The sequence below is a fragment of the Poeciliopsis prolifica genome, unplaced genomic scaffold, assembly GCF_027474105.1.
Source record: "Poeciliopsis prolifica strain line A6 unplaced genomic scaffold, Auburn_PproV2 SCAFFOLD044, whole genome shotgun sequence".
Lineage (NCBI taxonomy): Eukaryota > Metazoa > Chordata > Actinopteri > Cyprinodontiformes > Poeciliidae > Poeciliopsis > Poeciliopsis prolifica.
In genome coordinates, this window is record NW_026562419.1 from 1,722,041 (window position 1) to 1,794,129 (window position 72,089).

At 40.2% G+C, this 72,089-nt stretch overlaps 2 protein-coding genes and 1 pseudogene across 8 annotated transcripts; 2 read left to right on the forward strand and 1 right to left on the reverse strand.

The window, feature by feature from the left end:
- The first annotated feature begins 16,604 nt into the window (after window positions 1-16,604).
- LOC129376584 (uncharacterized) lies at window positions 16,605-29,749 on the forward strand. 6 transcript variants are annotated; one of them, XR_008607781.1, is made up of 9 exons: window positions 24,882-24,983; window positions 25,494-25,601; window positions 26,425-26,537; window positions 26,650-27,012; window positions 27,773-27,862; window positions 27,956-28,058; window positions 28,143-28,307; window positions 28,420-29,119; window positions 29,441-29,749. XR_008607781.1 is itself a non-coding variant. In XM_055056179.1 (8 exons), exons 3-7 carry the CDS (start codon window positions 26,483-26,485, stop codon window positions 28,273-28,275), a joined length of 744 nt encoding a protein of 247 aa, XP_054912154.1. In that variant the 5' UTR covers window positions 24,882-24,983; window positions 25,494-25,601; window positions 26,425-26,482; the 3' UTR covers window positions 28,276-28,307; window positions 28,420-29,749. The 6 variants fall into 6 exon arrangements, 2 of the variants coding, with proteins under 2 accessions (XP_054912154.1, XP_054912155.1); XM_055056179.1 differs by having other exon boundaries at window positions 28,420-29,749; XM_055056180.1 differs by having other exon boundaries at window positions 26,653-27,012; window positions 28,420-29,749.
- A 5,451-nt stretch (window positions 29,750-35,200) lies between these two features.
- On the forward strand, window positions 35,201-37,184 carry LOC129376478 (tripartite motif-containing protein 16-like; annotated as a pseudogene).
- A 2,243-nt stretch (window positions 37,185-39,427) lies between these two features.
- LOC129376586 (Fc receptor-like protein 5) lies at window positions 39,428-43,539 on the reverse strand. Of its 2 annotated transcripts, none has more exons than XM_055056181.1 (5): window positions 43,505-43,539; window positions 41,565-41,825; window positions 41,230-41,490; window positions 40,764-40,895; window positions 39,428-40,158 (listed from the first exon to the last, which is right to left on the reverse strand). In XM_055056181.1, exons 1-5 carry the CDS (start codon window positions 43,533-43,535, stop codon window positions 40,109-40,111), a joined length of 735 nt encoding a protein of 244 aa, XP_054912156.1. In that variant the 5' UTR covers window positions 43,536-43,539; the 3' UTR covers window positions 39,428-40,108. The 2 variants fall into 2 exon arrangements, with proteins under 2 accessions (XP_054912156.1, XP_054912157.1); XM_055056182.1 differs by having other exon boundaries at window positions 41,565-41,855; window positions 43,505-43,537.
- Window positions 43,540-72,089: the final 28,550 nt, after the last annotated feature.

The window sequence follows — 72,089 nt, forward strand, 5'->3', positions numbered from 1 at the left end:
CAGACTGAGACATGACACACAACTGCAGAGATAAATTACACAGTGGGTTTAAATGCACAAGGAAGAGAATCAGGGGGAACAAAGGGCAGCTGGGGGCAATAAAGGGGCAACACAGGAATTCATTCCTCCCACCCATCCATTTTCTAACACCCCTGTCCCAAGAGCAGGGACAGAGGTCTCAAACTCCAGTCCTCAAGGGTCGGTGTCCTGCAAATGTTAGATGAGCCTCTGCTGCACCACCTGATAGAATAATTAGGTGGTGCAATAATTGGGAAGATCAGCTCTGGAGATCTAATTTACCCCAGGAAGAGGACATTAAGCCATTTCATTTCAATGTTTTGACCCTGTGGCTCATCTAAAAACTATAGGACAACAACCATTGAGGACTGGAGTTTGACACAAGACAAACCTTCCTGTTCAGGAAAACTCCACCCCTTTATATTTTCACTGTGGGAGAATTTTGCCCTTTCTGCCCTTTCTGCACTACAACTTGTTCTTCATTCTGTTTTCAAATATTTTGTATTCTATTTTAATCTTTTTAGTTATGATGGCTTTTCATCAGCTCTGCGTTGTGTGAATACGATACCAGGAGACTGGATGAGACAAAATGTGGTTTGTCTGTATGAAACAGGATATAAAACAATCAGGGACCAGGTTCATCACCGGCAGTACAGCACCTTACGAGGAATAGTATTTTATGTTAGCAACAAGCTAAGAACATTTTACAGGATCGTTACATCTCTCATGAACTGGCAGCGAGATATCTATGTTCACTATAGTTAACGTTGCCAACCACCAGGAGGGGGTGCTGTTTCACCCATTACACCTGAACCCAAACTTGGAAGTAAAGACAACATTAACTATGTTACATTATCATCATCATCATCATTCTGTAATCCCGTCATGTTGCTCCTGTTGCACCAGAATTTATTTCCCCCTGTCAGACAATAAAGAATATTGTTGTAAAAAAAAATATTTTATTCTATAATTGATTTTTTAAATTCTGACAACTAACCAGATGAAAAAAAGACATATTCTGCAGGTTTTTGATTTAAACACTTTGACTTATTTAATATTATATTCTAAATCCCAATGAACAAACAATTCAATCCCTTTAAACCAAACAGCATTTTATTGCATAAAGTCAATAATAACATTTATTTAGTGAATGTTAAATCATCTGTAGTAAAAGTTCAATCTGCAGATAAAAATCTCCCTAACATCAAGTGGAAAGTTCTGCTTATTTTAACATTTTAACAGTGCAGGGCTGTTTATTGGTGCTTAAGAGAAGATTTGTTGTTTTTTCTTTACAGCTAAATATTGAGGAGTTTTCTGACCAGATGAAGATGATCTCCTCCTCTTCCTCTCTCAGGATGAAGATGATGTCCAGCATCCTGCTGCTCCTCATCCTCAGCTCATGTCCTGTGGTCAGTCTCCATCTTGTCTTTGTGACAGAAAGCTCTCTAGATGGAGCTGAAGACTCCCATGTTCCAGTTCTCAGTGTGTCTGCTCCTCTCTTTCCCTCTCTGTCTCCTCAGCAGCAACATTTGTAGTGAATGTGACACAGAGCAGCTATCAGGCAGAGGAGAAGCAGAGCATCACTCTGGAGTGGACCTTCACCACCAAGACTCAGGAACCTGGAAGAATCTGTTCATCTACTGCAGCTTATTGAGACCTGATAAAGAACTAGTTCTCTATGAGGTTAATAATGGAAATGAGATTCCAGAGTCTCAGGATGATCAGTTTTCAGGACGAGTCCAGAGCAACAAAGACGTCCTCAGAGAAGGACGAATCAGACTCCATGTGTCCAGACTGAGGACTGAAGACTCTGGTCTGTATCTGTGTGACGTGAAAACTGGAGATGGATTCAACTCTGGAAGATGTCGACTCAGCGTTACTGGTGAGTTTTACTCCAACATCTGAACCTTTAAAGTCTAAATGCTGTAAAAATGAAATAAAACTGAGAAAATGAACATGTGGATGAAACTAAAAGTATCTGATTAATCTGATCCAGAGACCCACCTGAGTCCCTACCAAGATTATTATAATAAAAAAATACACTGAAATTTAGTAAATATTTTTGTTAATTGAAATAAATAAAAATTAATTAATGAGTTTTTAAACTATAACTAAATGAAACTATATTGGACATTTACATTTACACATCCTCATATTATAGATCGTATGTCCTTTGGTTCTGTGTTTATTGTTTTATTAGTGTTTCTTTTAATTCACACATCAGCAGATTATATCAGCTGTTGGTCAATGATCCTCCTGATTTTGCTTATGATGGTCTGGAAAATAGTTTAGATAAAACTCCTGATTCTGTTGGTTGTTCAGCGATAATTGAACACATTTATTAAAATGGTATCTTTTGTTGAGTGTTTTTTACCCAATCGATGTTGAAAAAACATAAAAATGTTTAAAACAATCACAAAAATTAACCACAGAATGGGGAGAAAAAAACAAAGTGACTGCTATGACTGAAACTAAACACATTAAAACTAACTAATTTAAATTAGGTTAATTAACTTATTTATCATAACAAAACAACATTTATTGTGATATTTTGTCATAACGAATAAAATTAAAGTACAAATGGCTGTCAGCATTTTGTTGGTGACAACGGGTCCAAACTTCAGCTTTTAATTGTTTTTCTCATAAATTTCTGTTATTGTTTCTATTTCAGGTCCAAACTTTGCTAAAATAACAATTCCTCCCAGAAACGTCATGAGTTCGACGCCACAGGAGGAAACCAGCAGGAACAGAGAGTCTGCAGGTCCAACTCTGATGCTTCTGACAATAAAACAGGTTTAACTTGTTTTTTGTTTTTTTATTTTGTGTTTTCTGACATTTTTCTTCTTTTATTTCAGGTCGTCGGTCGAGGCTGTTTCTTATTTTCCCCTTTATTCTCTTCATCATTTCTCTGAGTTTACTTTTCATCTTCAGCTTGAAAAATTGCTCCAAAAACTCAAAGTAAGTCAGAAATAATTAAACTACATCAGAGCTTCTTTCCCATAATCATAATCAGATTAATAAGAAAATAATAAATCTGTTTTCAGATTTCAAGAGAACCTGCAGAGAGCCTCTGCCTTGCAGTTTGGATGCCTTGCTCAAGAGCAGACTGTGTTGATGTGGAGCAGAACTCAGTGATTCCTGATGAACCGCAGCGTCATGAAACTGTGGAGGTGGAGTCGATCAATCTGAGACTATCGATGATGATCCAGGTGAGTCTGACTCATCAGTGGTCACATGATGATGTCACCATGATGTCATATGATAGTGGAGGCAGCAGGTGATGCTGGGATAAAGATTATTATAATAAAAAATACACTGAATTTAGTAAGTATTTTTGTTAATTGAAATAAATAAAAACTAAAAAACTTGCATCATTTGGATTTACTGCTGGAATGAAATAAAGCTCTGAGGTTTCAAGAAAATGAAAAAAAGAAAAGAAAAACATACTTCTTTAGAACAAATCTACAAATATAAAATTGCATCTTCCTGTGTCTTCCTGGCAGCAGCCAGTTCACTGCATGTTGGCTCTTTGTTTGACTCTGGACTTTTTCTTCTGTTCTCCTGAAGGTTCTTCATAAAGCAGCTCACAGACTCTGCAGGAATCCCACAAACTTTCTGATAAACGTGAGAAAATGTTCTGGGTTGATCCAGCAGAAGCTTGTCTGCTGTTGGATGAACTGTGCAGAGCAGCTCTGCCATCGTCTGTCTGAGCCGTCTGAGCCGCAGCATCAGAGCCGCAGCATCAGAGCCGCACCGCTAAAGCCCGATGAAGAGGTTCTGATCTGGAGATGATTGAATTACTGATAAAATCAGAAACATTATGGACAATCCTGACCATCCTCTTTATGACACTGTCTTGGGAAGGCAGAGTATCTCCAGTCAGAGGCTTCTTCAGATTCAGTGCAGCACAGACTGTTGCAGGAGATCTTTTCCTCACCATCTACAATAACTCTGAAGAATTAATGAGCTACATTAATTCTTCAGAGTTAATGTACCTTAACTCTACATTCCATTTTGATTAACGTTTTTTCGGATATTCATTTTCTAGGATTGTTTTAACTTATTTTACTTCTGCTTAGTGTCACCATATATGATCTGGTATCATCTTTCAGTTTGATGCATTTTATTTATTTTGAGTCTGTAGATCAGATCAGGCTGTGAAACGTTAGGAAATATTTTGAATGTATGTGTGGGAAAAAAACAGTGTGCTGTAGAAATATTTTTCATTGATGCTCTTTGCAATTATTTTGTCATCTGGATTTTAATGTCTGCACAAAACACTAAAACAAATCCCTCAATGTGAAAATCTGAGTTGTTTTCCTTGCAGTTGACCTGCTGTGGTCTCATGATGGACTGTAATTTATTTTCCCATCACTTCCTGGAGAAGGGATGTTTTTTAGAGAAATGCTGGGGATTTTAATCCTCCTGGATTAAATGGATTTTTTTAAACTAATTTATTTTGCTCGTTGGAGACTTAAAGCATTTAATTGGTACTAAATGATTCTCAGTATTGGGTGATAAAAACCTTATCAAGTTAATAAATTAAGCATAAATGTTTCTGACTTAAATATTTTTTCTACTGCTGAATGTTTTTTGCAATAAAGTGAACTCTGAAGTACCATACTTCAGATTTCTTTAAATATATTTGTGTCTCTTGTGCCTGCTGCCTTTCTGAATTAGCTTCTCTGTTGAAAGATCTGATTTTAAATAGAGGTGACCTCTGACCTCTGTTCTGGTCAGATTGTAAACATGTTGCTTTGCTGTGATCCAAACATTGTCCATGAAAGATTTCATGATCTACAGGCTTTTCTGAAGATCCCACTTGGAGTTAAAGGTCTGGACTGTTGACTTCAGGACGTGAATAACATCATAAACATGATTTATTGTTTTCCTCATTTGTAAGTTTTGTTTGTGACTGCAGCTCCAAACCAAATGCACTGATGTTAGGGTTAACACCTGTTAAACATACATTAACAAAGACAGAAAAGACAAAAGAGTTAGATTCTTTTTCACTCGCGAGGAGAACGGACAGAGATGTGCTTCAGTTACAATCTCCTACCGCTCTGAAGCACATTTTGTCTGCTCCTCTATTTTATTGTTTCTAGGATCCCTAATCACAAGGACGCTGTAGCTCTAAAGGGAGGGGGCAAACAGCTACAGCGTCAAATGTTATTCACTAACTAACACACAATCATTCTGTACTAGATAATCTCCTTCCAGGCACAAAGATTAATAAAATATGTAGTGATCAATGATGGTTTTATTGGAGGCCAGCAACTCAACCGAAGCAGAGCTCTTCACCAAGAGGTAAACCTGCAGGAAGATTTTGTTTCTGCTCTCTGTCAGTGAGGCCTTCTGAGAAAGGAATCAGAGTAAATCAACAATACAAGAAACATTCTTAATTCTATAATGAGTGTAGTGGCGATTGTTTGTCAAACCAAACATCCAATAAAAGGTTCCATCAGCCACTATGAGGCACTGGGGTCCAGATTCTTAACACAGGCAAAAGAATCCGAAGGTCCAAACTTGTTGATTGTCTTGGTTGCTTTTATTTTCCTTTTATGCAAGCAATTACAATTATCAAACTTTTCTTTGTTCTCTCGCACTGCTTTCTCTCTCTCGCACTGATCTCTCTCGCACTGATCCCTTGCGCTGGTAAAAACCATAGACCCCAAACCCAAATGCCTGTTGGTCCTTTACCAGGCCCCTACATTTATAGAATGTGGACTAACCCACCTTACTTCCTGTCTGGCTTGCAAATGATAAAAAATAGGAAGAAATAAGAAAACAAAACAAAAATAAAATTAATTATTAACCTGCAAATAAACTCTGTAAATAATGCAAAAACTAGAAGTTTAAGAATAAACTAACAAAATTCAAATAGATAAAGAAATAAAGAATAAATAGCTCCAACACTCCGGCCCCTAATTGCGAATACTGTCGCAATTACTTTAACAAGGAAAAGGAGCTATTCCATTAAACATGTCCATACTTTCTCAGTGTGATGCTGACCTGTGACCAAACAGAAGTTTGGTCACAGGTCTTTCCAAAACACTGGTCTTCGTTTGCAGTTGCACAGAATGCACCAAGCCTTTTGCATCCTGGTTTACATTTAAGACTTTGGCCATCATCCAGGATCCTCTTGGAGCTGTAGAGTCTGCAATTAAAACAACATCTCCAGGAGTAAGACATTTTTAGTCCTTGTCCATTTTTGTCTTTCCTGCATCAGAGGTAAGTACTCAGAAAGCCATCTTTTCCAGAACAACTCTGCCATGTATTGCATTTGTTTCCACCTTTTTCTGACATAAAGATCCTTTTGACTGAACAATCCTGGTGGCAAAACTGGTTTATTCTTCAACAACAACAAATGGTTGGGTGTGAGTGCCTCAAGATCATTTGAGTCATCTGACACTTTGGTAATGGGTCTGTCATTTAATATGGCTTCAACTTCACAAAAGATTGTTTGAAGTCCTTCATCATCTAAAACCTGTTCTTTGAGAACTGAGACTAAAATACTTCTAATGGAACGAATCAGACGCTCCCAAACTCCCCCTTGGTGAGAGGCTGCAGGGATGTTAAAGTTCCATTTCATTCCATCCTGCACAAAAGCATTTTGAATTTTAGCATGATTCAGTTCAGCCAAACTCTCTTTCAGCTCTCGATTTGAACCAACAAAATTTGGCATTGTCGGATCTAATTGTGGAAACTGGACCTCTTCTACAGATGAACCTGCGGACTGCATTTATACAGGAATCTGTATCGAGAGTGTAGGCAATTTCCAGATGTACTGCACGGCTGGTGAACAAGTGAACAGAACTCCATACCTTTTCAGGAGACTTCGTCCTCTTAACACTTACAGGACCAAAGTAATCCACTCCTACGTTTGTGAAAGGAGCGGTGGTTGGCAGAACTCTTTCTCCTGGCAGATCTGCCATTTTTTGTTCAACAAACTTTCCTCTGTTCCGTCTGCAAACAACACAATGAGAGATGATTTTTCTGGCAGCTGAATTACCATTTATTATCCAGTATTTTTGTCTCAATCTGGACAGCATATGAGCTCTCCCTGCATGTCCTAACTGTTGATGAATATGGCGTAAAATCAGGGTAGATACATGCATATCCTTTGTCAAAATTACAGGATGCTTTGCTTCGACAGGCATGGCTGTTTTATTCAATCTGCCACCCACTCTAAGAACTCCAGCATCCAATACTGGGTCAAGTTTGCATAGAGAACTTATCCTAGAGACTCCTTTAAGGCCACTGGTGATGAAAGCCATTTCAGTAGCAAATTTCTGTTGTTGTGCAAACTGAATGATAGATAGTTCTGCCTTGGCCAAGTCTTCAGGAGTTAGATTTTCTTTCTTTAGAGTGGTCTTGAATCTTTGCATCTGCTTTTCCAGTTCTTTCTTTTGATTTTCTGGATCAATTTTATTTAGGTCTACAGCAGCAAACTCTTTTTTTTTCTGTTGCAGCAACATGAGGATGTTTTTCAGCTTTAAAAACCAGGCAACAGAGGTTTTAAGCTTTGTCCATGATGAAAAATAATGAATCAGATAGTTTGTAGCATTTTCTGATTCCTTCACAACAACACTTACTGTTAGGTCCTTCTTGACCTCTGGGTCATCTGCAGGAATTGCATGGTGATCCACATCCAGTTTGGGCCATTCCTCCTCTGATCTGTGGAGAAATTCAGGTCCATTTATCCATCTCCTGCATTTGAGGAACTCCTCAGCTCTCATGCCTCTAGATGCATCATCTGCAGGATTCTCCTTGGAGGAAACATATCTCCACTGATTCACATCTGTTGCTTCTCGGATAACAGAGATTCGGTTTGCAACAAAGGTGTGAAATCATCTAGTTTCACTGGAAATATTTTTAGTACTGTTGTACTATCAGTCCAGAAAACAGGTTTTTCCAACTGTATTTGCAGCTCTTTCTGCAGCAGTTTATTTACTTGAACTGCAAGAACAGCAGCTGTCAATTCCAACCTGGGGATCGTCGTTTGTTTCATAGGGGCAACTCTTGCTTTTCCTAAAATGAAAGCAACATGAGATGTTATTCTTTTCCAGTTTTAAATATGACACTGTTCCATAGCCATCTTGACTTGCGTCAGAGAAATGATGAAGTTGTGTTTTATCTGGTTTCCTGATGCAACTTGGTTGATGCAACGATCCACTTTAAAACTGGATATTAGCTGGAGATCCTCCAGCCAATCAAGCCACTTCCTAGAGAGAGAATGGGGAATAACTTCATCCCACTTCAAATTTTGTCAACAAAGTTCTTGTAGCAACAGTTTAGCTGGCATACTGAAGGGAGCCAGGATTCCCAAGGGATCATACAGTGAGCTAACCACAGACAAAATGCCTCTTCTGGTGTGTGGACGGTCCTGCACAGAGGTTCTGAACTTGAACTCGTCTGTTTCAATGCTCCACTGTAAACCCAATACTCTCTCAACTGGAAGCTGATCTGTGTCCAAATCCAGATTCTTAATGTTCTTTGCTCTCCTTTCCTCTGGGATTGACATGAGCACTCTGCGACTATTGCTGACCCATTTTGAAAGCATGAATCCTCCTTTAGAGCAGAGGTCTGTCAGCCTCTTCACCAGGAACACTGCATCTTCTTCTGTAGGAACAGATTTTAAACAGTCATCCACATAAAAGTTATTTTTGATTGTGTTAACCACTTCAGATGGAAACTGTTGTGTGTTATCATCAGCAGTTCTTTGCAGAGCATAATTTGCACAGCTGGGTGAAGACACTGCTCCAAATAAATGAACCAACATCCTGAACTCTTGTGCAGGTTTTGAAGTGTCACCATGATGCCACCACAGGAAACGGAGAAAGTTGACATGTTTTTCAGAGACATACACTTGGTGAAACATGGCGTCAATGTCAGCCATTAGTGCAACAGGCTCTTTTCTAAATCTGATGAGGACTCCAACCAGAGAGTTTGTGAGGTCAGGTCCTTGTAGAAGCTGACTGTTCAGTGATGCTCCTTTATAAGTTGATCCACAATCAAATACAACTCTTAACTTGCCTTTTGTGGGATGATGCACCCCATGATGAGGAATGTACCACAGTTGTCCATCACCTTTCTGAAGCTCATCTGCTGGTACAGCCTCCGCATGTCCTTGCTGCAGCATGTTGTTTACGCATGCAGTGTATTCCTCCTTATACTGAGCATCCTTTTCAAATCTCCTTCTGAGGCTCTGGAGGCGCTGCTCTGCAACACAGATATTATTTGGCAAGCTGGGACTTTCATTCCTGAAAGGTAAGTCAATATGATAATGACTTCCAACACGTTTTGTAGAGTTATTGACAATGTTCATGAAATGCAAATCCTCTCTGGACATTTCAGTTTTCTCCTCTGATAATCTTTCATTAAAATCATGATTGTACTGCTGGACCAGCATTTCTTTAAGATGCTCAACAGAGATCCTGTTGGCTGTTACAGCAGTGCAGACATTTTATTTCTGCTGTTGCTTCTAGTGCGCAAAGGACCATTTATGACCCAACCAACTTTAGTTTTTACAGCATAAGGCCCACCATCCACACTGTTTATCACCTCCCAGGGCTCTAAAACATTTGAAGCATCAGTTCCTATCAGTAGTTCCACATTTGCATTGATGTGATGAAGCTTAACAGGCTTAAGATGAGGCCACTGATCAATGTCTTTTTGCTGGGGAATATTCAATGTAGAAACTGGCCTGGTACTCTGAGTCAAAACATCTGGTAATGCTATGAAGTCATTTGTTTTCAAATTAGAGATTTCCAAACCAGACAAAACTTGTACATTAACAATTTTATTTTGATTCATTGTTCTCAGCAGAATATTTGTCCTTTTACCCTTTAAGTTCAGTCTTTTTGCCAGAGTTTCTGTACAGAACGTACCTGAACTTCCTGGATCCAGAAATGCATAAGTTTGTACAATTTTGTTGCTCTTTTGACTTTTAACTTTCACTGCAACAATAGAAAAAACAGCATCATCATCATGACCGGCCCCAATATGGCCACATGTCTGAGTGGTTGCAGTTGAGAAGTTGACATGAGACCCTTTTGTCTGTTGGGTTTGTTCTGAAGAGGCTTCTGGCTCCTTTTGCTCTATGTGAAGAACCCCCGATGCCTTTGGTGACACACGTTGCAATCCAACGACTCCTGCAGTCTTTGCTTGTGTGACCAACTTTCAGACAACCGAAACAAATCCCCTTTGTTTAATGAAGGTCAACTTGTCCCGATGCATTTTAGCTTTAAACTGCATACAGTTTTCCAATAGATGATTTCTTTGTAAACAAAACAAGCAGCTGTGAAGAACAGTAGACTTGGTCTTATTTTCAGTTGACTGAGTTTTGGCGTCTAGTATTGTGTTGACATTTGTGGCAAAACTGCTTCCTTTTTCCTTTGCTGCTGGAACTTGAGACTTTAGAGTTGAACCTAGTTTGTGGATCTTGGATGTCGCCGAACACTGGATCTGATGCTACGTTTACTTCTTTTACTATAAAAGCAACCAGATCAGTGAACAAAGCTCGGTGGCCATTTTGCTCCTGCAGCTCATAAGCAGTAACTCTCCATTTTTCCCTCAGTTTATATGGAAGTTTCAATACGATCGTTCTCATATTTGAAGGTAAATCCAATTCTTTCATGTAAACAATTTGTTGTGTTAGATTTGAACATCCTTGAAGGAAAAGAGAGAATGATTGAAGACTTTTCACATCGTCACCTTTTATTGGTGTCCAACTCATAATCTTCTCCATATATGTGGAAGGTATTTTATTTTCATTTCCAAAATGTTCTTCAAGAAGATATTTGGCCCTGGAATAACCTAGCTCAGGAGGTAAGTGCTGACAACTGTGCACCAGATCTTTAGGCTGCCCCTAGTGAACTGCTCTAAGAAGTGCAAACAGTCGCTCCAGTTGTCAGTTTTAGCTTCCACTCCGTTCTCAAAAGCATTCATAAATGATTTGTACTGCATTGGATCCCCATCAAACACGGGAATGTTTCTAGATGGGAGGACAGACGATAAATTTGCTTTACAAGTAAGGCAGTGATGTCATTTTGTCTTTGCATGATGTTCACAATTTCATTCTGACAGTTCTCAGTCTCAGGGGAAGATTGAAATTGTGTTTGCGTTGTTTGAGTTGAAGAATCAACTTTTACTCTCTTTTGATCCGTTTTAAGTTGTTTCTGCTTTTCTTTAGGTCTGACGACAGGAAGGTCAGATGAAGAATTTGCTCTTCCTTTGGGAAAAAACTCATCAGCGCGAGGATTTAGCAGCGGCATGTCCTTCACTTTAGCTCTTTCAAAATAAGAGTTCATTCCATCAGATCGTTTAGAACCAACGACTGAATTCATTAAGACATTAAGTTTCGCATTGGTTGCTGCCAACTCTATTTCCAAATTTAATTTTTCCTTTTCTTTTCTCAGCTTCTCCTCTTGCTCTTCGATCAGATGTTTTTTGTCCAACGCGACGAATCTCTCCATGAGCGCCGCCTTTTCAGCTGCAGCTTTAATGCGAGCAGAAGAAGTGGATGAAGTCCGAGAAAACTGTGAAGATGTTTTTGAACGTGGCTTTACACTTGAAATATTAGAAACACTGTCTTCAGGATTTATTTCATTCACCTCTGCAACTAGATCATCATCAACCTTATTGTTTTGTTCAGTATATGGATATCCTGCTTCATGCAACCAAACCTTTACATTGTCCATAAAATCAGAGAATGCCGTCACCTTGGACTGAAGATACACAGTTTGCCTTTTCACTTCTTCTTCTGGCAATGGCAAACTTAAAAAGGATTTATGTTGTTCAGTTGCATCTTGATAGCATTTAATAAACTTGACAAAGTCAGAAGACACTTGTGACGTCATTAATGCGGAGATTTTCTCCACAAGGTTTGAAGCTTGTTTGCACTTTAAACTTCGTTTTTCTTGACATGTTTTCACATAAAACTCCAAACCCTTTTGTGTGAATTTGATGTTTCTTTTCTCTTGTGACATCCGAGTGTCATCCTCTTTGCTCTTTACATCAGACATTTTTAGCAATCCTTTGAATTATTTCAAACCTTTAAAGGGACATTAATCCACAAGGAATCCACAGGATGAAGCACAAACTTGTCTCTTTGTTTAAAGAGGTTGATTCTTGTGAACAAACATTTCCATGATGAGCGTCGGCACACGTCTGAATCCAATTATGCGTCAATTTGTCACATCAAACTCATCTCATCAGTCTTTGCAGTGAAATAATGTCTTTAAACTCCAGTAGTTTCACCGTTTGTCCTTTACGGCTTGAACAATATTGTCACGTACCAGTTTGATGAATGAGTGACGTGTCAATCCAGGCCTCACGCAGCAAGTCGCTTGATTTCATCAAAGACGGTCCAAAACCTTTTGTTTGATGGTAATCCTTGAGATCCATAAATCCGACATGTCCATTAAGGAGGAATTATTCCTTTTAATCCACAGGCTGGTTCCTTACTTGATCCATGAGAAGGTCTTTACTTGTTCCACAGGGTGGGTTTTTACTTGTTGTAGTGGCGATTGTTTGTCAAACCAAACATCCAATAAAAAGTTCCATCAGCCACTATGAGGCACTGGGGTCCAGATTCTTAACACAGGCAAAAGAATCCCAAGGTCCAAACTTGTTGATTTTCTTTGTTGCTTTTATTTTCCTTTTATGCAAGCAATTACAATTATCAACTTTTCTTTGTTCTCTGGCACTGATCTCTCTCTCTGATCTCTTGCACTGGTAAAAACCATAGGCCCCAAACCCAAATGCCTGTTGGTCCTTTACCAGGCCCCTACATTTATAGAAGGTGGACTGACCCGCCTCACTTCCTGTCTAGCTTACAAATGATAAAAAATAGGAAAAAATAAGAAAACAAAACAAAATATAAAATCAATTATTAACCTGCAAATAAACTCTGTAAATAATGCAAAAAATAGAAGTTTAAGAATAAACTAACAAAATTCAAATAGATAGATAAAGAAATAAAGAATAAATAGCTCCAACAGGACCCATGACTCTGATCCACAGAGTCCAGACCAGATTCACTGAGCCTCTGTATGCTGGGATTACGCCTCTGAGTTTTGGAGACTGTTGAGTTTATTAAAACTAAATAGTCAGCAGTGATCTGAGCTCCAGTTGGTTAAAATGTGTATTTTAGTTCCAGTTTGTTGTTTCTTCACTGATCAGAGATCAGCTGCCTTTATGGAGCAACTTTATCATCTTGTTAGTTTTGTTGAGTTTGTTTGGGTGCTGCCCCTTCCTGTTTCTGATCTAAGGATTTTTATTCACCCCTGATCAAGTCGACATTTATTGCTGTGTCAGATTAAATGTTGATCAAATCCATGTATTGATGATCTGATGGAAACATGATGTAATAAACATCCTGATTGTTTTTCTAATGCTTGTCTTTGCTGAATTGTGATTTGCTACATTTCTGTTTATTATATATCACTATTAGTTCAATAATCTTCATATTATTCAGTATTCCAGGTTCTTTCATCATCATATTAGTTGATTAGATTTAGATTTTATTATTCACTTGCATATTTGTAGTTTATGTACTTTATGGTTGAGTTATTTCTTTAAAATAAATTCTCATACTCTGGAGAGAAACAGTTTGTGTTTATTGTTGCAGCGTCAGACGTCCTGTAGTGTTACATTAGATTATTAACAAGAGACTGAAGGTGTTTGGATCATTTTACCTGATTATGTAACTGTAAGACACTTTTATTAATAATTATATTAGTAATAACTTCATCTTAATTATTGATATTTGTTAAGCTAAACATGCACAACAAAACCATTCAGTCTAACAAGATTCCCTGATCCTCTGACAGGCCCACAGCATCACAGATCTTCTACCATAGCTAACAGTGAGGCTGCAGGTTCTTCTCCATTAATGGATTGTTCCTTATTAAACCTTCCTAGAGTGGTCGTTGGTGAAAATGTCACATCTACATTTATAATATAAAATCCTCAAACGTCTCCATCATGGCTGACAGCAGAGATGAGTTGATGTTTATGAGGAGTTTATGGGACAAAATCAATGAGTCACAGCTTTGAATCCTGTGACACAAATGAACAGGGACATCTAGTGTCCAGCTCTCGGTACTGCAGAGGAAAACTAAAATAATCTGGGTTGGATTAGGATGGAGCGACAAGATTATTTTAAACTGACAGAACAAAGAAAATATAAAGACCAGTGTTCATGAAGAGAGATGTATAGATCTAAATCCAGAAAGAGAAGGAGCTTCTTAAAGAGACAGGTGCCGAATTCAAGAAGTTAAATTGGAAGATAGTGCAGAGCAACATGGTGGCTTTGACTCTGCTGAGGTTTTTAGGAAACATTTAAATAATTTATAAAATCACACTAAATGGACCAAAAGGGAGGAAAACATCAAGAAACATGCAGAAATAGGAATGGTAGATTTTGGAGCCTCATTTTAAGCTGAAAAAATATCAATCAACCAAGATTTGATGTCAAATCTGTTCAGTGAAGAGTGTAATATTTAGATGAAATAATGGTGAAGTAAGCGTTATGTTTGGTTCCCAGTAACAATGGTTATAATTAATGGTAATAATCTGTTAACGTTATTAATCTGTTTTATTGTTGCAGCTGGGATCACTGTGACGTCATAGCGCTACGAAACCCTGCTCCTCTTCCCCTGCTCTCAGGCTGCGTTCAGGAGCCTGAACGCACCTCAGGTTGCGTTCAGCAGCCTGATGAACATCTTGACCTCGATGAGAAACTTTGGCTCCTTGGTAGCGGTTGCTCTACTGTTGTGGATCCAGTGGCTGATCTCCATCCGTCAGGCTAACAGCCTGAAGCTAGCCGCCTGATATAATCTAAAGGCTCTGAAAGAGGCTGACTGATCATGAAGTGGTTTTCCTTCTGCTGTTGAGGAGCACAGCGCTGAAACCACAGCTCTGAGTCTGACACGCCGCCAGTCCAACCAGAGCGGCGGCCATGTTTGCTCTGATCAGACTCAACCAGTTTACCTGTCAACTGTTATTTATTCAGTTACAGTTTGTTAAATATATTGTTTTGCTTTTCTTGTTGTGCTGAACTGTGTGAGTGAATAAAACTGGAGAGTCGAATTCACTCTTTGTTTAGAGTTTTACTTTAAAGTTGTGACTAACTTTGTTTTCAATAAGTGGTTGAAAAGTGAGGATTCAGTAATGTGAGTGTGTTTGTTTTATTTCTGGTTTTCCTTCATTTTATCACTAATAAAATATATCTGGACAGACTTTAAACTTATTGCAGCGCCTCCTTGTTGGTATCTGTCATGATGGCTCTTAGCAGCAGGTTTAAAGAGGAATGTTGGGGCAGGAGATCTGAACATCCTGCAGAGGAAGAGACAGAGTTAAGCCACAATCTACATACACATTTTAATGCATTTCAACAGTTACAACACTTCCATTGGTTTGTTTTATTTTAACAGGACAACATCAGTTTCAGCTGAGATGACACTACATGAAAACACAAACAATAAAATACTTCAATCCGTATCTGTCTTTAATTCTTCATCACACATTTAAAGTGTTTTTATTCAAGTAATGAAGACCTTCATTAGTGACCATAAGTCCATTAAATCTGCTACTGACCACAACATTATTAACTTGTCCAAATGGTAGGTCAATGTTTCTTATTCAGTAAATTATTTCTGAAACATTATTTTATTAAAATAGAATTTTATTTTCTCTTCTGCTTTCTGAACTGGGTTTTTAAACTCCAACCATTTGATCTTACTGGTTTCAAAACTGGCATAGCCTCATTATATTTGTTTTCCCTGTTTATGGCTAGATTGGTTACTAAAACATCAACATTCACCATGACTTCTGTCTGACATGATTTGGTTTTTGCAATTTAAGTGACATTTAAATCTCGTTTATGAGAAACAGAGTAAAATTTTAGATTCTTAAAGTTATAACAAATAAAAACAGCTCAGCTCTGTTGTTAACTAAAATGCTCTAACTTAAAGTTGATAAAACTTTCCTCCTGAGTCTGTCTGTCCTGAACAATAATCTAGAAACTAGTGGTCAGATCTTTTCTTGTTTTCCCCAAAATCTCCATTAAAGTTTATAAACACACATGTAAAGAATCTCTAACGGGAATAGACGAAAAAACATCAAACAAAAATATAAAATCAAAAGAATAAAAGAAGAAAGACACAAACAGAAAAATAAATAAATCTCCCAACAATGTAGAAACAATTCAACCAATAATAGATTGAAAGCTAAATCTAACATGAACCTGTGATAAATAAAATAAACATTATCTTCTTTCTATATTTGTTATGTAAACCTGCAGCATCATGTAATAAATCAGCTGGATACAATTGAACTTTGCTATTAGTAATAATAACCTGATAAATAATAAATGTTATTTATTTAGCTGTACAGCACTAGAAACTATAGATCAGCTTAACAACCTGAAGTTGATAAAAACTCCGAGTTGTCTCAGTCCTTCTCTCCAGAGCTGCTACGTCATGAAGTCCCAGGATGTCGAGGCTCTGATTGGCTGTTGCTCTATGACTAATCGCGGTTTGTATTGTTGCGTTGCTATGATTCAGTAGCTCCACCCCATTTATGTTTCTAACCTACGAAAGCTTCAGTTCGGCACAGGAAGTGACAATATTTCTGTTGTAATGTCGGTACCAGTTGGTCTCTGATTTTCTGCAGCCGTTCAGGATTTTGCTCTGGACGCCTGTTAAAGGTAACGCTGCTGCTTTTCTCCTCAACTTACGTTAAACTGTTACTAAACAACCAGGACGCGTTTCCTTTCAAACTTTGATCAGTTTGTGAAAATATGATTTAAACAACGAGCAATAATTGTCACTCTCTTAAACTGGTTAAACGTTCATGACATGTTTTTAAGTTAATTCACTTTTCTTTCCTTCTGACTTTGTTCCGCTGTTTTTGCTTCTGTTGCCACTATTCTGGTTAGAAATTGTGACCTGTTAAAGCATATCTTCACAAACATAAAACCCCATTTTATGTTATGTGAACTAATTTGTAATGGGAATTAGAAACGACTCCCACTTCCTGTGAGCCAAGGAACTGTATATAATTCTGTGATTGTTTCAGCCTCCCAGAACACGCCTAGAGTTTGCTATGATTTTATCTGTGTCGTTCTCCACTTGCAAGTGATATTAAAAGTTTTTGTTCTTTGCACTTTTGCTGTCTCAGTCTCATCTCTGTAAAATCTGTGCATTTCAACAGGGATAGTCTTCCCTGCTAATCTCAAGTGAATCTCCAGTGACGTCACTGACCTTCAGTCACTTGGTGACACACCATAATTCCTCCTCAGGGTGTGTCACAGCCCTGCACAGGTACATACCACCACTCCATTTTATTGTCACCATTGAGGAATGTTTGCCCTTCATATTTTATATTCTTATCATTCCGTATTCTTGTCATATTGCTGCTGTTGCACCATAATATATCCCAACCCTTTGGGACAATAATGAATATTGCTGTAAAAATATTAAATATTCCTATAATCGTCTGGTTATTCCAACTAACCAGACGAAAAAAATAGAGATATTCTGCATATTTTTTATTTCACCACTTTGACTTATTTCATATAATAATATAAATATATTAATACACACCAATGAACAAACAGTTCAATCCCCTTTAAACCAAACAGCATTTTATTGCATAAAGTCAATAATAACATTTATTTAGTGAATGTTAATCATCTGTAGCAAAAGTTCAATCTGCAGATAAAAATCTCTCCTAACATCAAGTGAAAAGTTCTGCTTATTTTAACATTTTAACAGTGCAGGGCTGTTTATTGGTGCTTAAGAAGATTTGTTGTTTTGTTTTTTACAGCTAAATATTGAGGAGTTTTCTGACCAGATGAAGATGATCTCCTCCTCTTCCTCTCTCAGGATGAAGATGATGTCCAGCATCCTGCTGCTCCTCATCCTCAGCTCATGTCTCTGTGGTCAGTCTCCATCTTGTCTTTGTGACAGAAAGCTCTCTAGATGGAGCTGAAAGACTCCCATGTTCCAGTTCTCAGTGTGTCTGCTCCTCTCTTTCCCTCTCTGTCTCCTCAGCAGCAACATTTGTAGTGAATGTGACACAGAGCAGCTATCAGGCAGAGGGAAAGCAGAACATCACTCTGGAGTGGACCTTCACCACCAAGACTCAGGGAACCTGGAAGAATCTGTTCATTATCTGCAGCTTGGTGAGACCTGATGAAGAACTAGTTCTCTATCGGGTCCATAATGGAGTTGAGATTCCAGAGTCTCAGGATGATCAGTTTTCAGGACGAGTCCAGAGCAACAAAGACGTCCTCAGAGAGAAGGACGAATCAGACTCCATGGATGAAACTAAAAGTATCTGATTAATCTGATCCAGAGACCCACCTGAGTCCCTGTCAAAATTATAATAAAAAATAAGCTGAAATTTAGTAAATATTTTTGTTAACTGAAATAAATAAAAACTAATTAATGAGTTTTTAAACTATAACTAAATGAAACTATATTGGACATTTACACATCCTCATATTATAGATCTAATGTCCTTTGGTTCTGTGTTTATTAATTTTAGTGTTTTTTTATATAAACATCAGCAGATTATATCAGCTGTTGGTCAATGATCCTCCTGATTTCACTTCTGCTGGTCTGGAAAATAGTTTAGATAAAACTCCTGATTCTGTTGGTTGTTCAGCGATAATTGAACACATTTATTGAAAATTGTGTCTTTTGTTGAGTGTTTTTTACCCAATCGATGTTGAAAAAACATAAAAATGTTTAAAACAATCACAAAAATGAACCACAGAATGGGGAGAAAAAAACAAAGTGACTGTTATAGCTGAAACTAAACACATTAAAACTGACTGAATTAGATAAAAGTCATAACAGAATAAAATTAAAGTACAAATGGTTGTCAGCATGTTGTTGGTGAACAAACGGGTCCAAACTTCAGCTTTTAATTGTTTTTCTCATAAATTCTGTTATTGTTTCTGTTTCAGGTCCAAACTTTGCTAAAATAACAATTCCTCCCAGAAACGTCATGAGTTCGACGCCACAGGAGGAAACCAGCAGGAACAGAGAGTCTGCAGGTCCAAACTCTGATGCTTCTGACAATAAAACAGGTTTTAACTTGTTTTTTTATTTTATTTTGGGTTTTCTGACATTTTTCTTCTTTTATTTCAGGTCGTCGGTCGAGGCTGTTTCTTATTTTCCCCTTTATTCTCTTCATCATTTCTCTGAGTTTGCTTTTCATCTTCAGCTTGAAAAATTGCTCCAAAAACTCAAAGTAAGTCAGAAATAATTAAACTACATCAGAGCTTCTTTCCCATAATCATCATCAGATTAATAAAAAATAATAAACCTGTTTCAGATTTGAAGAGAACCTGCAGAGAGCCTCTGCCTTGCAGTTTGGATGCCTTGCTCAAGAGCAGACCTGTGTTGATGTGGAGCAGAACTCAGTGATTCCTGATGAACTGCGGCATCATGAAAACTGTGGAGGTTGAGTCGATCAATCTGAGATTATTGATGAATCCAGGTGAGTCTCATCTGGTCACATGATGATGTCATGTCACCATGGTGCTGCAGGTGATGCTCTAATAAAATGCTCTTTGTTTGACTCTGAACTTTTTCTTTCTTCTCCTGAAGGTCTTCATAAAGCAGCTCACAGACTCTGCAGGAATCCACAACTTTCTGATAAACATGAGAAAATGTTGTGGATTTTTCTCCAGGAAGAGGAAACACCTGAAGAGAAGCTCTTGTTTTTTCTCTTGTTTTTCTGTGTCTCCTGAAGTTGAGTCTGTCTACAGACCAATGAGACCAGTGGATGGTTTTCATCTCTCACTGAACGTCACAAAAGGTGAAGAAATGAGAAGAGATTATAGAAAATGCAGCTCAAAGCTGCAGCCTCTCCAGATGAATGGACAGTCTGTGCAGAGACACCAGTTACAATCAAACTGGGATCAAACTGGCCCAGTTTGGCCTGAACCAGTGAGAGTTGCTGGTTTCTTCCTGAGCATCATGGAGACATTTGAACATTTTGCATCGTTTGCTGCTTTGCTGGATGTTATAATGCTGCTCCAATCACTAAGACTTAAAATTAACTTACGTTAAGATGTTTTCCGTGGAATGAAGGGAACTGAATTTCAGTTCAAACTGTTTCTTAACCATATCAGCTCTGACCTGCTCTGAAGGCTGTGATGCATTCAGGGACTGTTTGTTCATCTCAGTGTTTCCAGAGAGCGACTGTCGACTCACCAGTGATTCTCTGAGGCTTCCTGTCCTGTGAGACGGTGACTTCGGTGTAGGACACAGAACGCTTCACTCCACCTGCACAAAACAACCAATCATGGTGACGGCCGGACGGGGTCAAAGTTCAACATTTATCCTATTTATCCTATGAAGCTGAAATGCTGTCATCAGATTATAGGTCAAAGTTCATGAATTAATAAAAACTGATAAAGTCACTGAACCAGGATCTGTTGCAGTTTCATGATTTTATTGCCTTGTCAGTAAAAATTTGTCTCTTAAACTAAGTTGTTGTTTCTATATTGAAAAGTGTAGAAAATAAATTACTTGGTTTTGCTTTGATAGATAAGTCTAACATATTACTACACTCTGTAGTTGATATTTTTTTCACAGACACTTTGAGGACATGAGCAGCTGTCAGAGCTCAGAGACATAATTCAGGACATCCTGAGAGACAATTGGACATTACTAAAGTTGATGTTCTACTGACAGAACCAGAACCAGAACCAAAGACCAGACGTGAATTCCTAAAGTATTTCCAAGAACTCACTCTGGATCCAAACACAGCACACAAGAAGCTTTCAATATCTAAGAAGAACAGAAAATCTAAAACTGTAAGACAGCAACAGTTTTATCCGGATCATCCAGACAGATTCTCTGTTCATAAGCAGGTTCTGAGCAGAGAGAGTCTGACTGGACGTTGTTACTGGGAGGTGGCGTGGACTGGGAGACTAGTTGGTGTCGGAGTTTCCTACAAGGACATGAACAGATCAGAAGAATTTGGACAAAATGACAAATCTTGGTGCTTATATTGTCACCTGGTCTGTACCGTATTTTATCACAACGTTGTGACTCCAGTACCAGGTTCTAATTTGTCCAGAGTGGGAGTGTATCTGGACCACAGAGCAGGTATTCTGTCTTTCTACAACGTCTCTGGACCCATGACTCTGATCCACAGAGTCCAGACCAGATTCACTGAGCCTCTGTATGCTGGGATTACGCCTCTGAGTTTTGGAGACTGTTGAGTTTATTAAAACTAAATAGTCAGCAGTGATCTGAGCTCCAGTTGGTTAAAATGTGTATTTTAGTTCCAGTTTGTTGTTTCTTCACTGATCAGAGATCAGCTGCCTTTATGGAGCAACTTTATCATCTTGTTTGTTTTGTTGAGTTTGTTGGGGTGCTGCCCCTTCCTGTTTCTGATCTAAGGATTTTTATTCACCCCTGATCAAGTCGACATTTATTGCTGTGTCAGATTAAATGTTGATCAAATCCATGTATTGATGATCTGATGGAAACATGATGTAAAAATCATCCTGATTGTTTTTCTTATGCTTGTCTTTGCTGAATTGTGATTTGCCACATTTCTGTTTATTATTAGGCACTATTAGTTCAATAATCTTCATATTATTCAGTATTCCAGGTTCTTTCATCATCATATTAGTTGATTAGATTTAGATTTTATTATTCACTTGCATATTTGTAGTTTATGTACTTTATGGTTGAGTTATTTCTTTAAAATAAATTCTCATACTCTGGAGAGAAACAGTTTGTGTTTATTGTTGCAGCGTCAGACGTCCTGTAGTGTTACATTAGATTATTAACAAGAGACTGAAGGTGTTGGGATAATTTTTCCAGATTATGTAACTGTAAGACACTTTTATTAATAATTATATTAGCAATAACTTAATATTAATTATTGATATTTGTGTAAGCTAAACATGGTTGCATCCCTTTTGCACAACAAAACCATTCAGTCTAACAAGATTCCCTGATCCTCTGACAGGCCCACAGCATCACAGATCTACCATAGCTAACAGTGAGGCTGCAGGTTTTTCTCCATTAATGGATTGTTCCTTATTAAACCTTCCTAGAGTGGTCGTTGGTGAAAATGTCACATCTACATTTGAGATGAAAAAGTCTTTCTTTTTAAAGCATTTATTGTTTAAAGCCAAAAATAAAATCCTCTAATGTCTCCATCATGGCTGACAGCAGGCAGCAGAGATGAGTTGATGTTTATGAGGAGTTTATGGGACAAAATCAATGAGTCACAGCTTTGAATCCTGTGACACAAATGAACAGGGACATCTAGTGTCCACCTCTCGGTACTGCAGAGGAAAACTAAAATAATCTGGGTTGCATCAGGTTGGAGCGACAGGATTATTTTAAACTGACAGAACAAAGAAAATATAAAGACCAGAGTTCATGAAGGGAGGAAGATATAGAGAAATGTATAGATCTCAATGCTATACAGAAGAGAAGGAGCTTCTTAAAGAGACAGTGGCTGAATTCAAGAAGTTAAATTGGGAAGTTAGTGCAGAGCAACATGGTGGCTTTTAACTCTGCTGAGGTTTTCAGGAAACATTTAAATTATTTATAAAATCACACTAACTGGACCAAAAGGGAGGAAAACATCAAGAGACCTGCAGAAATAGGAATGGTAGATTTTGGAGCCTCATTTTAAGCTAAAAAATATCAAATCAACCAAGATTTGATGTCAAATCAGTTCAGTGAAGAGTGTAATATTTAGATGAAATAATGGTGAAGTAAGCGTTATGTTTGGTTCCCAGTAACAATGGTTATAATTAATGGTAATAATCTTCTAACATTAATAATCTGTTAAAGTTATTAATCTGTTTTATTGTTGTTGTTGCAGCTGGACTCACTGTGACGTCATAGCGCTACCAAACCCTGCTCCTCTTTCCCTGCTCTCAGGCTGTGTTCAGGAGCAGCCTGAGGTTCATGAACATCTTGACCTCGATGATAAACTTTGGCTCCATGGTAGCGGTTGCTCTGCTGTTGTGGATCCGGTGGCTGATCTCCATCCGTCAGGCTAACGGCCTGAAGCTAGCCGCCTGATATAATCTAAAGGCTCTGAAAGAGGCTGACTGATCATGAAGTGGTTTTCCTTCTGTTGAGGAGCACAGCGCTGAAACCACAGCTCTGAGTCTGACACGCCGCCAGTCCAACCAGAGCGGCGGCCATGTTTGCTCTGATCAGACTCAACCAGTTTACCTGTCAACTGTTATTTATTCAGTTACAGTTTGTTAATTATATTGTTTTGCTTTTCTTGTTGTGCTGAACTGTGTGAGTTAATAAAGCTGGAGAGTCGAATTCACTCTTTGTTTAGAGTTTTACTTTAAAGTTGTGACTAACTTTGGTTGAAAAGTGAGGATTCAGTAATGTGAGTGTGTTTGTTTTATTTCTGATTTTCCTTCATTTTATCAATAATAAAATATATCTGGACAGACTTTAAACTTATTGCAGCGCCCCTTGTTAGTATCTGTCATGATGGCTTAGCAGCAGGTTTAAAGAGGAATGTTGAGGCAGGAGATCTGAACATCCTGCAGAGGAAGAGACAGAGTTAAGCCACAATCTACATACACATTTAATGCATTTCAACAGTTACAATACTTCAATTGGTTTGTTTTATTTTAACAGGACAACATCAGTTCCAGCTGAGATGACACTGCATGAAAACACAAACAATAAAATACTTCAATCCGTATCTGTCTTTTATCCTTCAACACACATTTAAAGTGTTTTCATTCAAGTAATGAAGACCTTCATTAGTGACCATAAGTCCATTAAATCAGCTACTGATCACAACATTATTAACTTGTCCAAATGGTAGGTCAATGTTTCTTATTCAGTAAATTATTTCTGAAACATGATTTTATTAAAATAGAATTTTATTTTCTCTTCTGCTTTCTGAACTGGGTTTTTAAACTCCAACCATTTGATCTTACTGGTTTCAAAACTGGCATAGCCTCATTATATTTGTTTTCCCTGTTTATGGCTAGATTGGTTACTAAAACATCAACATTCACCATGACTTCTGTCTGACATGATTTGGTTTTTGCAATTTAAGTGACATTTAAATCTCGTTTATGAGAAACAGAGTGAAACTTTAGATTCTTAAAGTCATAACAAATACAAACAGCTCAGCACTGTTGTTAACTAAAATGCTCAAACTATAAGTTGATAAAACTTTCCTCCTGAGTCTGTCTGTCCTGAACAATAATCTAGAAACAAGTGGTCAGATCTTACCTTCATGCTGTAAAACACCAAATAAACCACAGAGAGGGTTTTATTAAAGTTGATAAACACACATGTAAAGAATCTCTAACGGGAATAGAGGAAAAAACATCAAACAAAAATATAAAATCAAAAGGATAAAGAAGAAAGACACAAACAGGAAAATAAATAAATCTCCCAACAATGTAGAAACAATTCAACCAATAATAGATTGAAAGCTAAATCTAACATGAACCTGTGATAAATAAAATAAACATTATCTTCTTTCTATATTTGTTATGTAAACCTGCAGCATCATGTAATAAATCAGCTGGATACAATTGAACTTTGCTATTAGTAATAATAACCTGATAAATAATAAATGTTATTTACTTACAGTTAGCTGTAAAGCACTACAAACTATAGAGCAGCTTAACAACCTGAAGTTGATAAAAACTCCGAGTTGTCTCAGTCCTTCTCTCCAGAGCTGCTACGTCATGAAGTCCAGGATGTCGAGGCTCTGATTGGCTGTTGCTCTATGACTAATCGCGGTTTGTATTGTTGCGTTGCTATGATTCAGTAGCTCCACCCCATTTATGTTTCTAACCTACGAAAGCTTCAGTTCGGCACAGGAAGTGACAATATTTCTGTTGTAATGTCGGTACCAGTTGGTCTCTGATTTTCTGCAGCCGTTCAGGATTTTGCTCTGGACGCCTGTTAAAGGTAAAAGCTGCTGCTTTTCTCCTCAACTTACGTTAAACTGTTACTAAACAACCAGGACGCGTTTCCTTTCAAACTTTGATCAGTTTGTGAAAATATGATTTAAACAACGAGCAATAATTGTCAACTCTTTTTAAACTGGTTAAACGTTCATGACATGTTTTTAAGTTAATTTACTTTTTTTTCTTCTGACTTTGTTCCGCTGTTTTTGGTTCTGTTGCCACTATTCTGGTTAGAAAAATCTGACCTGTTAAAGCATATCTTCACAAACATAAAACCCCATTTTATGTTATGTGAACTAATTTGGTAATGGGAATTAGAAACGACTCCCACTTCCTGTGAGCCAAGGAACTGTATATAATTCTGTGATTGTTTCAGCCTCCCAGAACACGCCTAGAGTTTGCTATGATTTTATCTGTGTCGTTCTCCACTTGCAAGTGATATTAAAAGTTTTTGTTCTTTGCACTTTTGCTGTCTCAGTCTCATCTCTGTAAAATCTGTGCATTTCAACAGGGATAGTCTTCCCTGCTAATCTCAAGTGAATCTCCAGTGACGTCACTGACCTTCAGTCACTTACACACCCTAATTTCCCCTGTCAGGGTGTGTCACAGCCCTGCACAGGTACATACCACCACTCCTTTTTATTGTCACCATTGGGGAATGTTTGCCCTTCATATTTTATATTCTTATCATTTCGTAATCTTGTCATATTGCTGCTGTTGCACCATAATATCCCCCCCTTTGGGACAATAATGAATATTGCTGTAAAAATATTAAATATTCCTATAATCGTCTGGTTATTCCAACTAACCAGACGAAAAAAATAGAGATATTCTGCATATTTTTTATTTAACCACTTTGACTTATTTAATATAATAATATAAATATATTAATAAAACCCAATGAACAAACAATTCAATCCCCTTTAAACCAAAAAGCATTTTATTGCATAAAGTCAATAATAACATTTATTTAGTGAATGTTAAATCATCTGTAGCAAAAGTTCAATCTGCAGATAAAAATCTCTCCTAACATCAAGTGAAAAGTTCTGCTTATTTTAACATTTCAACAGTGCAGGGCTGTTTATTATTATTATTATTATTATTTATTTATTTTTTTTATTTTTTTATTTTTTTTTTTCCTGTTGTGGGCAACGGGGCCCGGCAAATACCCGTGGTTAAACGGACGGCGGAGTCCGGCGGTAACAGGCGCTTAAATTCTGTGTCAAAGGGAAGGGGGAAGAAAGGAAAAGAAGAGGGAAAGAAAAAAAAAAAAAAAAAAAACTTGGTATTTTATTCTATGTTGCATGCCTTTGTGTTTTGTGTTTATGATGTAAAGCACTTTGAAATGCCTTGTAGCTGAAATGTGCTATACAAATAAAATTTGATTGATTGATTGATTTATTGGTGCTTAAGAGAAGATTTGTTGTTTTGTTTTTTTACAGCTAAATCTTGAGGAGTTTTCTGACCAGATGAAGATGATCTCCTCCTTCCTCTCTCAGGATGAAGATGATGTCCAGCATCCTGCTGCTCCTCATCCTCAGCTCATGTCTCTGTGGTCAGTCTCCATCTTGTCTTTGTGACAGAAAGCTCTCTAGATGGAGCTGAAAGACTCCCATGTTCCAGTTCTCAGTGTGTCTGCTCCTCTCTTTCCCTCTCTGTCTCCTCAGCAGCAACATTTGTAGTGAATGTGACACAGAGCAGCTATCAGGCAGAGGAGAAGCAGAGCATCACTCTGGAGTGGACCTTCACCACCAAGACTCAGGGAACCTGGAAGAATCTGTTCATTATCTGCAGCTTATTGAGACCTGATAAAGAACGAGTTCTCTATCGGGTTCTTGAAGGAGTTGAGATTCCAGAGTCTCAGGATGATCAGTTTTCAGGACGAGTCCAGAGCAACAAAGACGTCCTCAGAGAAGGACGAATCAGACTCCATGTGTCCAGACTGAGGACTGAAGACTCTGGTCTGTATTGGTGTGGAGTGAGAACTGAAGATGGAGTCAACTATGCAGAATGTCGACTCAAAGTCTTTGGTGAGTTTCTGCTTCATTTCACAACCTTAAAGTCTAAATGTTGTAAAACTGAAATAAAACTGAGAAAATTAACATGTGTAAAAGTATCTGATTAATCTGATCCAGAGACCCACCTGAGTCCCTGTCAAGATTATTATAATAAAAACTACACTGAAATTTAGTAAATATTTTTGTTAACTGAAATAAAAATTAATTAATAGGGGACAAAACTATAAATGAAACTATATTGGACATTTACACATCCTCATATTATAGATCTAATGTCCTTTGGTTCTGTGTTTATTAATTTATTGTGTTTTTTAATTCACACATCAGCAGTTTATATCAGCTGTTGCTCAATGATCCTCCTGATTTCACTTCTGCTGGTCTGGAAAATAGTTTAGATAAAACTCCTGATTCTGTTGGTTGTTCAGCGATAATTGAACACATTTATTAAAAATTGTATCTTTTGCTGAGTCTTTTTTACCCAATCGATGTTTAAAAAACATAAAAATGTTTAAAACAATCACAAAAATGAACCACAGAATGGGGAGAAAAAAACAAAGTGACTGTTATAGCTGAAACTAAACACATTAAAACTAACAAATTTAAATCAGGTTAATTAACTTATTATCATAACAAAACAACATTTATTGTGATATTTTGTCATAACGAATAAAATTAAAGTAGAAATGGTTGTCAGCATGTTGGTGAACAAACGGGTCCAAACTTCAGCTTTTAATTGTTTTTCTCATAAATTCTGTTATTGTTTCTATTTCAGGTTCAAACTTTGCTAAAATAACAATTCCTCCCAGAAACGTCATGAGTTCGACGCCACAGGAGGAAACCAGCAGGAACAGAGAGTCTGCAGGTCCAAACTCTGATGCTTCTGGTAATAAACAGGTTTTAACTTGTTTTTTTATTTTATTTTGGGTTTTCTGACATTTTTCTTCTTTTATTTCAGGTCGTCGGTCGAGGCTGTTTCTTATTTTCCCCTTTATTTTCTTCATCATTTCTCTGAGTTTAATTTTCATCTTCAGCTTGAAAAATTGCTCCAAAAACTCAAAGTAAGTCAGAAATAATTAAACTACATCAGAGCTTCTTTCTCATAATGTTCATCAGATTAATAAAAAATAATAAACCTGTTTCAGATTTGAAGAGAACCTGCAGAGAGCCTCTGCCTTGCAGTTTGGATGCCTTGCTCAAGAGCAGACCTGTGTTGATGTGGAGCAGAACTCAATGATTCCTGATGAACCGCGGCGTCATGAAAACTGTGGAGGTTGAGTCGATCAATCTGAGACTATCGATGAATCCAGGTGAGTCTCATCATGGTCACATGATGATGTCATGTCACCATGGTGCTGCAGGTGATGCTCTAATAAAATGCTCTTTGTTTGACTCTGAACTTTTTCTTTTGTTCTCCTGAAGGTTCTTCATAAAGCAGCTCACAGACTCTGCAGGAATCCCACAAACTTTCTGATAAACATGAGAAAATGTTGTGGATTTTTCTCCAGGAAGAGGAAACAGCTGAAGAGAAGCTCTTGGTTTTTCTCTTGTTTTTTCTGTGTCTCCTGAAGTTGAGTCTGTCTACAGATCAATGAGACCAGTGGAAGGTTTTCATCTCTCACTGAACGTCACAAAAGGTGAAGAAATGAGAAGAGATTATAGAAAATGCAGCTCAAAGCTGCAGCCTCTCCAGATGAATGGACAGTCTGTGCAGAGACACCAGTTACAATCAAACTGGGATCAAACTGGCCCAGTTTGGCCTGAACCAGTGAAGAGTTGCTGGTTTCTTCCTGAGCATCATGGAGACATTTGAACGTTTTGCATCGTTTGCTGCTGCTGGATGTTATGCTGCTCCAATCACTGAGACTTAAAATATTACGTTAAGATGTTTTCCGTGGAATGAAGGGAACTGAATTTCGGTTCAAACTGTTTCTTAACCATATCAGCTCTGACCTGCTCTGAAGGCTGTGATGCATTCAGGGACTGTTTGTTCATCTCAGTGTTTCCAGAGAGTGACTGACGACTCACCAGTGATTCTCTGAGGCTTCCTGTCCTGTGAGACGGTGACTTCAGTGTAGGACACAGAACGCTTCACTCCACCTGCACAAAACAACCAATCATGGTGACGGCCGTTTTACTGCCATAGTTTTAATTTACATGTTTTATTTTGTATTATTTATATTTTTAAGACTCTTATTTTGGAAGATTAAGGTAGGAAGTGGAATCAGTACGTTGGTAGGACACTAGAGATGCTTGACATGTAACGGCATGCTTTGGCAAGTAAATGAAGGAAGATCATTTAAGTTTAAGAATTTATTTTAATTATCTCATTTCTGCCTCAAAAGGAAGGATCAGCCAGCGAAGTGTTTTTATATGTTTTATGTTATTTTCTTTGTCAATATTGTATTATTGACACCCTCTCACTAAGTTACGTGTGTTTTAGTACGACGGTGGTGTTGGTGTCAGGGAAACTGACGCTGTGACAAGAACAACTTTAAAGACTTTCATTAAAAGCTGACTTCACACCAGCTGTGAAATGAACTCTTAATTGCCAAAAATAAGAACGGGTGGAAGTGATGAGCCGGACGAGGTCAAAGTTCAACATTTATCCTATGAAGCTGTAATGCTGTCATCAGGTTATTGTGATAAAGTCACTGAACCAGGATCTGTTGCAGTTTCATGATTTTATTGCCTTGTCAGTAAAAATTTGCCTCTTAAACTAAATTGTTGTTTCTGTGTTGAAAAGTGTAGAGTTACTGTCATCTAGTTTGTTGTTTAGTTGATGCTTTGTTGTTCGGTGCTGCCCCCTCCTGTTTCTGTTCAGCCATGGAGACTCAACAGGAAGTATTTTTATTCACCTAAACTAATTTCATTTAGCTTTATTGCTTTGTCAGACCAAACATTATTGTCCAAATCCTGGAAACTGTGATTATGATCACCATCAATCAGTTATTTTATTGGACAAAGATCTGATTCCGGATCAAACGGAGGACCTAAAGTCGTCTTTGTTTGGAAAATAATCTTAATAAAGTGGATTCACTGTTTGACTATAAATAGGTGTATCAGTTGTGTTGTATTTCATTGCATTTTATTATAAAATTTCTACATTTTATATTTGAAAGAAAATCCCTCTACATTTCTAAATATAATTGAAACCATCGTTGTGGTTTTCAGATGAAAACAGAATGAGTAATCAATGTTTCTGATCACTGAAAACAGGAAGATATTTGGAGTCCAGGACGTCCTGTGGTCCTAAAAGGACAACATTCACTCTGCAGAGCTTCAGGGAAGACGAGGCGAGACAAGAGACAAAAGAAACAGAAATATGACCACCAGATGGCGCCAAATACAATATTCATTAAACTATGACCTGAACAAAGAGGCACAAATCAGCTTCTCTCTTTCTGGAAGACTCAGTGTAGTGTTGTAAATTAAATTAATGCAATATTTATTTAATTTAGATTAAAGTGTGATATTTTCTGTTATTTGTTTTCTAATAACCTGATTCACCCATTAGATAAAACATGAACACAAGCTGTCATACATGGGAGCCTAATTAAAAAAAAAAAGACCAATCAGTGTAACCTTCTTTTATAATAGAGACATAAATATATTGAATTACAGATTTGATAACTCTCACACCAGTACAGCACACTTAGCTTGGTCAAAACAACTTTGATTTGTTCTGTCAGTGCAGTTAGTGAGTATAACAGCCAATGCAAAATCAATAATAAAGAAAGTGAAACTGAAAACAATAAGTTCACTATTGTGGTCAAGCAGGTAAAAATAAACAACAGCAAAACATTAATTCAAATGATCTAGAAAGTGCAATTAGGAATTATTCATATAATGTAAAATAAATAACGTCAGATCAACCACTAAAACCACGACAGTTTTTTTATATGTTCTGTTCTTCAGTTCTTAAACTGCTCTTTAACACAAAAAGGATGTTGATTTAATTTTACTTAACTGTTTTATACTGTAACTTAAACTTAAGTTTAATAAAACCTGCCTGTTAAAGCCTCAGCTACTTTAGAGTATCTCCACTCTTAAGTTGGTGTGTTTATTTAAAATTGAAATTTTCTTCCGTTTCTGCTTCTTTCTCACTCTGTGTTTCTCCTGCACAGAGTCCAGACCACATTCACTCAGCCTCTACATGCTGAATTGATTCTATACATGTTATCAAAATGTCATGTAAAACCACTTTATGCTTCAGCTCCAGAGATTTTAAAAGGTCAACTTTGTGCTTTAGTTCAGGTTGTTTACAGATTCCGGTTCACCTGAGTCGTTTCTGTCAGTGGGGAGGAAACTAACAGCTGATTAACATACAGGCTTCACTATGAATGAAACCAATACGCTGCAAGTTTGCAGCAACACAGGATTCATAAAATCACCAACACATCACTCACACACAATGGTCACCGACTATTAGAAGAAGAGATACTTCCAAGATGACAGCGTCCACCATAAAGATTCCTGTGGAAAGAAAACAACGGCAGCACTTCTATGATCAGAGGCGTTCAAGTCTGCAGGAATATTTTCTATTTATTGGGGTGAGTTGCAGAAGTTGATTGTTTTTAAAACACCATTAAATACATAGCATGTCAATGCATGTAGATGTAAGTGTGCTTCATCTGGGGCTGTACAGCTGCTGCTGTGATAATAGTGATGAGGCATTAAGCAGCGCTGCGCCCCGTCCTGCCTGACTGCATCTGGACGATGCAACACTTAAAATAATTATTGACATTATTTTATTTGGGCCTAATTAACATAGGCCCAAATATTAATAAGGTCTATTTTTATATTTATAAAATAAATTAGATGGAATAAGTCGTGGTTTATATTCTCTTTTGTAGAGAATCTAAACTGATTTGCTGATTATAAGCATAATTGTAACACAGTGTTGCAATAGGGATAATGTTTCATCATGTGACAACAGAAAGGGAACTAACTAGTCTGAGGTTTGGGAAGCAAAGGAATTTAAACTTCATCTTTATTTTCACATTTTAGCTACAAGACAGAAAGTGCTTTCCATCATGAAAACATCAACAGAAACCAGTTTTGAAAATAACCACACATTAAATTTTATCCAATGCATCATCAGAATCATCAATACACATGAACTATGTTGATCAATGTTCCATTCAGTACCAACCAAAGGCACCAGGTGGGTTTTCGTCCGATTTAAGGAACCCAGTGCTGCAGCTGTTTTGCAATTTGCAGTTTTGTTGTGCATAAAAGCTTCTCCATGTTTGGTTCTGGTTCTGGTTCTGGGGATGCAGAGCACACTAGAACTTAGCAGTTTATCAATAATATCATAATTCAAACCAACTCCACCCAACATCTCCATCATGGCCGACAGGAGACAACAGAGATGACTTGACATGTCAGAAGGAGTTCATGTAATGTGACTCAGATGAACAGGGACATCTAGTGTCCACCTCTCGGTACTGCAGAGGGAAATGTATTAATGTTTCATCAGACAATGTAGTGTTAGCGCCCTCCACTGGCCAAGGTAAAATATGAAGCGGTGTGTATATTGGAGCAACACACCCACCACTGTGACGTGTTGACAGTTTGAACAGAAAAAAAAACAAAGCAATGAAACCTGCAATCAGTTTGAACTTCTGCCCAGGACTGATCGTCTGATTATTGACTTATTGATTATTGATTATTAATTTCATGCTTTGTTAAGTTAAATTAGTCTCCATAAGTACATGTGTATGATAAATGTATTGTCAGTAAATTAGAGTTAAACCATTGCTTGGTTCCTCCTTTGCCTGGGTTTATGTGTATCATGCTCAGGTCGGTCAGCCTTGTTCTTTCACTTCATCTATTTCCTGATATTTCCTTTACTATCTACGTGTGACACATCACATATTTTATATAAAGCAGTGGATGGTGAAATATCTGAGTGTCCAGTAAAAACTGTTACTGTATTTGACATGAGTTTCAGAGACCTCTACATGTTCACTGTGAGTTTATGGGCTGCATGTGCTTTAAGGTTTCTCTATCTGTTTCGTGACATTCCATTGAAATTTGCATGACTGAACATCACATTGATGTGGATACAGCAGATCCAGTGAAGCAGCTTATCGCTTCTCCTAGACAAAAGAAGACGTTGGTTATCTGTTGGAGAATGGGCAGGAAAACCAGACCCAGTCCACAGAGTCCCTGGAGTCCCTGGAGTCCTCCATGTTTGCCAGCTGCTGAGCCTGACGGTGTCCAACAACTTTGTACTGACTTCCTAAGGCAAATGCTGCTTTTATGCCCGACTCGCTCCCTCTCCCTCACATGGAAGACTGTATTAACAGTGTTGGTTCAGCTGCATTTATCATTGTCAGGCCCCAGCAGGGGGCCTGGAGCAGATAGACTGAGGAGGCAGATATCTTCAGGGGAGATTTTTATCCGGTTGCTGACAGTCAGCCATCCTTGCTTGACTAACGAGTCCTTGACTTAACCGTGAGTGTTGGGTTCCTCAGGTCTCAGCTTTTGGCAGAATCCCAAATTAGAACCACAGTCATTGGGAATTGTTGGAGCGATTTCCTGAGACTCGAAGCAGCTCTCTGTTTTATCTGTTTTTGGTCTTGGATCTTGCAGAGTCTTGGATCCTCTTCACCTTGATACAAGGCGTCTTTGTCCATCCAGTTGACAGCGAGTTGACTGCTGGGAAGGAAACCCTGAAGTTCCTCTTCACTGCAGTCGACTTTAAGACGCCCAGAGCCTCGTCAATCACAGCCTCACAAAAGGAAAACAGAAGTAGCTGCAACTTTGATTCACTGTAATTAGCTTGCTTTAGATGGAGTTCTCTGCTCTGCTTAACATGAGATTGCTTAAAGGTCAATTTCCCATCTCACTTCCTTCTTTGGACCATCTGCTTTCCGATCAGCAGTCTCCATTGCTTGGTTCCTCCTTTGCCTGGGTTATGTGTATCATGCTTAGGTCGGTCAGCCTTGTTCTTTCACTTCATCTATTTCCTGATATTTCCTTTACTATCTACGTGTGACACATCACACCTCAATAATTTGCAACCTCCATTAAACTCTAATCAACTTTGACTGCAGTTGCATGCCATGTCTGATTACAAATATATTAAACATGATTATTGCTGATTATAAACACGTTAAACAGAATTAAACAGGGATCCTTGACCACTTTCTTCAGCATACTGACATGTCTTGGACCAGTGTGTCCAGTGGAGACTGAGGTGGACACATGACTTGCATAAGATTTGAAACGTTTTCTCCCATTACCTCTTCGTGTTGCCCTGCAGCTCCTTTGTATGGACCAGTGAGTGTGAAAAGGCTTTCAGTGCAGATAATCTGTTGTCTGCAGTGATTCTCCTGATGTCACCAGAGTGGACGTCTGTGATAAAGGTGCTGGTGCTATTCCAAGATGGCGAGGATGGAGTGTGCGAGTCATTATTCTGCTAAGTTTAAAACTCATCAGATGAACCCTTGAAAAATAAACTCTCATACTTGTCAAGTTTGGATTTGAGAATACAGGAAGTATCCGATGGTACTGTTATAAAAACAATAGTTTCTCGGCCAGAATGGGAGCCTGGACAGGTATGAAGTCTTGTGATGCTCTTTGCCTTGCAGCATTTTGAGGTGTATTGTGGCTCTTCATGAACTACAGTGACTGCTTACTGACCACAACCCATTGTCTACTTGTCTCAGATGTGTAACCATAACCACAGGCTGATGCACGCTGAGGACAAAAATCACGACTGCAGGTGAGCACACAGTTTTTATTCTATTATTGGCTAAATCTTTTATTTGTAAGTCTAAAATCTTCAAGTTATAACCTTATGTTTATGTCTGAATGAAATCAAACAGCATTAATTCCCAAAACAACCAAATAGCTAAAAAATTCAATCTCCAATTTGTGTTTAACATGGTACAGTCAAACCATTGTCTGCTTTCAGTTTCAACCATCTGTAACTCTACACCGAAACCTGGGAAAACAAGCAGGCTTAGACACGCCAGGACAATGACCTCAAACCTTTTTCCTGCATAACTCCTCCTCTGCTGGATCTTGTCAACACATCTCTGTTCCCTCCTCTTCAGATCTGGAGGTTTATTGCTGAGTGAAACACCTGCAAAGCCTGATTCACTGCAGAAACACGAGTGGCAGATCAGAGCTCAGAGCTGTTGCTGCTGCAGAAGATAAACAAACACAGTCATCCTTACTGAGAGCTGAAATGGGGAGCGATCAACCAGAACGAGATAAGTGTTTTGTTTTATCTGTTCAGGTCTACTGAAGGACCCAGTGACTATTCCCTGCGGACACAGTTACTGTACGAACTGTATTAAAAACCACTGGGATGGAGAGGATCAGAGTGGAACTCACAGCTGCCCTCAGTGCAGAGATATATTTGGACAGAGACCTGGGTTAAGGAAAAACTCCATGATAGAAGAGTTGATTAAATATCTGAAGAAGATGGGAACTGCTCCAGCTGACCACTGTTATGCTGGACCTGAAGATGTGCCCTGCGATGTCTGCACAGGAAGGAAGAGGAAAGCTGTCAAGTCCTGTTTAACCTAGCTTCTTTTTGTGAGGATCATCTCCAACCTCACCACGATGCTCCACCTTTAAGAAAGCACAAGTTGGTGAATCCCTCCAAGAACCTCCGGGAGAGCAAATGCTCCCGTCATGACAGGGAGTTGGAGATTTTCTGTCGTCCTGATCAGCAGTGTATCTGTTATCTCTGCACTATGGATGAACATAAAGGCCATGAAACAGTCCCAGCTGCAGCAGAAAGAGCTGAGAAGCAGAAGAAGCTCCAGGAGAGTCGACAACAAATCCATCAGAGAATCCAGGACCAAGAGAAAGATGTGAAGCTGCTTCAACAGGAGGTGGAGGCCATCAATGTCTCTGCTGATAAAGCAGTGGAGGACAGTGAGAAGATCTTCACTGAGCTGATCCGTCTCCTCCAGGAAAGAAGCTCTGATGTGAAGCAGCAGATCAGATCCCAGCAGGAAACTGAAGTGAGTCGAGTCAAAGATGTTCAGGAGAAGCTGCAGCAGGAGATCACTGAGCTGAAGAGGAAAGACGCTGAACTGGATCAGCTCTCACACACAGAGGATCACACCCAGTTTCTCCTCAACTACCCCTCACTGCCAGCACTCAGTGAGTCCACAGGATCATCCAGCATCATTGTTCGTCCTCTGAGACACTTTGAGGACGTGACAGCAGCTGTGTCAGAGCTCAGAGACAAACTACAGGACGTCCTGAGCGACTCATGGACAAACATTCAACTGGCAATAAGTGATGTTGATGTCCTACTGGCAGAACCAGAACCAAAGACCAGAGATGGATTCTTAAAATATTCTCAAGAAATCACTCTGGATCCAAACACGGCACACAGGAAGCTGTTATTGTCTGAGGGGAACAGAAAAGTTACATCAACTGACCAACAACAGTCGTATCCAGATCATCCAGACAGATTCAGTGTTTATAATCAGGTCCTGAGCAGAGAGAGTCTGACTGAACGTTGTTACTGGGAGGTGGCGATGAGAGGTGGAGCTGGAGTTGGAGTCGCAGTTTCATACCAGAACATCAACAAGGCAGAACCGTTTGGATTCAACGACAAATCTTGGTCATTAAATTGTACCACAGACGGTTACACGTTTCATCACAACAAAGTTAAAACTACAGTAGCAGGTCCAGTTTCCTCCAGACTGGGAGTGTATCTGGACCACAGAGCAGGTATTCTGTCTTTCTACAGCGTCTCTGGTACCATGACTCTGATCCACAGAGTCCAGACCAGATTCACTGAGCCGCTGCACGCTGGGCTCAGACCGCTCTTCAGTAAAGACTCTGTGGAGTTCATTAAACTGTGATCTGAGGTCCGGTTGGTTAAAATGTGTATTTTAGTTTCGGTTGTTTAAACCTCCATCATTGTTGCTGAGAGATATTTGTTTTCATTTCCTCTCTGCTCAAAGATCAGCTGCATTTATGAAACTGCTGTTTGTTTTGTTGATGTTGGAGTTTGTTTGGGTGCTGCCCCTTCCTGTTTCTGTTCAGCCACAGAAGCTGTCGCTGCTAAGGAGGATTTTTATTCACCCAAACTAATTTTATTTAGATTTATTGCTTTGTCAGATCAAATGTTGTTCAGATTACTGTACAGATGAGAAGATCAGATTATAAATCTATGTGTCAATAAAGTCGTTTTGTGACTCAGATTGTGTCTCTGTGTTTGTTTTTGGACAATGATATTTTTTATTTTTGTTTCATTACATTTTATTATCATGTTTACCAACCTTGTCTCTATGATATAAACCCTTTGAGAGTAATTCCAGACATACTTTGCATTTCAATGGGCAGGAAATGGGCTTTAATCACTTTTTTACAGACTTTTTTTTAACATTTTGACATTTTGAATGCATTGAAAGTTAAGAATATCTGTTTCTGAATTTAACAAATTAAATACAGTAAAAAAACAGAAAAATAATTATTTAGCCACATCTATCACAGGACAGTGATCACACAGATTACCATTAAAAATAACTTCTGCTGCTATATTAAAATATAATATGAAATCTTGCAAGGCAATGCGCTGCTCTGCTATGCATTGCTACTGCAGGCCTCAGTAACTCAATTGCACATAATTAGTTTTAAAAATTTTATCTGACATTAATGATTTATTTCTCATTAATGGTTAAATTTGCTTTGAATTATGTTTGTGTTTGTATTAAATATGTTTTTTGGGGAATTTTATGTCAAATGTTCCTGTTCTTCATGTCACATCAGGTGATTTGATTATTTTAATCAGATTTTAAATGACTTTGCCAGGCTGATCATGCCCTGGGAGAGGAAATAGGAGTAAGTAGGTCAGTCTAACGCGTTCACTGGAATAACAAACACAATATGATGTATAAATATACAGATACCTGCCCGGGGGCAGAATAACAGCTGAAGAGGTTTTTACAGTAGGTGAGGTTTATTCTCACACATTTTAATGTTACTAAACTCAGAGTTTTAAAGACAGACAAAGAAAACTAAAAGTTTTTCATAATTAACACTTTCAGAAACATAAAGAAGAGTTCTCCACTACAGTGAAAGTATTCGCAGAACAGCAAGTTATGTTTTTGCCTGTCAAAGCGACAACAGGTTGGACCAGTTGGACTTCCTGTTTAAACCTGCAGCTAAGGGAAGAGAGAGAAAGAGAGAGAGAGAGAGAGAGAGAGAGAGAGGGAGAGAGAGAGAGAGAGGGAGAGAGAGAGGAGAGAGACAGAGAGAGAGAGAGAGAGAGAGAGACAGAGAGAGAGAGAGAGAGAGAGAGAGAGAGAGAGAGAGAGAGAGAGAGAGAGAGAGGGAGAGAGACAGAAAGAGAGAGAGAGAGAGAAAGAGAGAGAAAGAGAGAGAAAGAGACAGAAAGACAGAGACGCTCCGTTCACACTGCTACCTGAAGAGACCCAAATCTGTGAGATTTGATTTTTCTTTAGTTTTTGTGGTTGTTGTTCACACTGCGATCTGTTTGTTTCTTCTGTGTGAACCGCAAAGGACCTGAAAGTGCTCCGCATGCGCAGTAGAGGGCGCACTAATATCACATAAAGCGCCTCCAATGTTTTACCAACAATCGCCATACAAATAGAAGAAGAAGTGGTCGTTTGCGGAAGTAAAGGTGGAAGCTAATACTGTAGCACATTTTACTATTTTGAAGTAGTTGTCAGACCGGAGCCAGCATATTAACAGTTTAATCCTGATTATAGTCCGCTATAGTTTTTGTTCCCGTTTGCGCGTATCAGATTATTGACGTTGGTCGATGATAGTATCCGATAGTATCAGATATCCGATATGGTATGATTCTCTCTCTTTTTAAAAAAAATATCATAATTAGTGTCTGATCGGTAAAACTAATCTATTAGGACATCAGTCGCTATTTTATTGGACAAATATCAGATTCTGGATCAAACTGACAACAAAGTTGTATTGTGACTCACTTTGTAACTATTTATTTATGATTCTGTCTTGCTTTGCATTTTTTTGTGTTCCTTTTGCTTTTTATTATATTTGTCAGTATCCTTCCCAAATATCAGAAATAGTTGTAGTTTTCAGATGAGAATAAATTGGATTCATGTTTTTGTTGCTCCAGGCTGAGATCTGTTTTCTATCTCCAGATGGAAAACAGTTCAGGATCTCCTAAAGTCCCGGAAAGTCCCAGAAAACACAGAGTCCACACAGAGTGGGAAATATCCCACTCTGAACACAAGGCTGAAACAAAGGTGTGGACAATTCTGAAATCTGGCCACCAGATGGCGCCAAATAAAGCAGAAGACAAACTGAGTGCATTTACTTAAAGTTTCTAGGATAAACCAAAAATAAAAAGTGGAATTGTAGAAATATGTCTAAATACAAACACCATGTTTTCCACACAGTTTTTAATTTTGTTTAAAATAAAAAAATAAAAACAATTTGTCTCAAACCCAGAACAACAACAACAGAAAAAAAAACATTAATGCTTGATTATTTACATGTGCTGCCAAAAAACAAACAAATCAAATGAAAAATTGACTCATCTTTATATATTAGCTTAGATCTATTCTGCCATGTAAGTAACAGTTCCTGCAGTCTGCCAAGAAGCTACAACACATATTGTTGCAGAATAAAATGATTCTTTACCCTAAAAGCTCTGATAAAAAACATTGTTTATTTTTATGGAGGATCTAAATACAAACAGCAGAAACTAACACCACAAAACACACAGTGAATTTCAGGAACTGGCATGACATCAGAAATAGGAAGTGAACTAAATACAAACAAAATAAGAAACTAGACGAAATAAAACAGAAATGTGATAAATAGGAAGAGAAATAAAGGAAAAAGCAGTGGAGCTCAGCATGAACAGTAATTCTAACTATAGTGGGTTTAAATGCTGAAAACGCCAATGAAGTCTTTTCCTTTGATTATATAGAAGAATGTGAACTTATTGTTTGGTCAAAAATACATTGGATATTTACTATGGCGTTTCCATGACATACAAATTTCTTGGTTGAATTAAAATGATTTTCCAGTGGTCTGAATAATTTTGGGTTTGATTATAATACACAGAGAAAAACAAGATAAGCTTGATTAAGTCTGAAGCTGACGATGCGTTCATGAGCAGTCAGTGGTCTGGGCAGAGCTCTGAACGTCTCCGTTTGGCCTCAGCTCGGTCTGCAAAGGAAAGTAGAACAGAAAACATGGCGGCTTTGCAATGAAATCATAAAGACATGAATGTTTGAGGCAAAATGTATTAAAAAACAATTTCCAATGCTATTGCTTCATTAAGCCAGGAGTGAAAGGCCTGAATGCAATGATTGTCCAGAGTCATCAGTAAGGATGTTTTTCTGTCCCACATTAAAACTGATGGTTCTGATTTTCACATGAATTCATTTCAGATTCTGAAGCAGCAAAGCAGCCCAGATCATCACAGCCGTCACCGTGCTTAGCTATGAGGTTCCTGTTTAGTTTTAGGTCAGATGATTCATGATTTACATGTTTTCCAGTCTCTCTGTTTTTATTGCTGAGTCATGAACTCTGACCTTAACTGAGTCTGGGGAGCTTTAGATTTAATTATGGGATATTTTATGACCTCCTGGAGTAATCATCCGAGAACTCTTAGAATGGTAAAAGTTAAACGATAAGTAGCGATAATTGTTCCAACTTATCAACAATTATCACATTATTCACATCTTATCTGCTACTGAACAGCTTCAAATGTTATTCCTGTTAGAAACGTCTTTATTTACCACATTGTTCATGTTTTAATGTCTCCTTACCTCGAGCCCAGTTTCTGTATATGATCAAACACATAATGAAGATGACGGTGTAGATGATGAACAGCACAGTGGTGATCAATATCATCAGTAAAGGAGGCGTATGAGGCGGATCGGCGCTTTTGGGTGGTTTAGCTTTACACAGAGAAATATGAGACATAATTTACAAAAAATGTCAGTGTGATTTATTAAAGCTTTACCGAATAAAATATGATAAATAAACATATTAATTATTACAGCCTAAATTAAAATGAACTTGAACATTGAAATAAGCCGTAATATATCTGTGAACCTTAAATCTTGCTTTCAAACTGACTATGTATTAAAAATGCATCAATTGGCATTAGTGGTTTACATAAATCACTTTGTCTGCATGACTTTTATTGTTGCAGATTTACAACTTCAGTCAACAGGTGGTTATGTTTGAAAGTGTGACATTTAAATATGTTCAGTAAGTGATGATAGTTACGCTTGACGTCCAGCCAGGCGTCCAGTGACTCTCCTCTGCTGGGATGTTTGCACTTGTAGAAACCTTTGCTGGACATCGACACGTTCCGTAGGATCATCTCTCCTTCAGGCTCCGTTCCAATAAACACACCGTTTCGGTAGAAGGTAGCAGAGAAATGCGATGAAGATGTTGGATCATATCGTTCTTTGAAGGAGCAGCGAAGTGTGACGTCGTCTCCCACCGTCACAGGAAGTGCTGGACTCTCCAAGATCACAACACCAGCTGAAATGTTTTATTGAAATGAGTGCGTTGTCAAAAGTACAATACTAATAAAGTTTTAATGAAAAAGAGCTCACTGTTTATTGTGATGTTGAGGACGTTGCTGCACTCTCCCTGCTCAGACTGGCACCAGTAAAGCCCAGTGTCTGATTTGTAGACACTGTGGTTGATGCAGGAGGAACCATTCGGGCGGCCCCAGTATTCACATGAAGTTAACTTATTCGAGGCATTTCTCATCACCGTCCAGTTGCCGAAGTTTCCTGGTACTGAACAGCTCAGCTTGAAGGCTTCATAACGGAAGAACTGACGTCTGTTGGGTTCGATGCTCAGTGTGGCGACTGCTCAGACATGAAACAACAGAGAAGCAGCTGTGGGTTCGACATCATTAGGTTAATGGTTAGACCTACATAGACCTTACTTTCATTTAAGCATTGAAACTACTGAGTTATTGATTGGCTCTTTTCCAATGAATCACTACAAAGCTGGTTAAAAAAACACGATGACTTCCACTGATGTTACATTTCTACACCAACATGCTCCTTGTTACACTCCTACCTGTTTGGTTTCTGTGATTCTGTGGAATAAACCTACTTTCTCATGGTTTCAGTCTTATAGTTGGAGAGTATTGCTAACTGTATTACTACTTAACAACCACAGCAGAGTTTCAGTACATCAGCAGATTTGAAACCTTTTTATGGGTACAGAATAAACGTCATTTGAGGAGTCGTTTTGGTGAGGTTGAGAATAAATATGTTTTCTTTCTATCTCTGTTAGCTAGCTGCTAAGCTAAAGCTAAAAGGAATGACATGTTAGGCAATGCCCTGAAAGCTAAGACTACAAGATACTAAGAGCTGGAGAACGCCGTCTTTGGGCCGTAACTTAGATAGAGGCTAACAAAGGAGATCACGACTTCTTCTGGGAAGCCATTTTGACTGTCAACTCTTAAAGGTAGCAGGTCGTAATGGACCAGCTGACTCTTCTGTAACGGCATACATGAAGAACTCAGCATGGAGATCAGATAATTATCCACAGTACGAAGGAAAAGCATAAAAAATGATCCATGATGTGAATTTTTTGCTTGTATTGTTTGCCTTTCTCCCATGCTTATTTCACCAAATTAGTGAAAATTTGGTGAATCTGAGAAAGGTATTCTCAGATTCAACTGATTAAAACAGTGAATCAAGTTAATAATACTTTGACGCTGTGGTTATGATTAACCATGCTTAACTGTGTAAGATTAAAATATAAATATATGGTTCCTGTGGGAAAGGTGCCCTGGACGAACCCCTCCTTCTGTTGCACACCAGCCAATTAAAATGTGAGCAATTATGTTTTTATTTGCAGCAGAAAGCAGGTATAGTAGCCTCTCAGTTCTCAACAGAAACAAAGAGAAACTTACCCGTTACACATGTATACAAGTAACAGCAAACTTGTTCAGGGGCAACTGACACACAAGAGATGTTATTTGCTAGTTTTTTGGGTGGGTCAACCCTTTTTTGATGCTGTCCTGGGAAAGAGCCGATTTAATTCATAACAAAAACGGCCAATATGAATGATTTAAAAAACTAAAAGTTTTTTTCTGTCTCAAACCAAGCATGTCTGAAGATTTTCAGGTTCTTATATTTAGGAAGGTTTTTATTTTATTTTAAGTGTTAATTCAGAAATGCCTCTTTCCATCCACTTCCTACGGAGCTTCTGTGATGAAGCGACAGTCAGAGTAATTTGTGCATGTGAAGCATTAAGTTCATACTTAATGCTTCAGATGTACACACGCAGCACGACTCATGAAAACTGAGAAATGATCAGCTTGTGTTGCTCTCTGATGTCAGAAAACTTTCACCTCTCACAGTCTTTCATGTGGCCCTGTTGTGTTGAGCCCATAATGCACTGCTGTGATTGAACTACTGGATGACCTTTGGTCTGCATAGAGACCACAATAAGAAACATAAGAAGCTATACAAAGAGAGAAAATCTTGACTGAGGTGTTGAAAGTAAAAAAAGAGGAAGGTATTCTCACCAAGAAGCAGGCAAACAGATCCGAGCTCCATTGCAGACCAGCTCTCAGCTTATGATGGCTTCCGCTGTGTTTCGAAGCTCAAGCCTCTTCGCCCACATCCTGTTGAATTTCAGGTTTTAGATCTCCACTGAAAGTACGCAATCACAACTTCAGAATGAAGGTTCTTTTATGTTTGAACAATGTAAAGTGTATGAGATGCATATCTTCACAAAGCTGTGCAAAATTTATTCTGCAAAGAACTGCTGGTTATAAAGTGCAACAGTTTCCAGCTGAAATGGTTGAAATTTTTTGTGAATGACTGTTTAAAATCTGTTCCTACAGAAGAAGATGCAGTGCACATAGTGGAGAGGCTGACTGGCAGCAGTCACAGGGCTCACATCCATCCCAGAAGAAAGCAGAGCAAAGAAATCAAGGATCTGGATTTAGACACAGATCCAAATCCAGATTTGGTCCTCTCTCTCACAGTTTCCAAGTGAGAGAGAGGACTGGATTTACAGTGGTGCAGATGAACAGAGGAAGCACAACTTGATCATTTCTCTGATGCAAGTTGAGAACAACATTCTGTTTAAAACAGGAAAAGAATAACATGCTACATGATGCTTTCATCCTGGGAAAGGCCAGAGTCGCCCCTCTTAAGAAAACTTACAATCCCCAGGCTGGAACTGATGACTGCTGCAGTTTGCAATCCAAGAGAACAAACTGCTGCAAAAACAGTTTCAAATAAAGATGGAAAAACTTGTTTTATGCACTGATAGCACAACAATACTAAAATACATCTCCAATGAAATCAGATGATTTCACACCTTCACTGCAAACAGCATTTCTGTCATTCTAGAAGCAACAGATGTGAATCAGTGGAGAGATTTTCCCTCCATGGAGAACTCTGCAGATTAATCACTGAAAAGCAGAAGATGATAAATGGACCACAATATCTCCACAGGTGAGAAGAAGAACAGCTAAACTGGATGGGATCATCCTGCAGATGAGCCAGAGGTCAAAAAGGTCATAACAGTGAGTGTTAATGTGAAGGAATCACAAAGTGCTACAAACTGATGCATTACTTTCCATCAGGTTTTTAAGCCTTAAAAGCTTAAAACCGTGTGATAAAGACTGTTGATCATTTTCTGCAGCAGAGGGCGCACTGTTGCAGCTGATGACTGTCTGTGTATGGCAGGCTGTTACAACATTAATTTCACCGCACTTACATTCCAGATATCTGAAATTGGTTTGCAAGTAAATTGATCTCGCTTTTTGTTATGAGTCATAATTCTGTTTAAAGATACTTTGAAGTTATTTAACATTAAACACATAAACTCTTTTAGGTTTTGTATTTGTCAGACACAAATAAAAAGGAAATTCTTCAAGTCTATGAAGTTTTGTGTTCTCTATATCTTCCACATTGCTGAGTTTTTCTACATTGTGGCATCAGGGCAAGACGCCAAACCTCTGTTTCAACACTAAGGAGCTTACACACAATTCTGAATTCAGAAATCTAAAAATGTAATTCTGACTTGCCATAGATATGTTTTATGGCAGGCTGTCCTAACATACATTTGGTTTTTGACTATCCTTATTACATTCTGCATGTGCATGGTGGTCCTCTCTGGGTTCTCCAGTTTCCTCCCAGAGTCCAAAAACATGACTGTCAGGTTAATTAGTCTCTAAACTCTCTCTAGTTGTGAGTGTATGTGTGTGCAGGTTGTTTGTCTCTGTCATTAAATCATCATTTACTCTCCATGTCAAAAAATACAAATATATTTAAAATATCTTTAACTGATTTAATTTAATTAGAATTATGACTAGTCAAAACTAAAATCGAGATATGTTGAAATTACTTCATGTCTAATCATAATTTAATTGTAGATTTCTGAAATGTGTATTTCAGATGGTCAGTAATTCATTGTAGATATCGAGAATTGAAGTCTCCATACAAGTCAATGGTAAATGTGACGTCATATCTGCTGTTCAGAATGTAATTAGAGAAATCTCAAATAGAAATGTTGCCTAGACAAAATATAATTAGAGAAACGTTAAAACACTAAAACGTGTAGTAATAAAACAATTTGAGATATCGGGAACGTAAAGGCGGTAAAACCGAATTTATGCTAAATTGGCTTGCCATACGGCAGATAACGCTTTAACTTTCTATTTCCTTTATCTCAATCTACAGACGTGGAAAATCTCCGAGGGGAAAACTTGATATTAAACTGTTTTCCTGAACGTGTTAAATATCCGGACCTGAAATCTGAATCTGAGCCACAAACTGATCAGTTTGTAGTGAAACATTGAACTATTTCATTCTGAAACAAGGAAATGAAGACCAAGGTGAAATTAAAGCTGCAAGCAGCCTCGAACGGCCCTCGCAGCCAAGCGCCGCTCCGGCCTATTGCCACCGCGGGGTACGAGGAACCGCTGCCTCACGTCAGCCACCACAGAAGCTCTCACGCAGTTTTCAGCTCCTCGGCCCGCACCGCGGAAGCTGTTGCTCAGTTTTCATCAAAGCTGCGCACGTGCTAAGACAGAAGTTGTTGCGCAGTTTCCGCGCCCGTCCACCAGGCGGTACGCATCTATGCGTTCGGCGGCTATCCTTGACGATGCAAAAAAATGTGGTATAGATTCATTGCTTTAGCGAGGAAATATAGCTGGCGGATTAATGTAGGACGCGCAGTGGAGTGAAAATATATTTCAATGCTGTTGTTCTCTTTAGAGGTCAACAAAGGTCATACGTATCCAATTTGGCGTCAGTCGGATGATCCACGTGTCATTTACAGCCGATCGTATGCACATAGCGAAGTACTACAGTTCGTCATTTTTCATCATTTTCAGCTGTGTTTCTAAAGCACTCTATTTCATTGTTGGAGTAATACTTACTCAGAGTGGCGAATTACTGAAATGGTTTGTAAGAAGTAAGAAAACGCTACATTTACTGCATGATTTAATTCAACAAAAATTATCTGAGACATTTCTATCCTTTTAGAAATGTCATGGCAACACACTCACAAAGTTTTCACGCCCATCCGCCGGTGGATCTGTTTATCATCAGTGGAGGAACACTGACACCTACTGGCGAAATACTGATATTGTTCTTCATCCTGATTATCTGCTGTTTCATTTGTGGAGCAATACTGACCCCAAGTGGCGAATTACTGAAATGGTTTATAAACGGCAAAAATGGGATCAAAATCTGAACTTCAATCTAAAATGGCCGACTTCCTCTGGGGTTTAGACCATGGCTCCAAGAGACTTTTTTGTAAGTCCTGACATGGTACACATGTGTACAAAGTTTCGTAATTGTAGGTTAAAGCATGGCTTGGGGCTGATCATTTTAAATTTTCTAGGGGGCGCTATAGAGAAATTGGGCCACACCCTACAAATATTGTGATGGATTCCTGTCGGGGAGTGGATGAAGATCTATCCTTGTGAGGTTGGAGCAGCTGCGCCCAAAAATGTGGAATTGAGAGCCAAACGTATGGCGATGGCGTTACAGGACACTTCGCCACGCCGCCACGCCCACCTGCTCCATCGTAGCTGGTCGGGATTAGAATCCTCAACACACCAACATGGCTTCTGTGTCTGGGCACAGTTTCATGTTGATGAGGTCAAAGGGGTCAGATAGCGACCTTTCACAGTAAAACATTACACTTCCTGTTCTCAGGGGGCGTGGCCTAAGTGATGTCATCATTCGACCATACGGTATTGTAGGACACCCGATGATGATCAATAACAGTAACTTTGGTGCCTCTGTGAGTTTCTGTGTAGGAAATATAGCAGTTTATGTTTTTATGGCGAGTAGGTGAAATTTGACCCCTGCTAACCCTCCTTCAGCATTCTCAAAAACTCACCGTTTTGATAACTTTAGATGGGACATGCCTTATGAACAGACTGACCGAGTTTGAACCCGATCAATCGAAATCCCTAGGAGGAGTTCGATCAAATACGGAGGCTGTAAACGGCAAAAATGGGGTCAAAATCTGAACTTCAATCTAAAATGGCCGACTTCCTGTGGGGTTTAGACCATGGCTCCAAGAGACTTTTTTGTAAGTCCTGACAAGGTACACATGTGTACAACGTTTCGTAATTGTAGGTTAAAGCATGGCTTGGGGCTGATCATTTAAAGTTTTCTAGGGGGCGCTATAGAGAAATTAGGCCACGCCCACCAAATATTGTGATGGATTCCTGTCGGGGAGTGGATGAAGATCCATCCTTGTGAGGTTGGAGCAGCTGGAACAGAAACTGTGGAATTGAGAGCAAAACGTATGGCGATGGCGTTACAGGTCACTTCGCCACGCCGCCACGCCCACCTGCTCCATCGAAGCTGGTCGGGGTTGGAATCCTCAACACACCAACATGTCTTCTGTGTCTGGGCACAGTTTCATGTTGATGAGGTCAAAGGGGTCAGATAGTGAAAGTTCACAGTAAAACATTACACTTCCTGTTCTCAGGGGGCGTGGCCAAAGTGATGTCATCATTCGACCATAGGGTATTGTAGGACACCCAATGATGATCAATCATAGAAACTTTGGTGCCTCTGTGAGTTTCTGTGTAGGAGATATAGCAGTTTATTTTTTATGGCGAGTAGGTGAACTTTGACCCCTGCTAACCCCCCTTCAGCATACTCAAAAACTCACCATTTTGATAACTTTAGATGGGACATGCCTTATGAACAGACTGACCGAGTTTGAAGCCGATCAATCGAAATCCCTAGGAGGAGTTCGATCAAATACGAAGGCTGTAAACGGCAAAAATGGCCTCAAAATTGGACCTTCAATCCAAAATGGCTGTCTTCCTGTGATACTTGCACTATGACATTAATTGTAAATTTTGAGCGTCCTGGGGAGCTCTACAAGTGTACCAAATTTCATGTCTCTAGGATAAAGTAAGTGAATAGCAAAGGGTCCTTTGAAATTTCTAGGTGGCGCTATTGAGCCATTTCTTGTGGGATTTTTGTGATGACCTTAAAAATCAAAATTTTTAAACAGGCTTAAGGCCTCCGCCAAGTTTGGTGAGTTTTCCAATATGATAAGGCCCCCAAAAAGCCCCCCAAAGAGGTGGGAAGAAAAATAATAATTAAAGCTGCAAGCAGCCTCGAACGGCCCTCGCAGCCAAGCGCCGCTCCGGCCTATTGCCACCGCGGGGTACGAGCAACCGCCGCCTCACGCCAGCCATCACAGAAGCTCTCACGCAGTTCAGCGCCTCCGCCCGCACCGCGGAAGCTGTTGCTCAGTTTCCATCAACGCTGCGCACGTGCTAAGACAGAAGTTGTTGCGCAGTTTCCGCGCCCGTCCACCAGGCGGTACGCATCTATGCGTTCGGCGGCTATCCTTCAAGATGCAAAAAAATGTGGTATAGATTCATTGGTTTAGTGAGGAAATACAGCTGGCGGATTAATGTAGGGGCGCAGTGGAGTCAAAATACATTTCAATGCTGTTTTGCTCTTTAGAGGTCAACAAAGGTCATACGTTTTCAATTTTGCGCCAGTCCGATGATCCACGTGTCATTTAGAGCCGATCATATGCACATGGCGAAGTAATGCATTTCGTCATTCTACACCCCAATGCGGTTCGGTCAGCAGCCAACATTCATAGAGTTCATCATGTTATCGTTTTTAGTCAGTATTCACATGATGAAACCCATATAAATTATAGAATAACAGTAAAACATACAGCAGAAAAAACATGTGACTGCCTCTTAAAAGTGGGCGGGGCTACAGTGAGGTCATCAAGTGACCATGGAAATGTGTTCAGGGCTGTTCTCTAGAAAGACAGAGGAAGTGTGATGATGCAGCTGTGATCTTGCATTTGGAAGTCATTTAATGTTGATGTTTCATGGTAAATAGTGAAAGTTTTACACTAAGCCACACCCACATGCTTGATGTTAACTACAACTGAGATGTAAATGCAGTGCAACTTTAACGTTATCGTGAAATGAGTCAGGAAAATGGTGAAGGTTAAAATGTACCAGTTTAATAAACCGCACTGTTCAGTAATAAACCAAGGGCAATGCACAATAACAGAGCACAGTTAACTTTCAGCACATTAGAACAATAGCACAGGCTGAATCCCATCCATTAATTAGGTATTAATCACAGGAAGTGCTGCAACTAAATATTACAACCCCAATGGATCTGTAAAAAGATACTTAGCATTTTCTCAGAGCTCTTTCAAAACGACATTTTAAACATCTTCTATACATAATAACAAACAACTCTGAATGTATGAAACTGGATGTATCAAACACACTATTCAGTTTATTGAATTAGTCAAGCGCTTCGTTAGCATTAAAAACGTTGCAGGCCTCAGGCATTGGGTTAGCATCCTCCTCAGAATAACTGTTCCAAACATGACGGCTTCCAGAACCAGCAGGAAGGAATAAATTACTCACCGCACCGCGAGTTACGACTGTTTAAACGAAAAGCAATGGCTCTTTGCACCTGCCGCGCTGACGTCACAACTGTATACCCGAATGCGGCTCTTTTTTCCACTTTCAGAAACTATGACTGCTATAAAAGACAAAGTCGTACTTAAGACACAAATAAAACAATGTACTTGTTTAAGTTTTCATGGATTTCCAAGCCATCCTCAATTAAGACAGCTTGTAAATATTCGTTGCTACAAGTTAAAGCTACCACTTGAAGCTAACGCCGTACAAACCGCTCTAAACACTGTCTTAATGAGCCATTCACAACAAGCATGCAAAAGTAATAAAACGAAATAACACAGAAATCTTAAGCAACACGGCCATATTTTTCTAAAAGTAATAACTCTGAATCTGAACAGTCAGCTGAACTAGAACTCCGATACCAGAGTAAGCTCTGTGCTCGTTTTTCTTCGTCATACTTCAAGCAAAAAGTCTGAACTGTAATCTGCCCCCCACCCCCTCTCCAGTTAACAATAAACACACGTAATATGCTTGAAAATAAGGCACAAACAGTGTCCGTTAGAATGGCTGAGAAATCTTTAGATAATTAAATAGCAGATTTTTACTAGAAAGCTAGCAGGCTTGTGCTAGCAGTTTAAAGAAAATAAACTCACCTTCATATCTGTGAATGTATAACGAGGCGAACATCTTAAAACCTTTCTTTGCCTTACTTGTTGGGGTTTCGGATCGATGTACATTATTAATTGTTACCTTGGAAAAACATTTCAGCCGTGTTTCCCGAACGTGTAAGCTGAGGTGCAAAGAGCCCATTAAACTTCTCCAACTCCGGTCCAACAGAGCCTTCTTGCTCCAAAGCGTGGTTCGTATTTGCAACTCCAAAATCCAAGCAAAATGTTGAGCGTAATCCAGTTCTGTCGCTCCAAAAAGCAAGCAAAATGTTCAGGAAAACTTTGCAGCTCCAGCTGTCGCCGGCTGACTGTTAATACGTAGCGTCGATCTGTTTTCTCATTGATGGAGTACCACTGCCTCCTGCTGTCGCAATACTGGTATTGCACTAGCAGTACCAGTATTTCTCCACAAGGTGCCAGTGGTACTCCATCAACACTGACCCCAGTGTGTTCTTACTTCGCTGTGTCATAAGTTTTGCTGAATGACTTTGTTTGTATTATTTCTAGCAAAAATGAATGAATGTTTGTACTTTAACCCACAAAATAAACTTATATATATATAAAAAGTTATAATAATGTATATTTAAATAATTAATAACAACATAACCTATGGGCTGCTGTTTTCTAGGGGGCGCTATAGAGAAATTAGGCCACGCCCTACAAATATTGTGATGGATTCCAGTCGGGGAGTGGATAAATATTCATCCTTGTGAGTTTGCAGCAGCTGAGCCCGAAAATGTGGTATTGAGAGCCAAACGTATGGCGATGGCGTTACAGGTAACTTCGCCACGCCGCCATGCCCACCTGCTCTATCGTAGCTGGTCGGGGTTGGAATCCTCAATACACCAACATGTCTTCGGTGTCTGGGCACAGTTTCATGTTAATGAGGTCAAAGGGGTCGGATAGCGAACGTTCACAGTAAAACATTACACTTCCTGTTCTCAGGGGGCGTGGCCTAAGTGATGTCATCATTCGACCATAGGGTATTGTAGGATACCCGATGATGATCAATCACAGAAACTTTGGTGCCTCTGTGAGTTTCTGTGTAGGAGATATAGCAGTTTATGTTTTTATGGCGAGTAGGTGAACTTTGACCCCTGCTAACCCCCCTTCAGCATACTCAAAAACTCACCGTTTAGATAACTTTAGATGAGACATGCCTTATGAACAGACTGACCGAGTTTGAAGCCGATCAATCGAAATCCCTAGGAGGAGATAGATCAAATATGAAGGCTGTAAACGGCAAAAATGGGGTCAAAAACCGAACTTTAATCCAAAATGGCTGACTTCCTGTGGGGTTTAGACCATGGCTCCAAGAGACTTTTTTGTACGTCCTGACAAGGTACACATGTGTACAAAGTTTCGTATTTGTAGGTTAAAGCATGGCTTGGGGCTGATCATTTAAAGTTTTCTAGGGGGCGCTATAGAGAAATTAGGCTACGCCCACCAAATATTGTGATGGATTCCTGTTGGGGAGTGGATGAGGGTCCATCCTTATGAGTTTGCAGCAGCTGGGCCCGAAAATGTGGAATTGAGAGCCAAACGTATGGCGATGGCGTTACAGGTGACTTCGCCACGCCACCACGCCCACCTGCTCCATCAAAGCTGGTCGGGGTTGGAATCCTCAATACACCAACATGTTCTCTGTGTCTGGGCACAGTTTCATGTTGATGAGGTCAAAGGGGTCAGATAGCGACAGTTCACAGTAAAACATTACACTTCCTGTTCTCAGGGGGCGTGGCCTAAGTGATGTCATCATTCGACCATAGGGTATTGTAGAAGACCCGATGATGATCAATCACAGAAACTTTGGTGCTTCTGTGAGTTTCTGTGTAAGAGATATAGCAGTTTATTTTTTTATGACGAGTAGGTGAACTTTGACCCCTGCTAACCCCCCTTCAGCATACTCAAAAACTCACCGTTTAGATAACTTTAGATGGGACATGCCTTATGAACAGACTGACCGAGTTTGAAGTCGATCAATCAAAATCCCTAGGAGGAGATAGATCAAATACAAAGGCTGTAAACGGCAAAAATCGGCAAAAATGGGGTCAAAATGGGAACTTCAATCAAAAATGGCTGACTTCCTGTGATACTTGCACTATGACATTAATTGTAAATTTTGAGCGTCTTGGGGAGTTCTACAAGTGTACCAAATTTCATGTGTCTACGATAAAGTAAGTGAATAGCAGAGGGTAAAAAAGGGTGTTTTTCCAATTTCTAGGTGGCGCCGTAGAGACATTTCTGTTGCAATTTTGCTACGACTTTAAAATACGTAAATTTTAAACAGGCTTAAGGCCTCCGCCAAGTTTGGTGAGTTTTTGAATATGATAAAGCCCCCAAAAAGCCAATTCATTTGGGTGGAAGAATAATAATAATAATAATTAAAGCTGCAAGCAGCCTCGAACGGCCCTCGCAGCCAAGCGCCGCTCCGGCCTATTGTCCACCGCGGGGTACGAGCAACCGCCGCCTCACGCCAGCCACCACAGAAGCTCTCACGCAGTTTTCAGCTCCTCCGCCCGCACCGCGGAAGCTGTTGCTCAGTTTTCATCAAAGCTGCGCACGTGCTAAGACAGAAGTTGTTGCGCAGTTTCCGCGCCCGTCCACCAGGCGGTACGCATCTATGCGTTCGGCGGCTATCCTTGACGATGCAAAAAAATGTGGTATAGATTCATTGCTTTAGCGAGGAAATATAGCTGGCGGATTAATGTAGGACGCGCAGTGGAGTCAAAATATATTTCAATGCTGTTGTTCTCTTTAGAGGTCAACAAAGGTCATACGTATCCAATTTGGCGTCAGTCGGATGATCCACGTGACATTTACAGCCAATCATATGCACATAGCGAAGTACTACAGTTCGTCATTTTTCATCATTTTCAGCTGTGTTTCTAAAGCACTCTATTTCATTGTTGGAGTACTTACTCAGAGTGGCGAATTACTGAAATGGTTTGTAAGAAGTAAGAAAACGCTACATTTACTGCATGATTTAATTCAACAAAAATTATCTGAGACATTTCTATCCTTTTAGAAATGTCATGGCAACACACTCACAAAGTTTTCACGCCCATCCGCCCGTGGATCTGTTTATCATCGGTGGAGGAACACTGACACCTACTGGCGAAATACTGATATTGTTCTTCATCCTGATTATCTGCTGTTTCATTTGTGGAGCAATACTGACCCCAAGTGGCGAATTACTGAAATGGTTTATAAACGCCAAAAATGGGATCAAAATCTGAACTTCAATCTAAAATGGCCGACTTCCTCTGGGGTTTAGACCATGGCTCCAAGAGACTTTCTTGTAAGTCCTGACATGGTACACACGTGTACAAAGTTTCGTAATTGTAGGTTAAAGCATGGCTTGGGGCTGATCATTTAAAATTTTCTAGGGGGCGCTATAGAGAAATTAGGCCACACCCTACAAATATTGTGATGGATTTCTGTCGGGGAAAGGATGAAGATCCATCCTTGTGAGTTTGGAGCAGCTGGGCCCAAAAATGTGGAATTGAGAGCCAAACGTATGGCGATGGCGTTACAGGTCACTTCGCCACGGCGCCACGCCAGCTGCTCCATTGAAGCTGGTCGGGGTTGAAATCCTCAATACACCAACATGTCTTCGGTGTCTGGTCACAGTTTCAAGTTGATGAGGTCAAAAGGTTCAGATAGCGACCGTTCACAGTAAAACATGACACTTCCTGTTCTCAGGGGGCGTGGCCTAAGTGATGTCATCATTCGACCATAAGGTATTGTAGGACATCCGATGATGATCAATCACTGAAACTTTGGTGCCTTTGTGAGTTTCTGTGTAGGAGATATAGCAGTTTATTTTTTATGGGGAGTAGGTGAACTTTGACCCCTGCCAACCCCCTTCAGCATACTGAAAAACTCACCGTTTTGATAACTTTAGATGGGACATGCTTTATAAACAGACTGACTGAGTTTGAAGCCGATCAATCGAAATCCCTGAGAGGAGTTCGATCAAATACAAAGGCTGCAAACTGCAAAAATGGGTCAAAATCCGAACTTCAATCCAAAATGGCCGACTTCCTGTGGGGTTTAGACCATGGCTCCAAGAGACTTTTTTGTAAGTCCTGACAAGGTACACACGTGTACAAAGTTTCGTAATTGTAGGTTAAAGCATGGCTTGGGGCTGATCATTTAAAGTTTTCTAGGGGGCGCTATAGAGAAATTATGCCACGCCCACCAAATATTGTGATGGATTCCTGTCGGGGAGTGGATGAGGATCCATCTTTGTGAAATTGGAGCAGCTGGGCCTAAAAATGTGGAATTGAGAGCCAAACGTTGGCGATGGCGTTACAGGTCACTTCGCCACGCCGCCACGCCCATCTGCTCCATCGAAGCTGGTCGGGGTTGGAATCCTCAATACACCAACATGTTTTCTGTGTCTTGGCACAGTTTCATGTTGATGAGGTCAAAGGGGTCAGAGAGCGACCGTTCACAGTAAAACATTACACTTCCTGTTCTCAGGGGGCGTGGCCTAAGTGATGTCATCATTCGACCATAGGTTATTGTAGGGCAGCCGATGATGATCAATCACAGTAACTTTGGTGCCTCTGTGAGTTTCTGTGTAGGAGATATAGCAGTTTATTTTTTACGGCGAGTAGGTGAACTTTGACCCCTGCTAACCCCCCTTCAGCATACTCAAAAACTCACCGTTTTGATAACTTTAGATGGGACATGCCTTATGAACAGACTGACCGAGTTTGAAGCCGGTCAATGGAAATCCCTAGGAGGAGTTCGATGAAATACGGAGGCTGTAAACGGCAAAAATGGCATCAAAATTGGACCTTCAATCCAAAATGGCCGACTTCCTGTGATACTTGCACTATGACATTAATTGTAAATTTTGAGCATCTTGGGGAGCTCTACAAGTGTACCAAATTTCATGTCTCTAGGATAAAGTAAGTGAATAGCAAAGGGTCCTTTGAAAATTTCTAGGTGGCGCTATTGAGCCATTTCTTGTGGGATTTTGCGACGACTTTAAAATACGTAAATTTGAAACAGGCTTAAGCCCTCCGCCAAGTTTGGTGAGTTTTTGAATATGATAAAGCCCCCAAAAAGCCAATTCATTTGGAGGGAGAATAATAATAATAATTAAAGCTGCAAGCAGCCTCGAACGGCCCTCGCAGCCAAGCGCCGCTCCGGCCTATTGCCACCGCGGGGTACTAGCAACCGTCGCCTCACGTCAGCCACCACAGAAGCTCTCACGCAGTTTTCAGCTCCTCCGCCCGCACCGCAGAAGCTGTTGCTCAGTTTCCATCAACGCTGGCCACGTGCTAACACAGAAGTTGTTGCGCAGTTTCCGCGCCCGTCCTCCAGGCGGTACGCACTGATGCGTTCGGAGTCGCTCCTTGACGATGCAAAAAATGTGGTGCAGATTCATTGGTTTAGCGAGGAAATATAGCTGGCGGATTAATGTAGGACGCGCAGTGGAGTCAAAATATATTTCAATGCTGTTGTTCTTTTTAGAGGTCAACAAAGGTCATACGTATCCAATTTGGCGTCAGTCGGATGATCCACGTGTCATTTACAGCCGATCGTATGCACATGGCGAAGTACTACAGTTCGTCATTTTTCATCATTTTCAGCTGTGTTTCTAAAGCACTCTATTTCATTGTTGGAATAATACTTACTCAGAGTGGCAAATTACTGAAATGGTTTGGAAGAAGTAAGAAAACGCTACATTTACTGCATGATTTAATTCCACAAAAATTATCTGAGACATTTCTATCCTTTTAGAAATTTCATGGCAACGCTCTCACAAAGTTTTCGCGCCCATCCGCCCGTGGATCTGTTTGTCATTGGCGGAGGAACACTGACACCTACTGGCGAAATACTGATATTGTTCTTCATCCTGTTTATCTGCTGTTTCATTTGTGGAGCAATACTGACCCCAAGTGGCAAATTACTGAAATGGTTTATAAACGCCAAAAATGGGATCAAAATCTGAACTTCAATCTAAAATGGCCGACTTCCTCTGGGGTTTAGACCATGGCTCCAAGAGACTTTTTTGTAAGTCCTGACATGGTACACATGTGTACAAAGTTTCGTAATTGTAGGTTAAAGCATGGCTTGGGGCTGATCATTTAAAATTTTCTAGGGGGCGCTATAGAGAAATTAGGCCACACCCTACAAATATTGTGATGGATTCCTGTCGGGGAGTGGATGAAGATCCATCCTTGTGAGTTTGGAGCAGCTGCGGCCAAAAATGTGGAATTGAGAGCCAAACGTATGGCGATGGCGTTACAGGTCACTTCGCCACGCCGCCACGCCCAGCTGCTCCATCGAAGCTGGTCGGGGTTGGAATCCTCAACACACCAACATGTCTTCTGTGTCTGGGCACAGTTCATGTTGATGAGGTCAAAGGGGTCAGATAGCGACCGTTGACAGTAAAACATGACACTTCCTGTTCTCAGGGGGCGTGGCCTAAGTGATGTCATCACTCGACCGTAGGGTATTGTAGGACACCCGATAATGATCAATCACAGTAACTTTGGTGCCTTTGTGAGTTTCTGTGTAGGAGATATAGCAGTTTATTTTTTATGGGGAGTAGGTGAACTTTGACCCCTGCCAACCCCCCTTCAGCATACTCAAAAACTCACCGTTTTGATAACTTTAGATGGGACATGCCTTATGAACAGACTGACCGAGTTTGAAGCCGATCAATCGAAATCCCTAGGAGGAGTTCGATCAAATACGAAGGCTGTAAACGGCAAAAATGGGTCAAAATCCAAATTTTAATCCAAAATGGCTGACTTCCTGTGGGGTTTAGACCATGGCTCCAAGAGACTTTTTTGTAAGTCCTGACAAGGTACACACGTGTACAAAGTTTCGTAATTGTAGGTTAAAGCATGGCTTGGGGCTGATCATTTAAAGTGTTCTAGGGGGCGCTATAGAGAAATTAGGCCACACCCTACAAATATTGTGATGGATTCCTGTCGGGGAGTGGATGAAGATCCATCCTTGTGAGTTTGGAGCAGCTGCGCCCAAAAATGTGGAATTGAGAGCCAAACGTATGGCGATGGCGTTACAGGTCACTTCGCCACGCCGCCACGCCCACCTGCTCCATCGAAGCTGGTCGGGGTTGGAATCCTCAATACACCAACATGTTTTCTGTGTCTGGGCACAGTTTCATGTTGATGAGGTCAAAGGGGTCAGATAGCGACAGTTCACAGTAAAACATTACACTTCCTGTTCTCAGGGGGCGTGGCCTAAGTGATGTCATCATTCGACCATAGGGTATTGTAGGACACCCAATGATGATCAATCACAGTAACTTTGGTGCCTCTGTGAGTTCTGTGTAGGAGATATAGCAGTTTATTTTTTTACGGCGAGTAGGTGAACTTTGACCCCTCCTGACCCCCCTTCAGCATACTCAAAAACTCTCCGTTTTGATAACTTTAGATGGGACATGCCTTATGAACAGACTGACCGAGTTTGAAGCCGGTCAATGGAAATCCCTAGGAGGAGTTCGATCAAATACGAAGGCTGTAAACGGCAAAAATGGGGTGAAAATTTGACCTTCAATCCAAAATGGCTGACTTCCTGTGATACTTGCACTATGACATTAATTGTAAATTTTGAGCATCTTGGGGAGCTCTACAAGTGTACCAAATTTCATGTCTCTAGGATAAAGTAAGTGAATAGCAAAGGGTCCTTTGAAAATTTCTAGGTGGCGCTATTTAGCCATTTCTTATGGGATTTTTGCAATGACCTTAAAATACAAAATTTTGAAACTCCCTTTACGCGTCCGCCAAGTTTGGTGAGTTTTTGAAAATGATAAAGCCCCCAAAAAGGCCCTCTTTAGGGGGGCAGAATAATAATTAAAGCTGCAAGCAGCCTCGAACGGCCCTCGCAGCCAAGCGCCGCTCCGGCCTATTGCCACCGCGGGATACTAGCAACCGTCGCCTCACGTCAGCCACCACAGAAGCTCTCACGCAGTTTTCAGCTCCTCCGCCCGCACCGCGGAAGCTGTTGCTCAGTTTCCATCAACGCTGGCCACGTGCTAACACAGAAGTTGTTGCGCAGTTTCCGCGCCCGTCCACCAGGCGGGCACTGATGCGTTCGGAGGCGCTCCTTGACGATGCAAAAAATGTGGTGCAGATTCATTGGTTTAGCGAGGAAATATAGCTGGCAGATTAATGTAGGACCCGCAGTGGAGTCTGAACTTCAATCTAAAATGGCCGACTTCCTCTGGGGTTTAGACCATGGCTCCAAGAGACTTTCTTGTAAGTCCTGACATGGTACACACGTGTACAAAGTTTCGTAATTGTAGGTTAAAGCATGGCTTGGGGCTGATCATTTAAAATTTTCTAGGGGGCGCTATAGAGAAATTAGGCCACACCCTACAAATATTGTGATGGATTCCTGTCGGGGAGTGGATGAAGATCCATCCTTGTGAGTTTGGAGCAGCTGCGGCCAAAAATGTGCAATTGAGAGCCAAACGTATGGCGATGGCGTTACAGGTCACTTCGCCACGGCGCCACGCCCAGCTGCTCCATTGAAGCTGGTCGGGGTTGAAATCCTCAATACACCAACATGTCTTCGGTGTCTGGTCACAGTTTCATGTTGATGAGGTCAAAAGGTTCAGATAGCGACCGTTCACAGTAAAACATGACACTTCCTGTTCTCAGGGGGCGTGGCCTAAGTGATGTCATCATTCGACCATAAGGTATTGTAGGACACCCGATGATGATCAATCACTGAAACTTTGGTGCCTTTGTGAGTTTCTGTGTAGGAGATATAGCAGTTTATTTTTTATGGGGAGTAGGTGAACTTTGACCCTGCCAACCCCCCTTCAGCATACTGAAAAAGTCACCGTTTTGATAACTTTAGATGGGACATGCTTTATAAACAGACTGACTGAGTTTGAAGCCGATCAATCGAAATCCCTGAGAGGAGTTCGATCAAATACGAAGGCTGCAAACTGCAAAAATGGGGTCAAAATCCGAACTTCAATCCAAAATGGCCGACTTCCTGTGGGGTTTAGACCATGGCTCCAAGAGACTTTTTTGTAAGTCCTGACAAGGTACACACGTGTACAAAGTTTCGTAATTGTAGGTTAAAGCATGGCTTGGGGCTGATCATTTAAAGTTTTCTAGGGGGCGCTATAGAGAAATTAGGCCACGCCCACCAAATATTGTGATGGATTCCTGTCGGTGAGTGGATGAGGATCCATCTTTGTTAAATTGGAGCAGCTGGGCCCAAAAATGTGGAATTGAGAGCCAAACGTATGGCGATGGCGTTACAGGTCACTTCGCCACGCCGCCACGCCCATCTGCTCCATCGAAGCTGGTCGGGGTTGGAATCCTCAATACACCAACATGTTTTCTGTGTCTTGGCACAGTTTCATGTTGATGAGGTCAAAGGGGTCAGATAGCGACCGTTCACAGTAAAACATTACACTTCCTGTTCTCAGGGGCGTGGCCTAAGTGATGTCATCATTCGACCATAGGGTATTGTAGGGCAGCCGATGATGATCAATCACAGTAACTTTGGTGCCTCTGTGAGTTTCTGTGTAGGAGATATAGCAGTTTATTTTTTTACGGCGAGTAGGTGAACTTTGACCCCTGCTAACCCCCCTTCAGCATACTCAAAAACTCACCGTTTTGATAACTTTAGATGGGACATGCCTTATGAACAGACTGACCGAGTTTGAAGCCGGTCAATGGAAATCCCTAGGAGGAGTTCGATCAAATATGAAGGCTGTAAACGGCAAAAATGGGCTCAAAATTGGACATTCAATCCAAAATGGCCGACTTCCTGTGATACTTGCACTATGACATTAATTGTAAATTTTGAGTATCTTGGGGAGCTCTACAAGTGTACCAAATTTCATGTCTCTAGGATAAAGTAAGTGAATAGCAAAGGGTCATTTGAAAATTTCTAGGTGGCGCTATTGAGCCATTTCTTGTGGGATTTTTGCGACGACTTTAAAATACGTAAATTTGTACCAGGCTTAAGCCCTCCGCCAAGTTTGGTGAGTTTTTGAATATGATAAAGCCCCCAAAAAGCCAATTCATTTGGAGGGAGAATAATAATAATAATAAGAAACAATAGGAAAACAATAGGCCTTCGCAGCGCTTAGCTGCTCGGGCCTAATAATAAGAAACAGTAGGAAAACAATAGGCCTTCGCAGCGCTTAGCTGCTCGGGCCTAATAAGAAACAATAGGAAAACAATAGGCCTTCGCAGCGCTTAGCTGCTCGGGCCTAATTAAAGCTGCAAGCAGCCTCGAACGGCCCTCGCAGCCAAGCGCCGCTCCGGCCTATTGCCACCGCGGGGTACTAGCAACCGGCGCCTCACGCCAGCCACCACAGAAGCTCTCACGCAGTTTTCAGCTCTTCCGCCCGCACCGCGGAAGCTGTTGCTCAGTTTCCATCAACGCTGGCCACGTGCTAAGACAGAAGTTGTTGCGCAGTTTCCGCGCCCGTCCACCAGGCTGTACGCACTGATGCGTTCGGAGGCGCTCCTTGACGATGCAAAAATGTGTTGCAGATTCATTGGTTTAGCGAGGAAATATAGCTGGCGGATTAATGTAGGACGCGCAGTGGAGTCAAAATATATTTCAATGCTGTTGTTCTTTTTAGAGGTCAACAAAGGTCATACATATCCAATTTGGCGTCAGTCGGATGATCCACGTGTCATTTACAGCCGATCGTATGCACATGGCGAAGTACTACAGTTCGTCATTTTTCATCATTTTCAGCTGTGTTTCTAAAGCACTCTATTTCATTGTTGGAGTAATACTTACTCAGAGTGGCGAATTACTGAAATGGTTTGGAAGAAGTAAGAAAACGCTACATTTACTGCATGATTTAATTCCACAAAAATTATCTGAGACATTTCTATCCTTTTAGAAATTTCATGGCAACGCTCTCACAAAGTTTTCGCGCCCATCCGCCCGTGGATCTGTTTGTCATTGGTGGAGGAACACTGACACCTACTGGCGAAATACTGATATTGTTCTTCATCCTGTTTATCTGCTGTTTCATTTGTGGAGCAATACTGACCCCAAGTGGCAAATTACTGAAATGGTTTATAAACGCCAAAAATGGGATCAAAATCTGAACTTCAATCTAAAATGGCCGACTTCCTCTGGGGTTTAGACCATGGCTCCAAGAGACTTTTTTGTAAGTCCTGACATGGTACACATGTGTACAAAGTTTCGTAATTGTAGGTTAAAGCATGGCTTGGGGCTAATCATTTAAAATTTCTAGGGGGCGCTATAGAGAAATTAGGCCACACCCCTACAAATATTGTGATGGATTCCTGTCGGGGAGTGGATGAAGATCCATCCTTGTGAGTTTGGAGAAGCTGCGGCCAAAAATGTGGAATTGAGAGCCAAACGTATGGCGATGGCGTTACAGGTCACTTCGCCACGCCGCCACGCCCAGCTGCTCCATCGAAGCTGGTCGGGGTTGGAATCCTCAACACACCAACATGTCTTCTGTGTCTGGGCACAGTTTCATGTTGATGAGGTCAAAGGGGTGAGATAGCGACCGTTCAGAGTAAAACATGACACTTCCTTTTCTCAGGGGGCGTGGCCTAAGTGATGTCATCATTCGACCATAGGGTATTGTAGGACACCCGATGATGATCAATCACAGAAACTTTGGTGCCTCTGTGAGTTTCTGTGTAGGAGATATAGCAGTTTATTTTTTTATGGCGAGTAGGTGAACTTTGACCCCTGCTAACCCCCCTTCAGCATACTCAAAAACTCACCGTTTTGATAACTTTAGATGGGACATGCCTTATGAACAGACTGACCGAGTTTGAAGCCGATCAATCGAAATCCCTAGGAGGAGTTCGATCAAATACGGAGGCTGTAAACGGCAAAAATGGCCTCAAAATTGGACCTTCAATCAAAAATGGCTGACTTCCTGTGATACTTGCACTATGACATTAATTGTAAATTTTGAGCATCTTGGGGAGCTCTACAAGTGTACCAAATTTCATGTCTCTAGGATAAATTAAGTGAATAGCAAAGGGTCCTTTGAAAATTTGTAGGTGGCGCTATTGAGCCATTTTTTATGGGATTTTTGCAAAGACCTTAAAATACAAAATTTTGAAACTCCCTTTACGCGTCCGCCAAGTTTGGTGAGTTTTTGAAAATGATAAAGCCCCCAAAAAGGCCCCTCTTTAGGGGGGCAGAATAATAATAATAATTAAAGCTGCAAGCAGCCTCGAACGGCCCTCGCAGCCAAGCGCCGCTCCGGCCTATTGCCACCGCGGGGTACGAGCAACCGCCGCCTCACGCCAGCCACCACAGAAGCTCTCACGCAGTTTTCAGTGCCTCCGCCCGCACCGCGGAAGCTGTTGCTCAGTTTCCATCAACGCTGCGCACGTGCTAAGACAGAAGTTGTTGCGCAGTTTCCGCGCCCGTCCACCAGGCGGTACGCATCTATGCGTTCGGCGGCTATCCTTCAAGATGCAAAAAAATGTGGTATAGATTCATTGGTTTAGCGAGGAAATACAGCTGGCGGATTAATGTAGGGGCGCAGTGGAGTCAAAATACATTTCAATGCTGTTTTGCTCTTTAGAGGTCAACAAAGGTCATACGTTTTCAATTTGGCGCCAGTCCGATGATCCACGTGTCATTTAGAGCCGATCATATGCACGTGGCGAAGTACTACATTTCGTCATTTCTACACCCCAATGCGGTTCGGTCAGCAGCCAGCATTCATAGAGTTCATCATGTTATCGTTTTTAGTCAGTATTCACATGATGAAACCCATATAAATTATAGAATAACAGTAAAACATACAGCAGAAAAAACATGTGACTGCCTCTTAAAAGTGGGCGGGGCTACAGTGAGGTCATCAAGTGACCATGGAAATGTGTTCAGGGCTGTTCTCTAGAAAGACAGAGGAAGTGTGATGCAGCTGTGATCTTGCATTTGGAAGTCATTTAATGTTGATGTTTCATGGTAAATAGTGAAAGTTTTACACTAAGCCACACCCACATGCTTGATGTTAACTACAACTGAGAGGTAAATGCAGTGCAACTTTAACGTTATCGTGAAATGAGTCAGGAAAATGGTGAAGGTTAAGATGTATCAGTTTAATAAACCGCACTGTTCAGTAATAAACCAAGGGCAATGCACAATAACAGAGCACAGTTAACTTTCAGCACTTTAGAACAATAGCACAGGCTCAATCCCACCCATTAATTAGGTATTAATCACAGGAAGTGCTGCAACTAAATATTACAACCCCAATGGATCTGTAAAAAGATACTTAGCATTTTCTCAGAGCTCTTTCAAACGACATTTTAAACATCTTCTATACATAATAACAAACAACTCTGAATGTATGAAACTGGATGTATCAAACACACTATTCAGTTTATTGAATTAGTCAAGCGCTTCGTTAGCATTAAAAACGTTGCAGGCCTCAGGCATTGGGTTAGCATCCTCCTCAGAATAACTGTTCCAAACATGACGGCTTCCAGAACCAGCAGGAAGGAATAAATTACTCACCGCACCGCGAGTTACGACTGTTTAAACGAACAGCAATGGGCTCTTTGCACCTGCCGCGCTGACGTCACAACTGTATACCCGAATGCGGCTCTTTTTTCCACTTTCAGAAACTATGACTGCTATAAAAGACAAAGTCGTACTTAAGCCACAAATAAAACAATACTATGTACTTTGTTTAAGTTTTCATGGATTTCCAAGCCATCCTCAATTAAGACAGCTTGTAAATATTCGTTGCTACAAGTTAAAGCTACCACTTGAAGCTAACGCCGTACACACCGCTCTAAACACTGTCTTAATGAGCCATTCACAACAAGCATGCAAAAGTAATAAAACGAAATAACACAGAAATCTTAAGCAACACGGCCATATTTTTCTAAAAGTAATAACTGAATCTGAACAGTCAGCTGAACTAGAACTCCAATACCAGAGTAAGCTCTGTGCTCGTTTTTCTTCGTCATACTTCAAACAAAAACTCTGAACTGTAATCTGCCCCCCCCCCTCCCCGCTGCTTTATTGTCGTTAACAATAAACACACGTAATATGCTTGAAAATAAGGCACAAACAGTGTCCGTTAGAATGGCTGAGAAATCTTTAGATAATTAAATAGCAGATTTTTACTAGAAAGCTAGCAGGCTTGTGCTAGCAGTTTAAAGAAAATAAAACTCACCTTCATATCTGTGAATGTATAACGAGGCGAACATCTTAAAACCTTTCTTTGCCTTACTTGTTGGGGTTTCGGATCGATGTACATTATTAATTGTTACCTTGGAAAAACATTTCAGCCGTTTTTTCCGAACGTGTAAGCTGAGGTGCAAAGAGCCCATTAAACTTCTCCAACTCCGGTCCAACAGAGCCTTCTTGCTCCAAAGCGTGGTTCGTATTTGCAACTCCAAAATCCAAGCAAAATGTTGAGCGTAGTCCAGTTCTGTGGCTCCAAAAAGCAAGCAAAATGTTCAGGAAAACTTTGCAGCTCCAGCTGTCGCCAGCTGACTGTTATTACGTAGCGTCGATCTGTTTTCTCATTGATGGAGTACCACTGCCTCCTGCTGTCGCAATACTGGTATTGCACTAGCAGTACCAGTATTTCTCCACAAGGTGCCAGTAGTACTCCATCAACACTGACCCCAGTGTGTTCTTACTTCGCTGTGTCATAAGTTTTGCTGAATGACTTTGTTTGTATTATTTCTAGCAAAAATGAATGAATGTTTGTACTTTAACCCACAAAATAAACTTATATATATATATAAAGTTATAATAATGTATATTTAAATAATTAATAACAACATAACCTATGGGCTGCTGTTTTCTAGGGGGCGCTATAGAGAAATTAGGCCACGCCCTACAAATATTGTGATGGATTCCAGTCGGGGAGTGGATAAATATTAATCCTTGTGAGTTTGCAGCAGCTGAGCCCGAAAATGTGGTATTGAGAGCCAAACGTATGGCGATGGCGTTACAGGTAACTTCGCCACGCCGCCATGCCCACCTGCTCTATCGTAGCTGGTCGGGGTTGGAATCCTCAATACACCAAACATGTGTTCTGTGTCTGGGCACAGTTTCATGTTGATGAGGTCAAAGGGGTCGGATAGCGAACGTTCACAGTAAAACATTACACTTCCTGTTCTCAGGGGGCGTGGCCTAAGTGATGTCATCATTCGACCATAGGGTAATGTAGGAGACCCGATGATGATCAATCACAGAAACTTTGGTGCCTCTGTGAGTTTCTGTGTAGGAGATATAGCAGTTTATGTTTTTATGGCGAGTAGGTGAACTTTGACCCCTGCTAACCCCCTTCAGCATACTCAAAAACTCACCGTTTAGATAACTTTAGATGAGACATGCCTTATGAACAGACTGACCGAGTTTGAAGCCGATCAATCGAAATCCCTAGGAGGAGATAGATCAAATACGAAGGCTGTAAACGGCAAAAATGGGGTCAAAACCGAACTTGAATCCAAAATGGCCGACTTCCTGTGGGGTTTAGACCATGGCTCCAAGAGACTTTTTTGTACGTCCTGACAAGGTACACATGTGTACAAAGTTTCGTATTTGTAGGTTAAAGCATGGCTTGGGGCTGATCATTTAAAGTTTCTAGGGGGCGCTATAGAGAAATTAGGCTACGCCCACCAAATATTGTGATGGATTCCTGTTGGGGAGTGGATGAGGGTCCATCCTTATGAGTTTGCAGCAGCTGGGCCCAAAAATGTGGAATTGAGAGCCAAACGTATGGCGATGGCGTTACAGGTCACTTCGCCACGCCACCACGCCCACCTGCTCTATCTTAGCTGGTCGGGGTTGGAATCCTCAATACACCAACATGTCTTCTGTGTCTGGCACAGTTTCATGTTGATGAGGTCAAAGGGGTCAGATAGCGACAGTTCACAGTAAAACATTACACTTCCTGTTCTCAGGGGGCGTGGCCTAAGTGATGTCATCATTCGACCATAGGGTATTGTAGAAGACCCGATGATGATCAATCACAGAAACTTTGATGCTTCTGTGAGTTTCTGTGTAAGAGATATAGCAGTTTATTTTTTATGGCGAGTAGGTGAACTTTGACCCCTGCTAACCCCCTTCAGCATACTCAAAAACTCACCGTTTAGATAACTTTAGATGGGACATGCCTTATGAACAGACTGACCGAGTTTGAAGTCGATCAATCAAAATCCCTAGGAGGAGATAGATCAAATACAAAGGCTGTAAACGGCAAAAATCGGCAAAAATGGGGTCAAAATGGGAACTTCAATCAAAAATGGCTGACTTCCTGTGATACTTGCACTATGACATTAATTGTAAATTTTGAGCGTCTTGGGGAGTTCTACAAGTGTACCAAATTTCATGTGTCTACGATAAAGTAAGTGAATAGCAGAGGGTAAAAAAGGGTGTTTTTCCAATTTCTAGGTGGCGCCGTAGAGACATTTCTGTTGCAATTTTTGCTACGACTTTAAAATACATAAATTTTAAACAGGCTTAAGGCCTCCGCCAAGTTTGGTGAGTTTTTGAATATGATAAAGCCCCCAAAAAGCCAATTCATTTGGGTGGAAGAATAATAATAATAATTAAAGCTGCAAGCAGCCTCGAACGGCCCTCGCAGCCAAGCGCCGCTCCGGCCTATTGCCACCGCGGGGTACGAGCAACCGCTGCCTCACGCCAGCCACCACAGAAGCTCTCACGCAGTTTTCAGCGCCTCCGCCCGCACCGCGGAAGCTGTTGCTCAGTTTCCATCAACGCTGCGCACGTGCTAAGACAGAAGTTGTTGCGCAGTTTCCGCGCCCGTCCACCAGGCGGTACGCATCTATGCGTTCGGCGGCTATCCTTCAAGATGCAAAAAAATGTGGTATAGATTCATTGGTTTAGCGAGGAATACAGCTGGCGGATTAATGTAGGGGCGCAGTGGAGTCAAAATACATTTCAATGCTGTTTTGCTCTTTAGAGGTCAACAAAGGTCATACGTTTTCAATTTGGCGCCAGTCCGATGATCCACGTGTCATTTAGAGCCGATCATATGCACGTGGCGAAGTAATGCATTTCGTCATTTCTACACCCCAATGCGGTTCGGTCAGCAGCCAGCATTCATAGTGTTCATCATGTTATCGTTTTTAGTCAGTATTCACATGATGAAACCCATATAAATTATAGAATAACAGTAAAACATACAGCAGAAAAAAACATGTGACTGCCTCTTAAAAGTGGGCGGGGCTACAGTGAGGTCATCAAGTGACCATGGAAATGTGTTCAGGGCTGTTCTCTAGAAAGACAGAGGAAGTGTGATGATGCAGCTGTGATCTTGCATTTGGAAGTCATTTAATGTTGATGTTTCATGGTAAATAGTGAAAGTTTTACACTAAGCCACACCCACATGCTTGATGTTAACTACAACTGAGATGTAAATGCAGTACAACTTTGACGTTATCGTGAAATGAGTCAGGAAAATGGTGAAGGTTAAGATGTATCAGTTTAATAAACCGCACTGTTCAGTAATAAACCAAGGGCAATGCACAATAACAGAGCACAGTTAACTTTCAGCACTTTAGAACAATAGCACAGGCTCAATCCCACCCATTAATTAGGTATTAATCACAGGAAGTGCTGCAACTAAATATTACAACCCCAATGGATCGGAAAAGATACTTAGCATTTCTCAGAGCTCTTTCAAGCGACATTTTAAACATCTTCTATACATAATAACAAACAACTCTGAATTTATGAAACTGGATGTATCACACACACTATTCAGTTTATTGAATTAGTCAAGCGCTTCGTTAGCATTAAAAACGTTGCAGGCCTCAGGCATTGGGTTAGCATCCTCCTCAGAATAACTGTTCCAAACATGACGGCTTCCAGAACCAGCAGGAAGGAATAAATTACTCACCGCACCGCGAGTTACGACTGTTTAAACGAACAGCAATGGGCTCTTTGCACCTGCCGCGCTGACGTCACAACTGTATACCCGAATGCGGCTCTTTTTTCCACTTTCAGAAACTATGACTGCTATAAAAGACAAAGTCGTACTTAAGACACAAATAAAACAATACTATGTACTTTGTTTAAGTTTTCATGGATTTCCAAGCCATCCTCAATTAAGACAGCTTGTAAATATTCGTTGCTACAAGTTAAAGCTACCACTTGAAGCTAACGCCGTACACACCGCTCTAAACACCGTCTTAATGAGCCATTCACAACAAGCATGCAAAAGTAATAAAACGAAATAACACAGAAATCTTAAGCAACACGGCCATATTTTTCTAAAAGTAATAACTCTGAATCTGTTCAGCCACTCACAGTCAGCTGAACTAGAACTCCGATACCAGAGTAAGCTCTGTGCTCGTTTTTCTTCGTCATACTTCAAGCAAAAAGTCTGAACTGTAATCTGCCCCCCCACCCCTCTCCAGTTAACAATAAACACACGTAATATGCTTGAAAATAAGGCACAAACAGTGTCCGTTAGAATGGCTGAGAAATCTTTAGATAATTAAATAGCAGATTTTTACTAGAAAGCTAGCAGGCTTGTGCTAGCAGTTTAAAGAAAATAAAACTCACCTTCATATCTGTGAATGTATAACGAGGCGAACATCTTAAAACCTTTCTTTGCCTTACTTGTTGGGGTTTCGGATCGATGTACATTATTAATTGTTACCTTGGAAAAACATTTCAGCCGTGTTTCCCGAACGTGTAAGCTGAGGTGCAAAGAGCCCATTAAACTTCTCCAACTCCGGTCCAACAGAGCCTTCTTGCTCCAAAGCGTGGTTCGTATTTGCAACTCCAAAATCCAAGCAAAATGTTGAGCGTAGTCCAGTTCTGTGGCTCCAAAAAGCAAGCAAAATGTTCAGGAAAACTTTGCAGCTCCAGCTGTCGCCGGCTGACTGTTATTACGTAGCGTCGATCTGTTTTCTCATTGATGGAGTACCACTGCCTCCTGCTGTCGCAATACTGGTATTGCACTAGCAGTACCAGTATTTCTCCACAAGGTGCCAGTAGTACTCCATCAACACTGACCCCAGTGTGTTCTTACTTCGCTGTGTCATAAGTTTTGCTGAATGACTTTGTTTGTATTATTTCTAGCAAAAATGAATGAATGTTTGTACTTTAACCCACAAAATAAACTTATATATATATAAAAAGTTATAATAATGTATATTTAAATAATTAATAACAACATAACCTATGGGCTGCTGTTTTCTAGGGGGCGCTATAGAGAAATTAGGCCACGCCCTACAAATATTGTGATGGATTCCAGTCGGGGAGTGGATAAATATTCATCCTTGTGAGTTTGCAGCAGCTGAGCCCGAAAATGTGGTATTGAGAGCCAAACGTATGGCGATGGCGTTACAGGTAACTTCGCCACGCCGCCATGCCCACCTGCTCCATCAAAGCTGGTCGGGGTTGGAATCCTCAATACACCAACATGTCTTCTGTGTCTGGGCACAGTTTCATGTTGATGAGGTCAAAGGGGTCGGATAGCGAACGTTCACAGTAAAACATTACACTTCCTGTTCTCAGGGGGCGTGGCCTAAGTGATGTCATCATTCGACCATAGGGTAATGTAGGAGACCCGATGATGATCAATCACAGAAACTTGGTGCCTCTGTGAGTTTCTGTGTAGGAGATATAGCAGTTTATGTTTTTATGGCGAGTAGGTGAACTTTGACCCCTGCTAACCCCCCTTCAGCATACTCAAAAACTCACCGTTTAGATAACTTTAGATGAGACATGCCTTATGAACAGACTGACCGAGTTTGAAGCCGATAAATCGAAATCCCTAGGAGGAGATAGATCAAATATGAAGGCTGTAAACTGCAAAAATGGGGGGTCAAAAACCGAACTTGAATCCAAAATGGCTGACTTCCTGTGGGGTTTAGACAATGGCTCCAAGAGACTTTTTTGTACGTCCTGACAAGGTACACATGTGTACAAAGTTTCGTATTTGTAGGTTAAAGCATGGCTTGGGGCTGATCATTTAAAGTTTTCTAGGGGGGCGCTATAGAGAAATTAGGCTACGCCCACCAAATATTGTGATGGATTCCTGTTGGGGAGTGGATGAGGGTCCATCCTTATGAGTTTGCAGCAGCTGGGCCCGAAAATGTGGAATTGAGAGCCAAACGTATGGCGATGGCGTTACAGGTGACTTCGCCACGCCACCACGCCCACCTGCTCCATCGTAGCTGGTCGGGGTTGGAATCCTCAATACACCAACATGTTCTCTGTGTCTGGGCCCAGTTTCATGTTGATGAGGTCAAAGGGGTCAGATAGCGACAGTTCACAGTAAAACATTACACTTCCTGTTCTCAGGGGCGTGGCCTAAGTGATGTCATCATTCGACCATAGGGTATTGTAGAAGACCCGATGATGATCAATCACAGAAACTTTGGTGCTTCTGTGAGTTTCAGTGTAGAGATATAGCAGTTTATTTTTTTATGGCGAGTAGGTGAACTTTGACCCCTGCTAACCCCCCTTCAGCATAGTCAAAAACTCACCGTTTAGATAACTTTAGATGGGACATGCCTTATGAGCACACTGACCGAGTTTGAAGTCGATCAATCAAAATCCCTAGGAGGAGATAGATCAAATACAAAGGCTGTAAACGGCAAAAATCGGCAAAAATGGGGTCAAAATGGGAACTTCAATCAAAAATGGCTGACTTCCTGTGATACTTGCACTATGACATTAATTGTAAATTTTGAGCGTCTTGGGGAGTTCTACAAGTGTACCAAATTTCATGTGTCTACGATAAAGTAAGTGAATAGCAGAGGGTAAAAAAGGGTGTTTTTCCAATTTCTAGTGGCGCCGTACAGACATTTCTGTTGCAATTTTTGCTACGACTTTAAAATACGTAATTTTAAACAGGCTTAAGGCCTCCGCCAAGTTTTGGTGAGTTTTTTTTGAATATGATAAAGCCCCCAAAAAGCCAATTCATTTGGGTGGAAGAATAATAATAATAATAATAAACATAGGAAAACAATAGGCCTTCGCAGCGCTTAGCTGCTCGGGCCTAATAAAAACAATAGAAAACAATAGGCCTTCGCAGCGCTTAGCAGCTCGGGCCTAATAAGAAACAGTAGGAAAACAATAGGCCTTCGCAGCCCTTAGCTGCTCGGGCCTAATAATAATAATAAACAATAGGAAAACATAGGCCTTCGCAGCGCTTAGCTGCTCGGGCCTAAATACCGCTGGTAACTATAGGACTGTGTGGTAAGTTATTTTCTCATTGGAAATATTTATAACTAATATAAACTAAAACATATAAACTAAACCGCAGTTTTAAGGTGGAATTAAACTTGCGCATTGTTTCCTATCTAAACGACCCTGAGAGTTTATAACATGTATAAATCAAAACGGTGTAATAAAATAAAACATCTTGTAATAAACAACAACAGGCTTCAGGTCTACAACTCAAAACATTATTGTAGAAAATGAGGTGAAAACTGTCCTGCACTTCAGCAGGTCATTATATGCAGGTTAGTTTATAATATGTGGATTTAAACTGATTTAAACTTAATAACAACAGGTTGTTATACATACATGATGTAGATTTACAAAAA

Excerpts from the sequence above, each read along its gene's own strand:
- LOC129376584 (XM_055056179.1), top strand. The coding sequence starts at position 26,483 with ATGAAGATGATGTCCAGCATCCTGCTGCTCCTCATCCTCAGCTCATGT. Across the intron at positions 26,538-26,649 it reads CCTCAGCTCATGTCTCTGTG|CAGCAACATTTGTAGTGAAT; the intron begins GTCAGTCTCCAT and ends CTGTCTCCTCAG. Across the intron at positions 28,059-28,142 it reads AATTGCTCCAAAAACTCAAA|ATTTGAAGAGAACCTGCAGA; the intron begins GTAAGTCAGAAA and ends AACCTGTTTCAG.
- LOC129376586 (XM_055056181.1), bottom strand. The coding sequence starts at position 43,535 with ATGGAGCTCGGATCTGTTTGCCTGCTTCTTG. Across the intron at positions 41,826-43,504 it reads ATCTGTTTGCCTGCTTCTTG|TCGCCACACTGAGCATCGAA; the intron begins GTGAGAATACCT and ends ATGTCTGAGCAG. Across the intron at positions 40,159-40,763 it reads ATACAGAAACTGGGCTCGAG|ACCGAGCTGAGGCCAAACGG; the intron begins GTAAGGAGACAT and ends TTTCCTTTGCAG.